This window comes from Lactuca serriola, chromosome 7 (genome assembly GCF_051521515.1).
Source record: "Lactuca serriola cultivar US96UC23 chromosome 7, Lser_US96UC23_V15, whole genome shotgun sequence".
In the NCBI taxonomy this organism is placed as follows: domain Eukaryota; kingdom Viridiplantae; phylum Streptophyta; class Magnoliopsida; order Asterales; family Asteraceae; genus Lactuca; species Lactuca serriola.
In genome coordinates this window covers 194,627,497-194,698,761 of record NC_136414.1, presented here as the reverse complement: position 1 = coordinate 194,698,761, position 71,265 = coordinate 194,627,497, and the positions used below count along the sequence as shown (strand labels likewise).

Sequence of the window (71,265 nt, the reverse complement as noted above, 5' to 3'; positions counted from 1 at the left end):
TTAGGGTTTCATCCAACAGCGGTGACTCGCTGAGTCCGGAATATGGACTCGCCGAGTCGCCAACTTAAACATGTCCTGGGTCCTGACTCTACTCGGCGAGTCGAACCTATGACTCGCCGAGTCCAAGGCTAAAAGAAAGAGAATACTCAAATAAGATTTACGTACCAGGAACTAGGTGCTACAAATCTCCCCCACTTATTTTAGACTTCGTCCTCGAAGTCTGCTGCTCGATCCTGAAACAGTTTGGGGTAATGCTCCATCATCTCGTCCACCGGCTCCCAAGTCCATTCTGAACCCTTGCGGTGCTGCCATTGCACCTTCACTAGCTCTACCCTCTTGTTCCTAAAATCTTTCGACTTCCTGTCGAGGATTGCGACTGGGCGCTCAATGTAATTCAGGCTGTCATCAACCTGTATATCCTCTAACGGCACTATTGCTGAATCGTTCACTAGGCACTTCCGCAACTGAGAAACATGGAAAGTGTTGTGGATCTGGATGAGCTCGACTGGCAGATCCAGCCTATACGCCACCTTGCCCACCCGGGCTACAACCTTGAACGACCCAATAGACCTTGGGCCCAACTTGCCCCGCTTCCTGAATCGAATGACGCCCTTCCACGACGACACCTTCAGGAGAACCATATCCCCGACCTGGAACTCCAGGTCGGATCGACGCTTGTCGGCGTAGCTTTTCTGTCGACTCTGAGCAGTCTGAAGCCTGCTCCGAACCTGCTGGATCCTCTTGGTCATCTTGAGCACCACTTCAGTGCTCCCCATGACTCTCTGGCCAACTTCACCCCAGCATATCGGGGTCCTGCACCTCCGTCCGTACAACATCTCAAATGGAGGACGGTCAATACTTGCGTGGTAGCTGTTGTTGTAGGAGAACTCGGCCAAGGGAAGGTAGGTATCCTAGCTACCACCGAAATCCAACACGCATGCCCGCAACATGTCCTCCAAAGTCTGGATGGTCTACTCGCTCTGGCCATCCGTCTGCGGGTGAAAGGCGGTGCTAAAATGCAAGCGAGTGCCCAACTCATCATGAAACCTCTTCCAAAACCTGGAAGTAAAACGCACATCCCTGTCCGAGATAACCGATATTGGCACCCCGTGCCGCGCCACGATCTCCCTGATATAGATGTCGGCTAATTTCTCGGCCGATATGCTCTCCTGAATCGGGATAAAGTGAGCACTCTTGGCCAATCGATCCACGATGACCCAAATCGAATCCACCCCACGCGCGGTCCTGGGAAGCTTTGTGATAAAATCCATCGTGATATCTTCCCATTTCCATAGTGGAATATCCAACGGCCTTGACCTTCCTGCAGGACAAGCACCGCTCGACGTACCATGCCACATCCCGCTTCATGCAGGGCCACCAATAATTTGGACGAAGGTCCCTATACATCTTCGTCGCCCCGGGATGAATAGAGAATCGAGACTTGTGCGCCTCCTCCATCAAGATCTGGCGCACACCTCCGTGATATGGCACCCACACCCTACGGTGTAGTGTCAATAATCCTCGGCTATCATAATCAAAGGAGGAAACCTGACCCACCACACGCTCGCTCTTCCGATGTTCCTCCTTGATAGCCTCCTGTTGAGCCTCCCGAATCCGCTCCAACAGGGGAGTCACTACGGTCATCCTCATGAAAATATCCATGATCGGCGCTGCCTTGCGGCTAAGTGCATCGGCCACCACGTTGGCCTTCCCCGGGTGGTAAAGGATCTCGCAGTCATAATCCTTCACCACGTCCAACCACCAACGCTGCCTCATGTTCAGATTCAGCTGATCCATGAGGTACCTCAAACTCTTGTGGTCCGTGTAAATGGTACACCGAACCCCATAGAGGTAATGTCGCCAAATCTTGAGGGCAAAAACCACCGCCCCAACTCCAAATCATGCGTCAGGTAGTTCGCCTCGTGAGGCTTGAGCTGTCTCGAAGCGTAGGCAATGACATGCCCCCTCTGCATCAGTACCGCGCCCATCCCTGAAATGGATGCGTCACAATAAACCACAAAATCCTCTATGCCCTCTGGCAGGGCTAAGATCGGCGCCTCGCACAACCTCTGTCTCAGCGTCTCAAACGCAGCCTGTTGCTCGGGTCCCCACCGAAAGACTACGGCTTTCTTCGTCAACCGTGTCAGGGGTACGACTATCTTGGAGAAGTCCTGAATGAATCTCCGATAATAGCCGGCCAATCCTAGGAAACTCCGAATCTCAGATGGAGACTTCGGAACCTCCCATCTCATCACGGCCTCGACCTTGGCCGGATCGACCAGAATCCCGTTCTGGTTGATAAGGTGTCTGAGAAATTGCACCTCGCGCAACCAAAACTCACACTTGGAGAACTTGGCATACAAGCTCTCCCTCCTCAGGGTCTCCAATACCTCACGCAGATGCTCCTCATGCTCTTCCTGTGTCTTGGAATAAACCAAAATGTCATCGATAAAGACTATCACAGACCGATCCAGCATCGGTCTGCATACGCGGTTCATGAGGTCCATGAACGCGGCAGGAGCATTGGTGAGCCCAAACGACATCACCACGAACTCATAATGGCCATAGCGCGTCCGAAACGCGGTCTTCTGCGTATCCTCCTCTCTAACCCTCATCTGATGATAACCCGAACGCAAGTCAATCTTGGAGAACCAAGATGCTCCCTAAAGCTGGTCAAAAAGATCATCAATCCTCGGGAGTGGATAACGGTTCTTCACCGTTACCTTGTTCAGCTCCCGGTAATCTATACACATCCGATGCGACCCGTCCTTCTTTTTCACGAACAGAATCGGGGCTCCCCAGGGTGAACTGCTCGGACGAATAAATCCCTTGTCTAGCAGCTCCTGCAGCTGCATAGACAACTCCTGCATCTCGGGAGGAGCCAACCGATATGGTGCCTTGGCTATCGGAGCCGCACCAGGAACGAGGTCGATCCTGAACTCCACCTGTTGCTCCGGAGGTATCCCAAGAAGCTCCTCTGGGAAAACATCTGCAAAATCTTGAACCACCGGAACCTCGCTCACTGTCGCCTTACCCGCCTCCCGGGAATCCATCACATACGCGACATACCCTGCGCATCCCTGCTGAAGATAGCGCCTAGCCCTCGCTGCTGAACATACAGTGGGTCCGTCATGTGGCCTCTCGCCATGAATCACTAACTCTCCCCCTCCTGGGATCCTGACTCGCACCAGCTGTTGTGCACAATCTATCACCTCCCCATTAGGGCTCAACCAATCCATGCCTATAATCACCTTGTTCCCACGCAACGGAATGGGAACCAAGTCTACCAAGTAGCGCTCCTCAAACAAACGCAATACGCAATCTCGAAATACCATCGATGCTCGCACCGATCGATCATCAGCAATCTCCACCTCTAAAGGGCAATCTAACTCGCCCGACGACTCAGGAAACTTCTTGCTAAGCGCAAGTGAAACAAATGATCGGGATGCACCCGAGTCGAACAACACCTGAACTGGGATGCCGTTCACATGGAACGATCATAATGCATACATATACACACGGAGCACATATCAATATCATAACATCATAAAAATAAAATAGAGGGAAAGAATCATACCCGTCACCACATCGGGTGCGGCGCGTGCCTCCTCGGTAGTCAGCTGAAATGCCCGGCTCCTCACCACTGGAGCCTCTGCCTTGCCCTGCCGGCCATTCGTGATCCGCAAGGTCGCTGGAGCTGGCGCCTTCACTGACGCTGAAAACTGTCAACTGAGGGCAATTGGCCTTCTTGTGGCCCCTCTGGTTGCAGTGGAAACACAACAACTCAGATGTCTGTATAGCCACAACAGGAGTAGTACAATCCCTGCTAAAGTGCCCTGCCTTGCCGCACTTGTAGCAGCCTGCTGATCCCATCCGACATGCTCCCTCATGTGTCCTGCCGCATTTCCCGCAGCGGCCCGGTCCCCCTTGGCCTTTCAGCCTCCCATCTGATCCCTTGGACTTCTTCCCTGAAGCCCCAACGGCCTGCCCCGCCTCTGCTTTCCTTTTCCGGATGTGCTCTAAATCGATCTCCCTTTCCCTCGCCCTGGCAATCATGGAGTCCAAGGTAGGGCAAGCTGAAAAGCTAACATGCTCCCGGATGTCAGCCCGTAGCATGTCATGATAACGGGTCCTCCTCATATCCTCATCACCCGCATACTGGGGCACCAACAAAGCCCTCTCTCGGAACTTAGCGGTGATCTCCGCCACAGTCTCCGTCGTCTGCCTCATATCCAAGAACTCCCTGGCCAGCTGCTGAAGCTCGACAACTGGCGCGAACTCCGCCCTAAACCTGGTCGAAAAGTTCGACCAGGTCATAGCCTCGACAGCCGAGGCTCCCAATGTGTCCCCCACGGACTCCCACCAATCCCTAGCTCGGTCTCGTAAACACCCCGCTGCGAACCTCACCTTCGACCCCTCAGGGCAGAAGCTAATCATCTGTGCAGACTCAATGTCGACAATCCATCGCCTGGCGGCAATGGGGTCTTTCACCCCGTGAAAATCCAGCTCACCACTGCCCCTGAAGTCCTTGAAGGACAGTGTGCGAGATCCCGACTGGCTAGATGCCATATCACTCCTGAATGCCCGAAGGCGATCCTCCATCAACTCGATGATCCCTTCCTTGATCGACCCAAAGATGATGGGGGTCGACTCAAGGATGCCTCTGGTAATCTCTGACGCGATGAACTCGCGTAGTCCCTCATCCACCGGCTCGGAACCTGATCCCGAACCTGACCCCTCTCCTGAACCTCCATCTATCGGCCTCGATCGAAGTACCACCATTCTGCAATACATAATAACAATCATTAGTGATACTGATACTTCCTGAGGGATCACAACTACTTACAAGTTCCCTGGTCTTATCTTGGCTTTCCTTGGTTCGGGTACGGATCCTCTGCTTTCAGTAGTACGGGCCCATACTACCTTCCACATCTATACGTACCTTCTTCAAGGACTGCCTCGACTCCACCAGATCCCTTCCACTACGGCTGATCACTGCTATACTTATCCTAGGCTTGCCCTAAAGAAATCTCAGGCTCCACCCTACCAGGTCCTCAGCTGCTGAAGGCCTCTTAGTAGTGCCAATTAACCATTACCTGAATACCATCACATGTGGTGAGGCTCGGATAATCCTTCGAGTAACAGGCTCATCCCTACAACGGTTAGACTCAAACGAGAGCTGCGCAATAGAGCCAGATCCAGCACTCTAATATTATTCAACCCTGATCACATGTGACGTGACGTATTCACCTAATGGCTAACTCCCACCATTCAGAGTCCCACGAAGCACAAAGCAAGCAGCATTCGAACTAAGGGAACAATCTCAATCAACTCTATCTGCTTACAGGAACTGTACTAGCATACAATGCTAAGCTCGTACCATCAGGCATAACCTAATCAGGCTATCCTACTTGCTGTCTACTCAATACTAGCATGTAATTCTCATACAGCTGAAACACATAAAGCAGACACATAAGGCATCACTCCTAGATCCTTAGTCCTATTCTAGCATGCTGTTCCACAAAAGCTGATAAACATAACATAAACTTGTATGGATACTTTGGGGAATACTTACTTGATCTCGGCCGGTCGCGCACATCACACACTTCGTTCTTTCTCAAAATTCTTTTCTCAATTTTTAGAAAACATTTTCTTTAGAAAATCTTTTAATCCCTCGATTTGAGTCCAGACACCCCCGAAGGTGTACCCGAATCCCTCAAACCAGGGCTCTGATACCAAATTGTAACGACCCAATTTTCACATCCAAAAAATTACGTTTTTAAAACATTACGTTAGAAAACATCACAATTAAAACATTGCTTAATTAAACCATTCACAACGAAAACCAAACTTGAAATCCATAATAGTTAAACAATCAAAATATCAGAGTATCAATCCCAGGATAAACTCATAAATGCGGAAACAAGGAGCGTGTGTGATGAACCGCTACCGCGCCTACTCCTTCCCCTTGGCTGAAGAGATACCTGAAACAACAACTGAAAAACATAAGCACAAAGCTTAGTGAGTTCCCCCATAGTACCACATACCATACAAGCATATAACATACCACATTCAGCTAGGAGTTACGGGCCTCGCCCACACTCATGAAGATACGAGCCCTGCCCACACTTCGCTAGCCGGTAGATACGGGCCTTGCCCACACTCTACTATCTGGGAGATACGGACCTAGCCTACACTCCACCCTCGGAGAGATACGGGCCTTGCCCACACTCAACCGCTAACCCATAACATACAAGTATCACACAGACAACAAGTACGGACAACTCTAGCATACTGGCAGGTATATCATAATTGACTAAACCAAGAGATACGGGCTCGGCCCACACTCTCATGCTAACATTTCGTCTACACGGGTCGGCCTTGGTGCCTTAGACCCGTTCCTACTGGGAGGAGAACTCACCTCGAAGTAGCTGCTGGGCTGTGTAGGAATTGACTGTCTGCTGCTGCCACCGCTTCGGAAATCCCCCGACTATCATTCCCACAAAACACTCAATCAAACACTGTTAACTGACCCTCGGACAAATTGACCATTATACCCTTGGTCAAGTTAATAGTCAAGGCCAGAGTCAACTTTCGGTTGACCCGACTCGCCGAGTCTTTGTCCAAACAATTGTTCTGCAACCAGTCTCTACTCGTCGAGTCGGGCGTTGACTCGACGAGTTCTCCTTCTAAGCTGATGTCCAAGTCCTTCATCCTACTCGCTGAGTTGTATGAACAACTCACCGAGTTCATCTTCATCCGATGAACAATTTATGATGTGACTCGCCGAGTCGTATGAACAACTCGCCGAGTCTGTTCTTGATCTAAGGAGATTGCCTTGAACTCGCCAAGTCAAGGCAATAACTCGCCGAGTTCCTTCATGGATGAGTTCGGCTTCCAACTCACTGAGTTGCACCCCAACTCACTGCTCACGCTCGATACTACAAAAGGGGACAAACTCGGAGACTCGCGAGCAGACTCGCCGAGTCAGATGAACGACTCGCCGAGTCGTTGCCATGCAGTTACTAAATACGCGGTTTTGCTCGATTCCAGTCCATGCCATTCACAGATTCGGGTTCCTAGAGCATGAATAACACGTAAAGTTTCCAACTTTACGTGTAGATATTCACCAATGAGAGTTTTAGGGTTCAAAATGCACTAAATGAGTAGATCTAGGGTGAACAAGCAACATGGGTCCATAAAGGCAATGGATCTGAGCTCCTGGAGCTCAATCATGCCCAGATCTAAAGGCCATTCAACTTATTACGAATTATATTGCACATACAAGCTTGGGGAAGGGCTCAAGAAAGACTTAATGGAGTAATAAGCATAGAATCAGAGGGAAAATGGGTTATACCTCAAAGGAATCACTGAGAGAACACTAAGATGCTTGGCTTCCTTTCCTTCCTCTTGATCTACTCCACTTCCTTCTCAAATCCTTCAAGAACACACAAAAATGCTTCAACTCTCAAGGAAATAAGCTTTAAACGAGGGTTGGGAGCTCTGAGGGTGAATGGGGGCTGGCTTGGGGCGAACATAAGGCTTAAATAGGGTGCAAACCCCTGAAACTTAGGGTTTCATCCAACAGCGGTGACTCGCCGAGTCCGGAATATGGACTCGCCGAGTCGCCAACTTAAACATGTCCCGGGTCCCGACTCTACTCGGCGAGTCAGACCTATGACTCGCTGAGTCCAAGGCTAAAGAAAGAGAATACTCAAATAAGATTTACGTACCAGGAACCAGGTACTACATGGGCGATGAGAAACTTTCCCTATTTGGTAAATTCTTGACCTTTCCACAAATAACATAATTAAGAATCACATCCATTTGTTGTAGAAATATGCAAGCATCAATTTTTCATAACGATTTTATTGCAAGGAAATAAATAAATAAATGAGTCAAACCAAAATTTATTTTTATTCATAACAGCAGCGGAAAACATTTGTCCTTACAATGCAAAATCAACTGAAAAACTATGTAATCAAATATTCCCAACAATTCTATCATAACTTTCTAAGCTCAAAATCTAATCTTCGAATTCATGCGATCGAGATCCATTTCTTCGTGATTAGACTCATCTTGCTCTTTCATCAGGCTTCCTCTCTTTTCACTGATCCTGCAAAACATTCAAATGCAATCTTATCACATTATGTATTAAGAATCAATGAATAGGAACTTAATGGAGTTAGATAGTGGATTTTACCTAAAGTACAGCCATACTCTTTGACTCTCCCATCTTCTGGACTCTTCAGGCTCTTAGGGCAGACTTGTATCCAACGCCCTTTCTCTTGGCAACAAACGCAGGTTGGTTCTCCTAGAACGTCCTCAGAAGCATGGTTGGTTGACTTTCCCAACAAATACGCTCCATTGCTTTGCCAAATCATTTCTGATTCAGCAGCAATGAGCATGTAAGTTAGGTCGATAAGGTTTTCGTCATGATCCATCATATAATACTTTCTTTTGAACTCATTATATGATACAGGAAGTGACTGTAGAACCTAGTTCACAGCCAACTTATCCGGGAATGACACACCCAATATTATCAACCTATCGATGTGTGATTTCATTCCTAGAACATGGGCACACACGGGTTTACCATCTTCATGTTTCATTTCCAATAGGGCTTTAGTGACATTGAATAACAACAATAATAATAAAATCAATGATAGGGCTTTAAATGACCCAAGTAAAGGCCCAATCTTCAAAGTCTACCCCCAAGGCCCAATTACCTTTTTCTTGCAAATGGGCCCCAAAGTCCAGGTCCAATATCCTTAATGGGCCCTTTGGCCCAATAAGGCCCAACCGATAAGTCCATGGCCCAATCAGATGAAAAGGCCTATAACTCACAAAATCCAATCAAGCCCAACAACCAAATAAGGCCCGAATGCCCATAAGCCCAAAACTGCTTAGGGCCCAACTAAGCTGCGTACGACCATCGTACCACCATGGTATGTGCAATGTACTGAAGGTTTGGGCACTACGTGCCGCGTACAGCTGGTTACGCCCAACGTACAATCAACTTAAGCACTTTTTCCATTAAGTGCTTAATACTTGCATCCATCACGTCCAAAAGTCAGATCTAGACCTATTCAAACATCCTAAGACATAAAATTGCCAACTTTATGCCCTTGCATGTCTCATAAACACCCAACACTTCCATTAAGACCTTTCCAAGGTCCTTAATCCATGCATGAGGCCAATATATCCATCAAGATCCCATTTTTATGCTTCTAAATGACTAAGGGACCTCAGATCTGTCATTCCCACTTCATGGGGTTGTTTAACTCACCACAAGAGGTCCAAAACCAACCAAAAAGGGTAAACTAGAAAACCCTAGCTAGATCTAAGAATTTAGATGGAAAGGTGCAAGCTTTTTACCTCTATAAGTCTTGCAAGATGACCACAATACAAATTCTTGAAGCACCAAACCGATCCAAGCTTGCCTAGCAACTCCCCTTCTTGAAAGAACTCCAAAATGCTTACCAAAACCCTCTTATTAAGCTCAAACTCTCACTCACACTCTATCCCAGCTGAAAGTAGACGAAATGGGGCTAAGGAGGCTGATAAAGTTTGGTCCAAGAGGCCAAAAGATGTTTAAATAGGGGTTCAAGTCCGGATTTAGGGTTTTGGCCTTCCATTGCGTACGCCCGACGTACCCTTACGTACGCTCCGCGTACGCGAAATGCCCCCGCGATCATTCATGCAGAGTACGCTAAGTGTACTCATAGGTACGCCCAGCGTACTCCAAGGGACCATTTATGACACAAATGGAATTCTTCGAGGGTCTCAAGCCATACCTGATTTAGGGCGTTACACTATTATGAATGAAAGACCAGGAGGTGGCTCTTGGAACACTATATGTTGATTAGCTAAGTAGAGTAGTATTTATGCTAGTTGTCTTTGTGATGCTTGCATGGAAGAACAGGAGGTGGCTCTTGGCACTTGTCTGTGAGACCGAGGGGTGGCCCCCGGCTTGGCAAGAAAGACCACGTGGCGGCCCGTAGCATAATGGCAAGACTATGTGTTAGATGCATTTTGTGCACCCTTTTTGCACAACTTTTAGCCCTTTTTATTTATGTTTTTAGCATAATTGTTCTTTACTTTTATTTCATTTCATCATATCTAGGTTAACTTCGTGAACAACCTTATTTGCACCGTTTTCATGCCCTTTTCAGGTGAACCGGAGGTTGGAGCGCGCTTTGGGAAGTGTCGGGAAGCATTGGCGAAGATTTCAGGATGATCGGGCAAAGAACGAAAAAGTTGGAAAAATCAAGTTTGGAATTGGAGTCAGAGAGGTACACGGGGCGTGTTGAATTTACACTAAAAAGTGGGCACGGGGCGTGTTTGACCAAAATGGGAGCTGTTGACCATGCTGAACACGGGGCGTGTCAGTTTAGTGCAAATCAACACGGGGCGTGTTGCTGAACACGACCCGTGTCAGTTTAGTGCAAATCAACACGGGGCGTGTTGCTGAACACGACCCGTGTCAATTTAGCCTATTTTAACACGAGCCGTGTTTGACCCAAAAACCAACTTTTGACAGTTTTTCTTATCTTTCATATTACGGGTTAAGAGCCATTTTTACACACACACAACATATCAGAGCACCATTGGAGAGGAGAATTCGAAGGTTTTTGCAAGGGTTTTCCCGTCAATCATTTGGAAACATTAATTCTTGTTTTTGTAAGCTGTAATTACACTTAATTTCATCTTTTAGACTTGTGATCTTGTTCTAGCCATGTGTGGATAGAACCCTAATTTCTCCAACTCATGTTTTGACTTTCTAGTTGTGAATCTAATCATATGACTTGATGTTTGTTCTTAATTTCTATCTAATGAATTTGATTTTGCTTCAATCGAATGTTTGATTCTAATTGTGATTCTTATTGGCCTTTTGAATTAGGGTTAGGTCATTCAAGTTATATCTTTTACAAAATCCGTAATTGCTTTGTGAAATTGAACAAGTAACAAGCATTAAATTGATCTCTATTGAATGAATTTAGTGTAAATCTTATTCATACACTTTTACACTACCGAGCTTATGAGGAGTATTGGGTGTTGTTGGGAACATTCACATAAAGCTTCATGCAATCTTATAATCTAATTCTAAGAGCTTGTTTAGATTAGGTTAGTAAGGTTAGGGTTAATCAAAGAGCTTGTTTTGGTTAATTAATGTGGTGAATGGGAAGTGTTAGAGCTTGTTAACACTTTCAAGTACCAACTTAGATAGAATTAAACAAATATCATGTTATTTTGGAATCACATTGCTAAGTTGTCATACATGAGGTTGGAGTCCTTACCTTTTCTAGATTTAATTCACCTTTTTAGTTGACTACTTGTGTTTTTTAGTGTTTGTTTTAATTATTTTATTCTAAACCCCCCTCTTTACTGTTGGTGACCATAGTACCTTGCACAAAGAGGTATAGACTAATTATCCCGTGTCTCTGTGGATCGCCCCTGCTTGCCTTGTACTACCTTTTAGTGCAATATAGTGGGATTATTTTGGAGTATATCGTACCCCTTTATTTGTTGGGTTTGACACCCCTAACACTATGTTTCGCACACAACATCTTTACTGATTATGATATATGTATGGCTCATGGTTATGTATGACAGTATGCGAGTATGTGTTTATATGTTAGACAGTATCCAGTTGAAAGAGACCGAAGGGGTAGGCCAACACCCAGATATTCTAGGCAGTACGTGTTATGTATGGTATGTGGTATGATGGGGGAACTCACTAAGCTTCGTGCTTAAGGCTTACAGTTTTGGTTTCAGGTACTCGTTTTCAAAGGAAAGGAGCCGACTTGATCACATCGCATCACACTATGTTTTCCGCACATGAGATCTTTGGGATTACACTATGATATTATTTTATGATAATATGTTTTGATTACTGACACTTTGGTTTGACACGAGATATGATTATGGATGTTTTTACACTGATGGTTTTATGTAATAAATTAATTAAAATGAAATTTTTGGCCTTGAATTTTGGGATGTTACAGTGCCAGCTCCTTTCCCTTCGAGGAAGAAGTACCTGAAACTAAAACTAAAAACCGTAATCACAAAGCTTAGTGAGTTCCCCCATCATACCACATACCATATAATCACATAATGCCTAGCATATTTGGGTGCTGGCCTCCCCTTCGGTCTCTTTCAACCGGTAACTGCCTAACATATCTGGGTGCTGGCCTCCCATTCAGTCTCTTTCAACCGGTAATCGAGGGCTATTTCACCCCTACTACTACCACATAAAACATATAAAACTTATACATCCTAGCATATTTGGGTGTTGGCTTCCCCTTCGGTCTCTTTCAACCGGTAACCGGGGACTATTTCACCCCTACCACTATCATATAATAACATAGCATACTAGCACATAAATCATATCAGATAGTGGCATACCAGACAATTATCACAAAGATAATCATCTCAGCTATAATCACTTACTAGTGGGCCGACATTAGTGCCTTCGACCCACTCCTACCCGAAAGGTAACTCACCTTAATGTCGTGAAGTATCTGAACTGTCCTCGACTCTGGAATCAACTCTCCTCAAACCCCTACACATAACATCTCTTTTAATTACCCTTTCATACTCATAACCCCAATAAGGGTCAACTCTGGTCAATGGTCAGGTCAAAGGTCAACACTCTCGTCAAAGTCAACCTTCTGGTCCAACTCAACATTCTGGTTGACTCAACTCGCCGTTCCATCAATTCGTTCAGTTCCCACTAGTAAATGAAGTTCTTTTTCTGGATCCAAAGGTCCTTTCTTCACCCAAGCACTTCTAGCTTACACTCATTCAAGAAAATACCAAAGAATCACTCCTTTCTCACTCATACACATTCACAAAGCTCAAGATCTCGAATTAGGGTTTTCTGGACCAAGGGAGGCGATGAAGGAGGCCACAATGGGGGTGTTAAGGTCTTTAAATAGGGTGCAAATCCTGAAAATTAGGGTTTCACTCTGACAGCTCTACTCGTCGAGTTGAGGCTTCTCGAGCCCCTTTGTAAAAATGAATAATTCTTTATTAAAATACATACTAGGAACCGGACGTTACACTATATTTGACAAACATATGAAAGGACATTGTTATTTCTTGCATTTAGCCGAATCAGGGGCTAAATGCAAAAAATAGCAATGTACATTCATTTTATTTTTCTAATATATCATCTTCCTCATTTCTATTTTTCAAAAATTGTTTATTTTTTTCTTATTAAACCATTATAATTTGAAAGTACAATGCTATAATTGTGTGTAGTATGTGTATGTGTGTCTCTCTTTCTCTGTGTGTGCATATGTGTGTGATTCATGAGAAGGATTTTACAATTTTATTTTCAACAGGAACTTTGAAAGCAACCCCATCTCCCATTAATACATGTGATTCATGAGAAGATGTTTAAACAAAAGGATGAAGCTATGTCCTTTGCTTTAATTATTTGTTTCCTTCAAGGTTCTAAAAGGCGTGAGACGTGACGTGGCAATAAGACCAAACCTCAAGTGTAAAGAGCCATGACGAGCCATGACGTTTTTTAAGACGTGATGTAAAACGACAATTTTGTATTAATTATAACTATATCACCCCATAAATATAGATTTATATCAAATATAGATTTATATTAAATATAACTAGTTTTTAGAAGTATTATATCAACAACTAATAACAAAAGTTAACAAAAAAACACAATACTTGTATGTCCGATTAGATAAGACATAAAAAAGAGCAAAAAAACGTTTCTCAAACGAAAAAACTCGCATCATCACATCTTATAACATGCTATGACATGCCATATCACACATTGGCACGTGTCACGCCTAACAACAACGTTATGAAACTTTTCGTAACGACGAAGTCGCACCTCACGCCATGACACGTCTTAGCACGCGCCATGACGCGCATTTTAGAACACTAGTTTCCTTACAACTTTGTGGCTATGCCATTTAATCGTTAGAGGTGTTTTTATGGGTCAAAACCATTCAAACTTTGATCATGGTCGCTTATTGAGTTGGTGAATGGGTATTTGGATCCATAGCTTTTAATTTTTATTTTTTGATACTTGGTGGAATGTCACGCGTCTGCTATCTTATACGGTTTCATGTAGAGTCCTTTTTATAAGTATAATGAATCTTTTACTTTAGCATATTTTAAGCACGTTTTGTTTTTATGTTCTGATGTCAATTGAACTATATTAAGCAAAAAATGATAGGTAGTTGTTGGATTAGTCTGCAAACATATGTAAAATACGACAGAAAAAAAAACATTTTAATACAACTTTGGACTTTTGGTTATTTGGTTTCAATGATCAAATTATGGGTTGAATGGCCAAAGAAGGGTTTCTTAGAGAGATTTAAATGAATTTCTACCATTTAATACGTAGAGAGAAATGATGCATTATAACGGCCAATCCAATCTCTTAACGGAATGAAGTGTATGTTTGATTTTAAATAAATGGAATTATAAATTATTAGTGGTTTTTACGAGTATTAAACTAGTTTTATAAAAAATGAATTAGCATTCATCTGCCAAATGTAAAAGTATTTGGACTACAAGTGTGATTCATCCGATGAATCAATACAATCGTCCGCCATACGTGGCAAAGCTCAAAACTGCCAGCAAATTAGAAACGTTTCGGCAATACATGATTTCGTTTCTCATCGTCAAGTTAGATTAGAAATACAAAACCGCCAAATTTGAAAGCGAACAATCAAGAAACTAAACATGGTTGCTTAGCCGATGATGGATTCTTCAAGAAATCCTGAAGAATACCCAATCCTTTCAAAACGACCACATTCCGAGAATGAGAATCTTGAAGATCGAATCAGCAATCTGCCAGATGCATTGTTGTGTTACATATTGTCTCTAGTTCCTACCATATGCGCTGTTAGAACCACCATTTTATCCAAAAGATGGAACACCCTCTGGACTTATGTCGATAACTATGACTTCGAAAACCCAAATGAGAAACATCAACATTTCATCGAGTTTGGGGAAACAGTCTTGAGGAACAGCAATGTATCATCGATTCAAAGGTTTCGTCTTTCTTGTTCTTGGGGTGATAATGTTCATGGAATCTCTAAGCTTTATGTGTGGATTTGCACTGCAGTTGTGCGTAATGTGAAGGAGTTTGATCTTTCAATCAGAACGAAAACACCCATCGAGCTTCCTAAAATCCTGTTTACTTGTGAAACCCTTGTCTCTTTGAAGTTATCTTCGACTAATTTCATCACATTTCCCGAAATTATTAGGTTTTCGAGTCTCAAAATCCTACAAATTCGTCACTGGAAATGCATGGTTGATGATCCGATGAAGAACATTCTGGACTGTAGCCCTGTTCTTGAAGAATTATACCTTCAATTCGTCGTTTTTCAGAATCTGCAGAAACTAAATCTTCGTTGCTTCACGTTGAAACGATTAACGATTTCAACTCTATATCCAAAACCACTAAAAGAAAACTTGCTGCATGATGTTGTAATCGATACTCCTCGACTTGAATACCTTAATTTCGAAGACAGTCACTCTAATGGCGTCGAATTGAATCAACTCCCTGTTCTAGCTTCTGCAAATCTCCATATCTTTGGTCTTAATCTTGGTGTTTTCGAGTTCCTTTCTAGGGTTTCGAATGTGAAACATCTAATCTTGTTCCTTAAAGCTGGAATGGTAAGATATATTTACAATCTACTCCATTTCTATTGTTATACCTATCAAACTAACTAAGCGATTTTGCAGGATGTTCTTCCTGTTCCTAATCTTCTGCTCATTAATCTGACCAATTTGGAAATTCAAGTAACTGATAACTGGGAGTTCGTCTGTTCTATACTCAAATGTTCACCAAATTTACAAGTACTTACATGCGAAAAGGTTAATCCTTCACATCATTATCATGATTCAGATTCCTTTACTTTATGATTAATGGGTAATTTGTGATTAGGCTGTTAGATGCAGCATAAATCGGCACCATGCATCAATCTGTGATTGGCGTGCACCAGTTGATGTGCCGAAGTGTTTGTTGTGTTTAACGAGGATCGAGATCAGGATTAATGGCTGTGATAATGAGATGGAACTGGTGAAGTACTTGTTGCATAATGCAATGGCGTTGAAGATCATGGTGATTGGTCGTTCTGTTAACTTTGTGAAGAAATGGGAGTCGAGGATTCTCAAGGAGTTGCTAAGATTTCGGAGAGGGTCGATTATGTGTGAAGTTGTGTTTGGATCTTGAAATAGTAGCCATGGATAATTAAGACACAAGTAGTGTGTGATTTTGATGGAAATGATTCTAAATGATCAGAACTAATATAAAACTAGAAAAATGACGTTCTTGATGAATGTAATGAAAAGAAAATGCACACTTCAATAATATTTATTCTTAAATGTATAATCTGGATAACCTGTTGAGGTTGATCTAAGATGATAGTTTGTATTTTCAGGTGATCAATGCAAGGTTTATCACACGAACCTCATGAGTAACTTAACTCACTATGGATAAACTTCAAGAGAATAGAAATATCATTGTCGACCTACGTGACATGTTAATGAATCTTGAATCACATTTTTTTAGATAATAATATTAATTTGAAACAAAAAAATGATCACATTGTTCCAAACCAAAAGAATCACATTTTACTTACCTCTACCTTATGCTAAAGTGAATCGATGGATAAATCCAAAATACTTGTAGTTTTCAACCTGTGACGTGAAATCATTATACAAATGTTTTTTTTTCTTCAAAAGACAATGTACAATGTCAATGATGTCTTATTTCATGCAAAAGTAAAGTAACTGCATTATTTTTTTGGTAATATGTTTAAAGAAGTTACTATTTTTCTATATATTCAATAGCATGCTTTAACTTGTGCTGACCATAATTGTAATAAGTATTACTAGTAGCCATAGTAGCCAAACTACTTTGGTATATTATGTTTCTAGTCCGATGTTAGAGTTCAAGATGAAATTATGAAGTATAATATTAAATATCAGTAGTAACAAACTTATAACAAAATAGCGCATCTAGTGTAGTGGTATCATAGTACCCTCCCACGGTACTGACCGGGGTTCGATTCCCCGGATGCGCAGACTAATCTTATTTTTTTCTGCTTTACTTATATCCCCTTACGTAAAAAAGTTAAATTACAAGATGAAGTTACACAAACCTTCCTCTTTCCCGGAATTTTCTCTTTTGATTTTTGACAACTCAATAATTTATTAGTAGACATCATTTTAAAGTAAGCTACAAAAAGTTATAAAACACATGTGGAAGAGCTATAATATCTCAAATTCTCAACTATGTGCAAGTCTAGGGCTAAACAAGGACAATTTTGATCCATCTCAAATGGCTATTAGGGATTAGATAATTTTAGGAAGCCAAAAAAGTGGATGGAGGATGATGATAGTGGTGATGTTTTGCTTTGATTTGTCCTATAAACAAACGGATAAAAAAATTGTTTAAGAGTATTTATGTGAGCGATTTTGTATAAAAGATCATACAAAAAATGAGTCATGTAGGGATTGATTGCAAACTGGCTAAAGAAAACAAGGTCAATAATGAAGAAGATAATGGTGTGTCAAACACATGCCAATAGATACATGTAGCAAGAGTTAACACCTAATATAAATGTAAAATATTTTTTTATCAACTAAGGTATAAAGAATAAAGAAAGTTATAATAATCATTCATCATTCATAAATAATAAACAAGACACAAGAGTATGATAGTCCAAATCAAAGATATGGAGATGGAAAAGACAATCCACGTGAGCCCATATTTTTGAAAAAATAAAATAAAATAATAAAATCAATAAAAGGCATAATAAAGATAGGCTATTATGATACTTGATAATTTTGTTTCGGTATATTTATAAGGTTTATATAGAAATTATCTTTCATATAAATTACACGAATTTATGTATTCTCTATACTAAAATTAGATGTTGTAAAGGATAATACATAACAACAATTAAAAAGTAGTTTTTATAAGGACTTAAAATAGATACAAAGCTGTTTCGGAATACTATCTCTCCTATCATATAATTGTATTCAATTTTTTGTAAAAAATATTTAATCTTCACCGAAAGGTATGTTAACCCAAAAATCATTTAATGCGAGCAAAAGAATAATATTGGCGTTTAAGAAATATTTTAAAGGTATTTAATAAATAACCGTGAAAAAATCAACAAATAAAATCAAAGATATTATGAAATCCGAGCAAATTATATTAACTGCTGAAGATTATTTTCAATTACCTTTTATTAAAAAACATTATAATGACTTTTGTAAATATATATTTTATTTGATTACAAGTTTATAGCAAAAACTCTTAAATGTATTCTGTAAAAGTTTATTTTATGAAACAAAAATTAACCAGGAGTATTTTCGTTTTACATGTAACGCGCTGTTGTGTGTTGTACTCAAAGCGAGTCCACGTTACCGTAGCCTATACTCACCCGCACTAAATTAAATCCCCTGCATTTCAGGTACAAGTAAACTAATAAATTGGCTGAAAATGCACTCGTGAGATTTTCTTCTTCCATTTTTCAAGAGCACAAAAAGGAGAGCAAAAATTCGTTCTGCGAACTAGAGACCACCAAAAAACCCTAATTGAATTCAATCTTTTGGTGTCTCTTTTCGCAGATCCAGTTCACAAGCATGGTTTCGAGTGCCAAGCTAAAATCTGTCGATTTTTACAGGTTTAGTTCCACTATTTTCAACTTATATTTGGGAATTTTTGTCCATGTGTAACTGTTATCATTGATGCTTAAGTGCTTGTGGACATCATAAGCTTGAAAAGTATGTGCTATTGCTATTGATGAGTAATTGCGTTGTTTACTTTGCATTTGGTAATTTTTTGCAATCGGTTCATGCGTGCATATCAATTGATCGTAGTGGTGTATTTGAGGCCCTGTTTGATGATTGTACTCGATCTCTTGTGCTTGTGAATTTCGTTCAACTGATACTAACATTGCGGTTAATGTTAAAGTTGCTTAGAGCCATTTTTTTAATCCGACATCGAGTAATGACGGATAGATTTAAGACCGATAGTCACTGTGTTAGGGAGCAGGAGTTCTAGATCTCGAACTGAATTCATAGCTCAATTACTTCATGTTTTGAACCGATTTACTCCCATTTCGATCTGAAGCTGTAGAGACGGAATTCCCAGATTTAGCCTAATTAATTAGTTACATGCATTTGCAATTGGCACAACATATTCAATTCAAGCGTTTTTCTGCAAAGGGGACTTGATTTCTTGAATTCCTGTGGATCTTGAAAGACTCATAAATGAAACAAGAAAGACCAGAAAAGGTGGCATGTTTTGACCAGGGAGTCCATGAAGACATTTATTGTAGATAGATAATAGAGTGGTATAAGAGTAATGATGGAGATAGACTAAATGGATAATGCCTATGCTTGTAAGGTATCAACCATGAAAACCAAACTTACAAAAAGAAGCCTTTAAGAGTCACTTTGTATTCAATAACTGGGAACTAAGTCAAGTCAAATTACATTACTATAGAATATTCTAGATCCACATTCCTACCAAAACTAAGATGCCTAGTCCTTCCAAAATAAAACTATACAATAAGCAGTTAAATGATTGATTGAATATATTGAAATACTTTTCTAATAATAAATTCGCCAACAATCAACTTAGTAACTTAGCCAATTACATATATATATTACATTGTAAGCCATTTCATATTTAATAACCAGCATGTGAATATTTTACATATATATGTCACATACACAATTGTCCAAAGCAGATAATCACCTTGTATTTACATGATTTATATATTTTTTTATTTTATGGCAGGAAAATCCCAAGAGATTTAACAGAAGCGTCACTTTCAGGTGCCGGCTTGTCTATCATAGCAGCTGTTTCCATGATGTTTTTATTTGGAATGGTCAGGTGCCGGCTTGTCTATCATAGCAGCTGTTTCCATGATGTTTTTATTTGGAATGGTAGGAACAAAGATTCTCATCCCTTTAAATAACTTATGTAGACTCTTGTTCGCTAACAACTTATACATGGCTGCATTTCTTTTGTATTATTTTTTAACCTTTATGCTTTTATTTTTTTATTCTTCATAGGCCATTGTTATCAACTGTTATTGACTTCTTTTTTGCTTTCATTGCAGGAGTTACATAATTATTTGAGCATCAGTACCTCGACATCTGTCATTGTTGACAGAAGTTCAGATAAAGATTACTTACGGATAGATTTTAATATTAGGTATGCCTCATGACAATTAATCTGCTTTTTTTATTATATCACTGTAGAAAGATAATTATGATTTTAGTTGAAATGTCTATCATCTTAAATAATTCCAAATTTCCAATGCAGTTTTCCAGCTTTATCATGTGAGTTTGCATCTGTGGATGTGAGTGATGTACTGGGAACTGTAAGTTTCAGGATCTTACCTTCTAATTATTAATTTACATTTTTTTAGTCATCAAATTAAAATTCTCTTTCTCTTTTTTGTTTCTGTTATTTGCAGAACAGGTTGAACATAACAAAAACAGTTCGCAAATATTCAATTGATAAACATCTAAGAGCTACTGGCTCTGAGTTTGAGTCTGGACCTGTTACTAATATGCTCAAACATGATGATGATAATGATGAAGAATATGGTGAAGGATCTGTTGCATTAAATGGACGCAATTTCGATAGAATTTCTCATCAGTATGTGAACATACAATTAATTTACTCTCTTTCTTGGATGCTTTACTTTAATTTGCTGAACTTGTTCATGTTAAAATGATTTTCTAATATATAACAACATTTTGTATTGGTCAAAATGCAGGCATTCAATTTTGGTTGTAAATTTCTATGCTCCTTGGTGCTATTGGAGTAACCGTTTGGTATTCCCATACATACCCTCCTGATTATTTTTAATACCAAAAAGAACATTTTAAGTATATTCATTTTTTTTACCTTATACAGAATTTTCAATAATATCCTTGTATTTAGAAGCTCGACTTACATCTTTTTGATTACAATAACATTATAAGTTATATCACCAGACAAGTAGACAATAATAACCAAAATAATTAATTATCATTTATCATATCATTGAAACAAACATTATCAATTGCATTTGAAACATAAGAATTAAATTCAATATATACAATAAATTAATATCAGTTTAATTTATAATATAATATTAAAAGTAACAAATCTTACTAGTTTGTATATCATTATACAGTTACATAAAATAAACTAAAAATACATAATATCCTAACTTGAAGGACCGAAATTGTAAATTCCTTTTACCACCAATTGTTGTGCAAATGAATAGTATAACACCAAATTTGGTGTAAAAATGAGTTTTGGTGTTCTGTTGGAGATTTACAAACATTTTTTTGTGTAACATCTTATAAGTTTGCACATCTACTCTTAAATGATTTTTTTTTCTATGTATTTTAATATCCAAGATTTGTTTTACATTTTAACAACCTGTTTTAACATTTGTTTTCCATCCTTGCCTGCTATTGTGTCAGAAACCCTCATGGGAGAAAGCAGCCAAAATAATAAGAGAAAGGTCTCTGTTATATTTTAAGAACAAATTTATATATATATATATATATATATATATATATATATATATATATATATTCACTAAATGGTAAGTGATTTCTAGTTATTACTTGCTGACTCAGCTTTGTGTTCCCAGACATGATCCAGAAATAGATGGCCGTATCATTATGGGGAGGGTTGACTGCACTGAAGAAGTTGACCTGTGTAGAAGGTAAGAAACCCTAAACCTTAAGCCCTAATTTTGGTGAATACAACGCTTTAAAGATATATCATATTGATTGATCTATTTGGTTTTCAGGAACCACATACAAGGTTATCCATCTATTCGGATATTCCGAAAGGGCAGTGATGTTAGGTATGTGACTATGTGTAATTTCTTATATTCTACTCTCTGTTTTGAATCTAATTATATTTATCTTTACCTATTGTTTTTTTTTTTAATTAAATAAATAAATCAGGGATGAAAATGGGCACCATGAGCATGAATCATATTATGGCGACCGAGATACAGATACCTTGGTGAATGTAAGAACACTAATTTTGGATTTTCACAAATTGTATATCCAAGAAACAGAAAATGACATATCATCATTTAGGGTTATTTTCAATTATGAGGAAAAAAAGGGTATTTACGTCTTTTGCATAGACTAGAGACCAAAGTGATTCTCTTCCCTATCTTTTTGGACGAGACAAAACCCATGCCAAACACAGTACAACCTGACAACCTGTTATGTTCAGTCTTGGATGGGACAAGAATGTTGGAATTTTTGTCCTGTTGACATTTCCACTCCCAACGATGTTTTGTTCTTGTCCTTTAGCTATTGCAATTCCTTTGGTGCAGACAATGGAAGAATTGGTTGCACCTATTGCAATGGATTCACATCTGGCCTTGGAGGGTAAATCTGGAAAAACTGAAGAAAATGCAAAGAGGCCTGCACCATCAGAAGCAGGATGTAGAATCGAAGGGTTTGTACGAGTCAAGAAGGTAAACCCAATATCAGATTGATATTTAAAAAAAAAATTAATTTTTTAGTTTTGCGCGAAAATTGAAAGATGTGATGGTCATGGATGATGATGATGATGATGCAGGTTCCGGGCAATCTTGTAATTTCAGCCCGTTCAGGGTTCCACTCGTTTGATGGTTCGATAATGAACATGTCGCATGTGATTTCTGATTTTTCATTTGGTAGGAAGATCAATGCAAGGGTGATGAGTGATCTTAAGCGAATACTGCCTTACATTGGTGTAAGCCATGCCAAGTTGAATGGCCAGGCATATCTCACTGACCCTGAAGATCATGCAAATGTTACGGTTCGTAACCCATCTAACTTGCTGTTTCTCTTTCGAATGTTACAAGGCCAAAATTGATGGAATGGAATGGAATGGTTCGTTCCGGTTCCATTGAAAAAAAATGTTGTTTGTTTTGCCTGATGTTTGTTTGCTTTTATCATTCCATCAAGGAATGTATTGAAAAATTGTAAATTTTTAATATAATCATTTTTGTTTATTAAGTTTTTTGGTAGTTCATTTCATAATTTTAATAGAACTATAATTTATTTTCTAAATATTTTTTATCATCTTATTTGGGTTTTAATTAGCTTTAATTTTTTAGAGTTTTAAATAATAAGTTATATAATTATAATTATAATCAAATAATACCTTGTATTTACATATAATAAAAAATGTAGGTAGAGCATTATATTCAAGTTGTGAAGACCGAGGTAATGAGGTCATCTCATCAACTGATTGAGGATTATGAGTACACAGCACATAGTAGCTTAATGCATGCTCATTCAGTCCCTGTTGTCAAGTTCCATTTTGAGCTATCTCCAATGCAGGTTTCAATGTTACCTAATTTTACTTTTACCCCATTTTCATTCATTTCCCTTTCAAACTGGTTGTAATTTTAACCATTCTTTCATGACCAGGTCTTGATAACAGAAAATTCCAAATCCTTTTCTCATTTCATCACCAATGTTTGTGCCATTATTGGTGGTGTTTTCACGGTTAGTACTACGTTATTATTAATCTCACACTTACATATCCACTACAGTATTTCAAAATAATACTGTAATAAACTTTTTATTTATATTTAGGTTGCTGGGATACTGGATTCGATTCTACACAACACTTTGAGACTGGTGAAAAAAGTTGAACTTGGAAAAAACTTTTAGTCTATGTAAACAACTTTTAGCATCTACCCATCACAGTTCACAGACCATTTTTACTTTATAAATCCCAACCATATATATAATAATATATATATTTGTGTTAGAAAATTTTGGAATTACTTCCATCTATTTAAAAAAAAAATTGTGCTTCAACATGCCCATGAAAAGCAATATCTTTTTATTTATAGTTTTTTCTACAATATGGACAATGTAAAAAGATGAACGTACATGGCTATTATGAGTTTGAAATTGTAATCATGATTATTAACTTACGTTTTTGGTCCTTGAGTACAATTTTGGTTCTAAATGTTTTTCACTTGCAGTTTTGATCCTTATTTGAGGTTTTTGGTCCCCTTTTTGGGACCAAAAGGAGTCATCTTACTTGGAACATGCACTAAAACCTCTAATAAAGATCAAAAATTGCAAGAGAAAGCTTATTGGGATCAAAATTACAAAAATAATCTATTTTCAGGGACCAAAATGTTATTTACTCTGAACTATAGGTGGTAAAAAAAAAATCTAAGTTGCTTATGCATCACACGACAGAACTAGTTTATTTCCTTGAATACATACATTGTATAATCACAATATTTATTAATAAAATCATAGTTACAACTTATTTGCGTATCACACACACAAAACCCCAAGAATAAACAACAAAAGCAAACCATATCCTTTATGTAAATCAACTCAAAAAACAAAGACAAGCGAAGAGCCCACAAAAGCAATAATAGAGTACACGGAACTTGTGATGATTGATGTTGCAACATTTGGAGATGCTGTCGGGTTATTATCTTCGGTTGCCGGAGCCGGGGGTGGAGACTGTGACTCTTCGCCGGCCGGAGGAGGAGATGGCGACTCTTCGCCTGCCGGAGCGGGAGACGGTGGAGAACTTGGCGGTGACCGGTGGCTCCGATCTGCCATGACAACGATTACAACCTTTTCGTTCTTTTTACAGTTGTCTACAAGTCCACTTATGAAGTAATGAGGCCCCGATTCATTCAGTTTGACCATGGAATGACCGTCATCGTACTTTGCAATGGGTGATGCTGCGTTGCAGTTGTCGTAATCTTCTTTTGTTACTTGAACCACCGAGTCCTTCCCGGATTGGTACTTGAACACTATAAGCACAAGAAAGAAAACAAAAATATACATAACAATGTTTTCAACTCTTGATATTACACAATAATGTATATGATATGAACTTACAAACGGTGTCTCCAATTTGAAAACGACTTCTTTCGGCCCATTGATTATATGAGGTTGATGCGAGACTCCAATCACCGGAACCTCCAACCATGAATTCAAATGCATTAGCATTCAGGATCAACAACAGAAGACTTAAATGACTGATGATTATGACCGGTTTTGCCATTGAAAAGGTGAGAGATTTGAATGCAAGGATGTGAAGATATGATATGGGTATTTGTAGAAGTGTTTGGTTATAACGAGATATCTTGGGTGAGAGTGCAAAGCATATTTGATGTGGGGAAAATTGCCACTTACGTGCTCTTTTAAGGTTATACTTTGCTTTACCATAATTTTAGAATATACTTAACTTGTGATTTGAGTTGATTTACAATCTCGTAGCGAAGACAAATCAAGGGGACAACCTATAGATGTGTTTATTTCATAGTTTAGAATCAAAGTACTCATGGCCAACAAACAACCCGTGTATATTAGATAGTTGACCGATGTAATAAGATATTCTTTAATCAAACATTGTGTTTATTTTAAGATAAAATAGTAATTAACATGTACTCACAGGGGTTTTTTTAAGAACACTCGGCAACTTCAATGCAATAAAAAAATGAAAAATTAAATTGATTATTATTTTTTATGCCTAAAAATGTTCTTACCCAATAAAATTATGACAAGTGTCATCATTCCATATTTTTTTAACTAACTCATTAAGACTATATTAGAAACTAGGTGTAACACCCATATATTACATGGGTTAATTAAAAAATTAAATATAAATGTCTAAATATTTAAAATGGATTTATAAGAAAATAAAAACAAATAATGAATTATCAAAATTGATTTTTTTATATTTTAAATTTAAATAAACAAACAAAATAAACTAATGAACTTTAATTTAGAAATTTAAATAAGAAGGTAAGTCCATTAATGAAATTGATATTCATTTATTACTATATTTTTGTAATTATTACATTAAAGTATTATGTGGAATTTATTAAAATAGAAAAACTCTTAAAATGACATGTGGAAAGAAATTAATTCAAAATAGTCACTAAATGACATTTGACAAATTGAATGAGAATATAACATTTGACAAAAAAAAATCTTCATTTATTAGAGTAGATATATCAAATAAAATTAAATTGAATGGTGATTTGTCATAATTTTAGTGGGTAGGAATAAAAGTTAGGAGGTAATTTAATTTCTCTAAAAAAATATTTCCTTTTATTTATAAGATGTTCACTAAATAACCCTATATAGAAGTCACATATAAGAATATAACTACAATTTCAATTTTTATCATAATACTACCACTTAATTTGCAAAAAAAAAAAAAAAAAAAAACAACCAATAACCCAAAATTTGTTCTTTAGGCCACTAAACTTTTAATTATATTCAATAAACAAACAAACCTTTTATTTTGGTTTTGAAATACCATCGATTACGATTTTTATTGATAAAAATGACAACGAGCATCGTCATTGCTCTTGTCACATCTAATTAATAGCCTATTGTAATCATTTTCTCTAAAACCACAACTTTAACTACATAGACTTTTATCTGTTAAAATGACAAGGTCACAAAACAATATGAAGTTACAAATGGTTATTAGTTGTGGTTTTAGAAAAACGATTACTAGAAGCTTTCTATTAGATGTGGCAAGTGCAATGATGGTGATCGTTGTCATTTTAATTGACAAAAATCGTAATCGTTGGTATTTTAAAACCAAAATAAAAAGTTGTTTTCCTTATTGGTTACAATTAAAAGTTTAATGAACTAAAGACCAAATTTTATGTTGTTGGTTGTTATTTTAAGCCATTTTCTCTTTTCAACAACATGATACCAATAGGCAAATGACATTTTTGGTATTATATATGCAAATGTACCATGTAAAAGCTCTTAGATTGTATTTTTTTTTTAAATATCCAGTTAGACTCACTAAAAATGATCCCTAACAATCACTTTACTACAAAACTTAAATAACTAGAATTGTAAAAGTTGAAGTCGATGGATCTAACATGCCTGAATTGCATAGTAGCACTGAAATAAAAATTCACAAAAATGGATGACTTAAAAATTCGTAAACACTATATGAATATGAGAATTGAGATGTTGATAAAGGTACATATGTCAACAAAGCTACATAACTATACTCATACATAGTTACATACTGTTTGAATGAAAATATAATACAAGGGGATCGGAAATGTGTGAAATTTTTTATTAGCATAGTTTTCAGATTATAATGCAAAATTTGCAAATCCATTTCATTACTAGTTCGTTAAGAAAGATGGTAGTTTGTAATTTGACATAAATTAGGCTTGGGATATTAATGCACTAGTTGTGAGACCCGTATCTTATATGGGTTGGATAAAATAAAAAAAATTAAATATGAATGTTTAAACAAAAATTTATTTAAATTTGAAATTTAAAATTTGAATTTAAAAGGAAACATATTAAATACTATATGAGTTGTAATATTGTAATTTATTGGTTATTTTCAATTAAGGCAATTATTAATTAAAGTGTAAATATGATGTGTTAATTAAGAAAGATAAAAAAAAAAAAAAAATGACAAATGGAAAAAATATTTATTCAAAAATACTACAAAATGACAAGTGTTAAAACTAATAAAAGATTGACATGTGGCAAAAAAAACCTTTATTTATTAAGGAGGATTTCAGGAATTATATGGGAATCACTTTTGTTATTATGAATTCATTAGGGGAAAATAAATTAAAAATAACATAAAATTTGTTCTTTAGTGTTCCGTGATTAACTTCCCATATATAGCCTTAAGACAAATTGATATGAGTCGCTAAAATGGGTGCGTTACACTAATTTTTCTGTTATAACTAGTATTTAATTATGAAAATAAAAGTTGAGGGACTTATAATTAAAATGGAAAAGACTAGATTGTTTTTCATGTATTTTATCCATATATTTATACAAAATGAGAAATAATGCCTATTTTAAATTTTCATTAAGTCAAGGGTATACCCTCCCCTCACTGATAGGAAATGGTAGGAGTGAGCAATAACTGAGTTGGAATTAGAAAATCAACAAAATCAGACCGAAAAAATGAAATCAAAGCAATAACTGTAAGTGTGGGTTTGATTTTTTTTTTTTAATTGATGTAATGTCCTAAATTTTAACCATTATTTTCATTTAAAAAATAAAAGTATTATTCAAATTACAACGTCAAAGATCAAGATAACACCATTTGATTTAAAAACATTTATTAGAGTATCGTTAAAAGTTATTATGTGCAGAAATCTCCAATGCATGCGATGCAATTGAGGCGTGCCCCTCCTTTAATATAAGCAAACCTGAAAACATTTAAACCACAAACTGTAAGCACAAAACTTAGTGAGTTCCTTAAAATACCACATAACCATACATGCCCCACCTAACGTATCGGGCCCTGCCCTGCATAACAGATTCTGCCCAACATAACTAGCCCCACCCAACATAATGAGCCCCACCCAGCATAACGGGACCTGCCTAACATACATGCAAGATTCACAAAGACAACTAGCATCATACATGGTATAGTGAGAAGACTCACTTGAACTACTCAACAAAAGCTCAACAGCTACATCAACAGTAGACAGCCAACCCAAGCTTCCTAAAGCCAAACCGAGACCAGTCTTTACTCAATTTTACCCAAATTTAACCGAAAGTCAACTAGTCAAAAGGTCAATTGTCAAAGTCTACTATGATGTCCCCCACGTTGTGGCAATTCCTCCGCCACGTCATGGTCACGTCCAGACAAAGCATACACGTTGCAGCGCGCCACCACGTCGTGGGCCTTCCTTGGCCACATTGTGGTTTCAGTCAGAAAGATTTTTCTTCATTAAGAGCTTAATCCTTAAGGACCAAAATTCATATCATCAGATATGGTTTTTAATAACTTCATAATAGATAAAGTTTCCAACTTTATCCATTAGGATGGTCTAAACAACCAAGATCAGCTTTTAAGTATCAAAGGGACCAATAATACATCTTTCTCAACTTCATCCATTAAATCCAAGTCTCCAACCTTCATATCCGAATCAACATGATGTTTAGATGGATATATTCCAACTTTATCCATAATCATGTCTCAAACTTTTAAGATCTAAATTTTAAAACACCAAAATGACCTAAAGGACCAAGATAAATTGCATGGCTAAAAGGGAAGACAACATATCACAACTTTCCTAGTCCATGAGGTCCAAAAAGCATTCCAAACTGATCAAAAGGCGTCGGAGTCCACTTAAATCCAATATCACCCATAAAATGGACCAAAAGGGATAAAAACCACAAATGAAGAGATCTAAAAAAACTAAGGAGCAAGATATGAACTTTATACTCACAATAGTCCAAGAATGAAGTGACTTTGATGGATCCAAACTTGAAACAACATTTCTTACAACCAAAAGAACTTTCTTGATCTTTAAGCGTCTTTAAAATACCACCAAAACATTCAAAAGAGGAGAGAGGAGAGGGGATGAGCTCAAATCTTGAAGATGGGGATATGGTTGCTCCTAAGGAGTTCTAGGAGTGATGGAGGCTAAGAAAATATCCTAAAACATGAATCCTTATCTTTAAATATCTTGAAAACCCTAAAAAATTATGGGCTTGGAGTGCCCAACAGTCACCTTGTGACAATCTACTTGTCACCTCGTGATGACTCATCATGTTGTGAGGATGTGCTCCTCACCTCGTGACGACAAGTTTTCACCCAAATCCACTCCAACTTCAAACAATTATAACTTATTCGTTTCAACTTCGTTTTCGACGATTTTTATATCCACACAAAGATATTGACAAGCCCCACAATTTTATTCACTTACTTTTGAATTAAAATATACCAAACTAAATTCCTTAATTCATGCAAGAGGTTTGAAACATCACTTTTCTCATTTTACCCTTTGGTTCCAACACACAACTCAAGGGCTTGGATCTCATAACTAATATTATCAACATTCAATAAGGTCTAAAATTTATTCTCTTAAAGCCCAATTTCATTACATGATTGAATTATGGTCCACAATCATGAATTAAGAAACATCCCGAAACTGGTTGTTACAACTGAAAATTTTTGGTTCTATTTGGTTTTGCCATATAAACCCATACACAAAAACCAAACCAACCCACATGTGAAGGACTGAAGGCAAAAACCGACCCATTTCTTTTATTTTGATTTTTAATATATATATATATATATATATATATATATATATATATGTGTGTGTGTGTGTGTGTGTAACATCCGGAATCCCATGTATAATTAATTAATAAATTATTTAAGTGTTTTAATGGCCACGACGTGGGAAAGGTGCCGAAGTGATCACAAATCATTTTTGTGCCCAACGACATGGCAAGTATTAGGGCACAACATGTAGAACATCTGAAATTAAAACCATAATTTTTTAGGCTTTAGGCCCTATTTAAGGAAAGTGGGAGCTAAGATTTGCACACCCTCAGCCTCCAACACCTTCCTTTCCAACCATAATCATATCTAGTCTCCATTGTTGAGTCATTGAGGTTTTGTTGGTGTTTTTGGCATCTTGAAGGAGAATGAAGCTCCCTTAGCACATAGATTCAGCTGGCAAGCCTCATCATCATCCTCTAGCACATTTCTGGATCATTGTAAGTATCCAAGATCGAAGCTTTATGTTGCATGTGTTGGATTAGTGTCTAAGTCCATAACTATATTTGGTATGTACTTGACCCGATTGTTGTTGGATTAATGTCTAAGTCCATAACTATTTTGGTATGTACTTGACCCGATTGTGCATGGTCCTTTTGGGTTGTCTTCACCAAAGCAACTTGATTGGAGAAATAAATAGAGAAAGAGAGAGAGAGAGAGGTTATTATGATTTATTAATATGTTATAAGAATAATATATTAAAGGAGAAATCATATTTGTTTAATTAATATTGGTCAATAATTAATTAAGAATTAATTTGGTGGTCAAATGTAATTAATTAAACTAGAGGGGCTGAATTGTAATTATGTGATAGTTACAAAATAAGGTAAGAATTATCTTAAGGATAGGTTGGAAGAATTTGAGGTGATAAGGACCTTAGAATTCGACTATGATAAGGATTCAAGGCTTATCTTATGGGTTGCTTGGTAAGCAAGCAACTAGATAAGGATAAGGACTGAAACCCTATCTCTACACCTATATATAAACACCCATTTGGCTCATAATTCGTCCAGACCTTCCCAAGGCTTCTTAGGGACGGAATCTTATACCTCTCCGCTCTCTTTATACCTTCTCCATTTGCTCTTGGTGTTTGTAAGCCATTAGAGGAGTGACACTTGTGACTCTAAGCCTTCAAAGTCAATACAAGGAGATTTGGGATTGTTATTGCTACATAACAATAAAGGTAACATTATAAACCTATTCTCATGTTAATATGATTATTTGAATGCTAGAATTAGGGTTTATAGTCTTGGATAACTTGCATGTACAATAGAGAAACCTAGATCCAAGCATTAGGGTTTGTATGAGCACATAGAATGTCTTATGACCAAAACCCATCAGTGGTATCAGAGACTAGACTGGTTTCTATTGTATTGATGCTTGATATGGTTGAAAAAATTCGATTTTTTGGTTTCTGGAGGCTGGACTCGCCGAGTCCATGCAGACTCGACGAGTACTCGGCGAGTCCAAGCCTGACTCGACGAGTCAACTCGTCAGATGGAGTATATCTCGGGATTTCTTGTTGTTTTTGCTTTGGGATAGTTACCTTATCATATTAGATCCATATAAATCCGATTTTATGATATATTTGACTATATTCTTGATCTAATTGAAGATATTTATCAATTAATAAGATAATTGTTTCCTTATGTGATAATTGATTAATTATTTTGATTAAATTGGTAAATTGTTTTGCAAGAAATCATTAAATAAATCAAATATGGATAATTATGTAATTAATTGTTAATTTAGATTATTTGTTATTTGATCCTTGTTGTTATGAAAAGTTTCATGTTTTCCCTTTTAGGTTTTATAGTTTAAATTTGAACCCAAAAGTTTTGTTGTTTTGAAATTTAAATAGTTAAAACCCTAATGTTTTGAAAAAGGTTTCAAAACTTGCCCTCAAGTTTTGGAATTTAAATTTTGATTAATAGTTTAATTTTGATGTATATTTAAATTCTAAACCCTAATGTTTTGAAATGTTTCAAAACTTGCCCTCAAGTTTTGGAATTTAAAAGTTGATTAAAAGTTTAATTAGGAATGTTAAATTCTAAAACTCTAGTATAGTTTTGAAAAAGTTCAAATCACACCCTTATGGTTTTATTTATTAATTAAGGTGTATAATTAAAAGAGGTTTAATAAACCCATAAAAGTTTTGGTTTACAAATTTAGTTGAATTAAAGGTATAATTATTAAATTTGACCACCTAATATTTTAAAAGTGTAAAATACACCCTATACTATATATAACATTAAAAGTCTAACATTATATATATATATATATATATATATATATATGTATGAGTAAAAGTCAGTCTTACCGTTAGTAGGCTTCATTCACGAAGCTGGTCTATAAGGGGTGTTTAAGGAAATTGCCTATAAAATGGCAATTGAATGGGTATCCACTCTTACCCACCGCACTCTTGACTAATGGAGGGTTGTTAGCCGAACGGGTAGGATAGGACGATACCTTCCATTATAAGTATAATAAAGTATAAAAGTAACTAAATGTTTTCATAAAATTCCCAATCTTAGTTACTTAGGCAAAAGTGAATTGATGCAATTCCATGAAATTACACTTTATGCCCTTGCAAAGACGTTAGTGGAGCGTGTGTGGTTTACCGGCACACTAAATGGTTATAAGCAAAGGTAGCAAAGGGTGACTCAATGTTTGTCATAATTCGGTGGAGCGTGTGTGGTTTACCGGCACATCGAATAGGTGACTGTAACATGTGAGGGCACCATGTAAGTTTGCATGGTTATTCACACCCGCTTTGTGATCCTCGGCATCCCAGTCACAAACTAGAGGGGCATATCGAGATTTAAACATGCCATTGAAAGTTCAATGAATCTCAAAGGATCTAGAAGTTTTCATAGATTTAAAACTTAAATTTCTTTTTCGTTTTTCATTGTGGAAATTAGTGAATCGTCATTCACTTACCTTCAAATGTTCTGTAATTTGGGTTACGACATCCCTCTCCCGAGTTGTAGAATATTGTGTTGGGTCCTAGCCTTAGTATCTCATTTGGGTGATTTACTAAGGACTCAATCAATCAACTAACTTGAATTTATTTTCTCCCGTTTTGTAGATGTCAAAGTTTGACAACTATGGTCTTCTCAAATCCCGTGGAACAAGCATTCCACATGAAGATGATATTCCACGATTCGATCAAGGAACAAGAGATCATACTTCGCTTCCTCCTCCTCCTCCAATTATTCTCCCTAACCCACAAGTTCGAAGGCTTGAAAAGTTCAAGATCACTCAAGCCCTTTTGGCAAGTAAACATAAAGAAGGAAAGCCGGTGTGTGCACACGTCCTAGGGATGAAGTCACACATTGATAGGTTAAGAATGTTGGGATCCGTTGTATGTGAGGAAATGGATGTTGATTGGGTTCTTCAGTCACTTCCTAACTCATATAGTGAGTTCGTAAGAGAGTACTATATGATGAACCGCAACGTGACCCTTATAGATCTCACCTATATGCTTATTGCTGCTAAATCAGCAATGGTTTGGCGCAATAGAAAAGCAAAGTTGATTGGTGAATCTGTCTTCAAGACCTCTATGGATATAGACAATGGTAACGAAAGACATGCTATGATCGAAAAGTTTGATCATAAGAGAAAGGCAATGTCTGAAGTAGTTCCATGTCCTGTTCCGAGAGAGTCAATCTGCTTTTATTGCCAAGAGAAAGGGCATTGGAGACGAAGCTGCCCTATTTACCTAAGAGATCTAAGAGATGGGAGAGTCGAAATGTATGGCTCTAATATAGGTAAAATCCATTAACTAACTCTTTTAAGCTTCTATTCTAGATTCTTAATACATAATGTGATAAGATTACAATTGATGTTTTGTAGGATCGAAGAAAAGAAAGGAAGCTTAAGGGAAGAAGTGAGCAAAATCTAACCGTGAAGGAATGGATTTCGATCGCATTTCTTGAAGATTAGATTCTTAAGCTACTACTTAGAGTTAGAATTAGATTGCTAAGAAAGATGTATTAGCATAGTTTTTCAATGAATTGCATTGTAAGGACAAAATGTTTTCCGCAATAAAATAAATTTTGATTTTATATTATCCTTGCAATGACGTATATGAAAATTTGATGTTTGGATGTTTCTATTATTAGCAATAATGGATTTGGTTCTTATTATGGAAAGTCGAGAATTTACCAAATAGGGAGAGTTTCTCATCGCCCAAGTTTCAATTGGACAGAAACTTGGAATCATGCAACTTGGTTGCACGATGAATGAGAAATTTCATATTTGGAAATTAGACTAATTCATTGACAAAGTGTCAAGTGAAGAACTTGGAGATCGAATACACAAAGTTACGTATTGATCAAGTCCACCATAAGAGTAACAAAGATATTTGTCATGATTTACTAAAGGTTTAGTAAATATGATTATACTTACAAGATTAAGTGTAATTCTGAATTGATTGAAAAAGTTTAAATCAATAGCAGAACGAATAAGAAGAATCAAGTAGGCAGAAAGATAAGAGTTTCTCCATTCTAAGAAGAAGGGAGAGTAGCTTTTATGCTTTATGATAGGTCTTAATGATTAAGAACCATATCTCAATTGATTCTCTAAGTGAGTTTTAGTACAATTGTATGTTTGAGAAGAGGAATCAAGGATTGAAGAAATGGTTAAATCAAGAAGTCTATCATACTTCATTCCAATAACAAGTCTTAAAGTTAAGATTGTGACAATGAGTGAAAAGTATTAAAGGTTTATAACATTCATCAAATATGGAAAGTTGTGATGTCTTGAATAAGACAAAGACCAACTAGGACCATTTTATGAAATGTTATGATAAAAACTACACTAACTCTTGAATATTTGTTTTTCAATAAATGTTTATTGACAAAAGAATCTTATATGTCAAGGAGTCAGTGAGAGTCTTAATGGTCTTGAAAAGTTTCAAGAGCAAATCAAATAAACCTTATCGATCATCACTAGCACATGAGTTAAGGTTAACAACCTATCGTGTTGACGTTATTTTGTTTCTGTGCTATTCCAATTAAGTTAATTATGCATGTGAGTTCTATGAGTTCTCATGTTGAACGCATAAAAGGCAAGGCACCTTAATCAATGAAAGGTACATTGATAGGAAAGGGTGAGCTGCTTAACTACTTGGAAGACATGGTGGGCAGTTGTGCTACCATAAGGCAAGAAATCGAGATTAAGAAAGTTCGGTCCATATGAGTTTTAATTTATCGTAAACTTTGGTTTTAACAAATTCACATGGATAGGAACACATACACCGTTTAAATCTAAGTGTCATAAGATTTCCTCCTTCATGAAAATGATTGTGAGGAAATGCTTTCACTAAGAAAGATTTTAAGAAGATAGTGATTGTAAAATTGCATTCTCGAATTTGATTATGGTTACGGTATCCCTTTCCATAATTTGAATTGTGTGGTTTGGCAATTAGTCTTAATTGTTTAGACACACATATGAACTATAGAAGGCAAAGGTGTATAAGTTCAAGAAGCCTTGATAAAAGATTATCAAAGCATTAAGTATTAGAAACATGGACTTAAGAAATTCAATAGGTATTGTCTTTCTGGAAGTTAAGATGTTTATGAATACATGTCGGAGCTAGTGGGAGTATAAGTGTTATGTTTTATAATAATCATCATGATAATGGGAGCATAAAAGTTATGAATGTATGATTATTAAGGCACGTATTGCAAGTTGGCAATATTAATTATAGAAAACAAGAGTTATACCTTGCAAAGTCGTAAGGGTTGTAAATTTGTTTTGCTATAATTAAGGGAGAGAATATTATGCTTCATTTCAAATCTAAAGGCTTAGGTTGTGGAATGTTAATAAATTTAGTCAAAGGTACATAGTGTGTTCTTAAAATTTCGATTATGATTACGGAATTCCTCTTCACAATTCGAATTTTGAGAACATAGCAAATAAAACATTATGCATCGTGTCCCATACGCTTCGGGTATAGGATCGATTGCAAATGCTTTAATATTTGACCATTCTAAAATTTTCCAAATGTCTAGCGCATTTAGAGGGAAAAAGGACTAGAATCGGTATGGACTAAAATAATTAAACAACTATCAAAGGACAATCCAAGTTCGACGAGGATTGGTTGCTTGTGAGTAGTTGGAAGCATGGTATTGAATGGACCATATCAACATTATTATGAATAGAAAAGATTCTATTAAGAATGAGTTGTCATATGGAAAATATGGAAACGTGTCCATATTGAGAATTGGATATTGAAAATCTATGACTAGATTAGAAACTTTTTATGCAAAGGATGTTCAAAGGAATGTACTTTGAGTGAGAGACATCATATCTAAGGAATTGTCTTGTAACAATATCCAATAGAGAACTTTGTAATATCATTGGCAATAGTCTTTGTGACTTTGGTGCAGTGACATTACGAAAGGATCATTGCATAAAGTGTTAGAATCTAGCATATTCTATAAGTAGCAAGAATTTGATATTCTTACACTTATGAAAAAGGATTTGGAGTTGTGAAATGAGAATGATTGGAAATGTGTTCAATGTGATCTATTTCACAAAGTAAGAACCATAGGTAAACATTGTGTGCATGCTAGGAGCATGGGACAAGTGTTGTAATTCAAGTAAAAATTTGATTACCCGAAACGACAAATAATGAGTAATCGATATGGTGATAAATAAAAGGAGTTTTATTTATACTCAAAGGTTTGAGGCCATATGGGATTAGTATTATTCTTGTGTTTCACTTTGCATGTTTTGACTTCCAGAATAATTGAGTTTATTAAGAATAATCGAATTATTAAAACGGACCACAGTTAGTCATACGTTGGAAGTAAGTATGAATGAAGACTGTCATGAATTGGTTTGTAGATTGTCTATAGCGTATTAGACATAGCAAAGGTTTGCTGCAACATTCATGAGTGCTTATGAATATGAATTTGAGCATTGGATTAAACCCACGCTCACTTGGATCACTCCATGAATTGTATCACGAGTGATTGGTGAGACGATAACATCTTATATTCTTGAAACCGAGATGTGTGAGTTGTATCTTGCAAATCGGTTGCACATTGATAATATGTAAACGCACCAGTAACTTGGTGCTATAAAACATATTGTTGTGTGTGATTCGGTGAGTGAGTGCAAGTAAGCATTGTATCAAAGTTTATTCGTTCCTTTTATCCAAAGTAGGATAAAAGCGATATCTTTGGGCCCCTCGATGATTTAGTGATGACAAACGTAAATGCTCGGCCGGGCTAGGGCTAATTTGATTTGTTCAATTAGTCAGTTGTCATAAATTGGGAATTGAGATATAGTACAAAGAGAATGATTTGAAATCATATCTCATATGATATCTAGAATGGAGGAATATATGATCCCTTATCTAAGGACACGCGTATCTGATAGGATCAGAGTTGACAGCGGCTTTGGAAAGCTACGATTGCAGATCAGGATCTGAAGTTATACGCAGAATAGTTATTAGACTTATCCAAGTGGGAGACTGTTGGATTAGTGTCTAAGTCCATAACTATTTTGGTATGTACTTGACCCGATGGTGCATGGTCCTTTTGGGTTGCCTTCACCAAAGCAACTTGATTGGAGAAATAAATAGAGAGAGAGGTTATTATGATTTATTAATATGTTATAAGAATAATATATTAAAGGATAAATCATATTTGTTTAATTAATATTGGTCAATAATTAATTAAGAATTAATTTTGTGGTCAAATGTAATTAATTAAACTAGAGGGGCTGAATTGTAATTATGTGATAGTTACAAAATAAGGCAAGGATTATCTTAAGGATAGGTTGAATGAATTTGAGGTGATAAGGACCTTAGAATTCGACTATGATAAGGATTCAAGGCTTATCTTATGGGTTGCTTGGTAAGCAAGCAACTAGATAAGGATAAGGACTGAAACCCTATCTCTACACCTATATATAAACACCCCTTTGGCTCATAATTCGTCCAGACCTTCCCAAGGCTTCTTAGGGACGAAATCTTATACCTCTCCTCTCTCTTTATACCTTCTCCATTTGCTCTTGGTGTTTGTAAGCCATTAGAGGAGTGACACTTGTGACTCTAAGCCTTCCAAAGTCAATACAAGGAGATTTGGGATTGTTATTTCTACATAACATTCAAGGTAACATTATAAACCTATTCTCATGTTAATATGATTATTTGAATGCTAGAATTAGGGTTTATAGTCTTGGATAACTTGCATGTACAATAGAGAAACCTAGATCCAAACATTAGGGTTTTTATGAGCACATAGGATGTCTTATGACCAAAACCCATCAGTTGTTGCATGGTCTTTTTAGGTTGCCTTCACCGAAGCAACTTGACTGGGTGAATAATAAAGAAAGAGGTTATTATGGTTTATTAATATATTATAAGAATAATATATTAAAAGAGATATCATATTTAATTAATTAACATTGTTCAAGAATTAATTAAGAATTAATTTTGTGATCAAAAGAGGTTAATTGAATTAAGGGGACTGAACTTGTAATTATGTGATAGTTGCAAAGTTGGGTGAGGAAACCCTAGAGTATAGGGTGGACAAATTCTAAGGATAAGGCCTTAGGAATTCGTCCAAGGGGGTTCTAGAATTATCCTTGGGCTGCTTGGTGGCTAAGTAACCAGATAAGGATAATCACTAAAACCGAAATTTACCCACCTATATAAAGACCCCTTGGGCATGAGATTTCGGCTACACTGAAACCTTAGGAGTCTTGGAGCCGATTTTTCCATCTCCTCTCTCTCTATCTTGCTTCATCCAATTGATTTTGGTGTTTGTGATTCAATAGAGGCACAACATTTGGAGTGCTAAGGTTCTCAAAGCTTCAAGATCTACAATCAACAATCAAGGTATTCATCTAACTAGTTTATTTGATATTCAATTAGTTTTGTTGTATGCTAGATTAGGGTTTACAAGCTTTGGATGAATTTGCATATATAATAGAGAAACCTAGATCCAAATATTTAGGGTTTTGCATGTGCACATAGGATGTTCTTTTGCTTAAAACCCATCAGCATGTTTCTAGATCTAGGCTCCTTGTTCCTTTTTCTTCATGTTGAGGAAGTTTGGAGGAATGGATTCCATAAAGTTGGCAACTTTATGGATCCTTGAGGTCCTTTTTAGGGTTATATGTTCCGGATCTAGGGTCCTATGGTGTATTTGGTCTCATGCACAAGTTTGAGTTTACTTCTTCCATGTTTTGACCTAGTTTGGAAGAGACATGCATGCCCATAAAGCATGAATTTTTATGATGATTTGGGTGTAGGAAATCCTTCTAGAATTTATGGAGTTGTGACTTTGGTGAATAAGTGCTTAATGGATTAGTTCATGCCTTAAGTTATTATTTAGGACTTAGGTTTAAAGATCTTTACTTATTGGGATGTCTCAATGGATAAAGTTGAAAACTTTATCCATCAAGACCCTGAGAGAGAGAATAAATCTGAGCTTTGAAGCTCTTGGAGTGGAAGGAAAAAAACTTAATCCATTAAGATGTTGAGACCCAGTTTCCACGACGTGGTGACTGAGGATACTTGACTATTTTGTCGTTACTTTGCCACGACGTGATGACTCGCTGAAGTTGATTTTGACCGACGACTTTGACTTGGTTGACTTGTGGCAATTTGGCTAGTTTTAGAGGGTGGACTAAGGGTTTACCTTTTATGGTTTATTAGGAGGTGTATGGCACCCGATTCATTGACTGTGAGAGATTATAGTTGTTGACTATGTCTGCAAGACAAGTCTTCTCATTATACTATGTAGAATGTTAGGTGTCTTTGTGACTCTTGCATTGTATGCTGGACAAGATCCGTTATGTCGGCGAGGCCTATTATGTAGGTGGGGCACGATGTTATGTATGATATGTGGTATTTTGGGGAATTCACTAAACTTTGTGGTTATGGTTTCGTGGTTTAAACTTTTCAGGTACATTCGGTTCCAAAGGGAAGGACCTAACATGATTGCACAACATGCACTCGATTTTTATTCCGAATTGTTATTTGAATTTACTCTGATGTTGAGAACATTTATATTGTGGTTGGTTTTTGGAACAATTGATTGTATCTTCTGGGTGTTTTAAAAATTAAAATATTTACTGGTATTTTTGGAATGTTACAATATATATATATATATATATATATATATATATATATATATATATATATATATATATTCAATGTCAACCTTTTATTTCCTTCGTCGTTCGTCCTAATTTTTGTTCCGCTTAGGCGCTTAGTGTCTAAGTTGGTTGTAGAATTCATAACGATTATTTTATTATATTTAAATTGGGTACGGTACCATTTATAGCAATGTACTTTCTGTGGTTTGAACCGAAAAACCATAAACTCACGAACCTACCGTTTTAAAACTAAAAACCCGTAAACTGACAAACCTATGCATTGTTTTAAAACTGAAACCCATAAACGAATTGAAAATCCGAAAAAACATTCCATGCAAAAACCGAAGCCATAGATGTTTAAAAACCGAAATAGCTGACTTTATACGGTTTGGTTCGGTTTTAACAAAAAAACCCAGAAAAACTGACCCATGTCCATCCCTAAAAAATTGTCACATGTTACTCCCTCAAAATATACAACAATGAGAAATTGTACTCTACAATAATATGGAATATGAAATAAAAAAAGATAGGTACAATGCTTTTTTCTTCCGTGGGACTCCTTCACACCACCGCATACCAGAGGGATGGTGTTTACCGCATCACTGCGATGTCAGGTCGCCTTGATGCTGAGTGCATGACTTGTACTCTGTTGGGCATTAACTTTTAACTTTTACATTGAAAATTTAGGGTTAGATGAATTATTAAAAGAAAATATGGATATAAATAGAATTTTTTTAACGAGCCAGGCAAAATCTTTAAAATGAGAATGTTATTTAATGAATAAATGTTTTCTCAAATTTAATAAAATTTAATAAAGAGAGTAACATCACATGATTTTTTTCACCAACGCACTAAAATTTTCAACTATATGATTTTGACGGGAAAACATTAAAACGAGTGAATCGATGGTGGCCTGGAGGGAACGATGAAGAAGGTCAACACATTGACCGCGGCCTCTTCTCCTTTCTATACAAGTATACAACTTGTATAGACAGGTAGGAGCACTAACCAACCTCCAACCACCAACGACCACCACACCACCACCTCCTCCCTTACGCCACCCCTTCCTCATCACCACCCAACCCGAACAACTTTGGCGCCATCGCCTTTAATTCTTGTGTGTCAAGATCTCATTTGGGTTTTTGTTTCTTGAGGTGGTTGTGGATGGGGTGGGCGTTGCTGTTGCTGTTGCCCTTCAATCAATTGATTTGATATCAAGATTATCAAAAATCAAACCCCCCCATTATTAGATCTGGTTTTGAAGAAAAAAAGTTTGCAATAGATGATGAACATTTTACGAAAAGACCCAGGTCTACCAACTGATTCATTCTACGAGGTTCGAGCTGGATTTTCCGATGGTCCCAAAACCAATTTTAGAATCAAGGTAAAACCCTTTCTTCATTTTAAGGATCGGATCAATTTTGTTAGCCAATTAACCCAGTTGGGTAATTGCCCTATCGAACGATCTTATATTGGTGAAATTCTTGCTTTCTGCTCTGTTTAATTCATTATGTTCTAGCCCTTTTTTTTTCTGAAACTTTTGTTGTTTTTAGGCAGTATTATTCGATCTTCAATAATCCTACGCCAGCTGTTTGATCGATTCTGGTGTTTTTTTTGATGAATTAGTTAATCTAGCAGGAGAAATTAACACTTATAATTATTGTTGGGATGTGACTTTCTTTGATATTGATAGATTTATTTAATCTACATATTATTTCTTTCTTATACATATATCAATTGTCATCATCATGATCGGTTTCTTGAAATTGTTACTAAAGCTTCTCAATTTTTTTTATCAACTTATTAAGGCCGGAAAGACACTCAGTGAAAAAAGGTGGCGGGCTTCATTTACAGATGAAGGTTGTCTTGATATAGGCAAGTGCCTTAGTCGAATCTATCATGGAGTAAGTTCTCTACATCTTTCCTCAAATTTGTTTAGTGATACGATGATGAGGAGGGTATTTACGTCTTTTGCAATGAACAAAGGTCAAGAGCGAGTCCAAAAAGTTGTTTCTTTTGTCCTCTGACATAGTCTTAGTTCAATGCACGTAAAACACAATGCACACAAAACACAATACAACTTGTTATACATTGTTTTGTCTTATTTATTTGTTTCTCATTCACCTTTTGTTCATGTACATTGATGAAAATTAGGGGATTCATCCATCAATTAGAGGAGAAGTGTGGGAAATTCTTCTCGGTTGTTATGATCATAAAAGCACATTTGAAGAACGAGAACAAATACGACAAAGACGAAGGTAATATTATCTTTTCTTCTTATAATATATCTACCAATGAACTTATGTGTCAAATATCCAAAATACTGCTCAATAAAGGGGAAAAAATGTATGCTTTTTGACCCAATCAAATGCCATGAATAAGATCATGATAAGGGTAAATAGGTAACTTTTGGTTTGCTTTCATTTTTATATTTTCTTTATGCCTTCAGGGAGCAATATGCTGAGTTGAAAGAATCATGTAGCCGAATGTTTCCCACTGTTGGAAGTGGGAAATTCATCACAGCACGTGTGATCACAGCAAATGGGGATCTAATTCAAGATCCTAATGTGGATTTAGGAACAAATCCTGAAAAGCCTCCAACATTGCAATCTCAAGAAACTGGTAATTTTAAATTTCTTGAGCTTTAAATTTATTAATGCTCGTTTGAGTTTCTTATCAATGAAATCCACTGAGTTGTGTATCTGCAGTTGCTCGGGAGCATGACAAGGAAATAATTCAGTGGAAGCTGGCTCTACATCAAATAGGTTGATATATAGAAATATAATCACATGCTTCCTATGAATCATGTAACTATATATTTGTTTTTTTATTTATTTATTTATTAGTTTGTATTTTATTTTATACCATGTCTTAGTCCCTCTTACTTTTTTCCCCATTAAGTGTTGTCTAGATAAAGTGTTATTTGGATAAAAAAAAAGTTAGGAATTAATGGGTAAAGCCTCATTTCCCTGACTTTCTCTATTAGGTCATTCTTTTATTTCACTTTAAGTCAAAGAAGAATGGTTAATCACAAAAATGACCAAATCGGGAGGATGTTTTTAAGAAAATGACTTTTTTTTTTTAACATTTATCACAAAATAACCAACCATTTTGCAAAATGAAATAATATTTTGCGAAATGATGCTGTCATTTTGCAAAGAAAATCACATATTTTTTCACTTTTTTAAGGTTCTTTTAATGTGGTGGGGGCCTTACTAAAGCAATTTCGAAAATTGTAAAACCCACTTTGCAAAATGGGTGTTTTTTTTTTTGATAACTGTTGGAAAAATGGTCACTTGTCAATCTTTTTTAACCCAAAAAGAAACTTTAGCAGATTATTATCCAGTCCTCATTAAGGTCATTAAGTCTAAAAGAAATAACACCTTGGTAGCCAAAAAAAATTGCATCAAAGTCAATTCAATCTATAATAGGTCTCAGTTTACCTTTTTCTTTTTTGTTTTTTTCTTTTTAAAAAGTATTATATAACTTGTCTTCTTTTGAATTACAAATTTATCAGGTCTTGATGTGGTTCGCACAGATAGAACACTAATGTTTTATGAAAAACAAGAAAATTTGGCAAAACTTTGGGATATTCTTGCAGTCTATGCTTGGTTTGATAAAGATGTCGGTTATGGTCAAGGTATTTAATTATATATTTATATCATCAAACATATATATATATATATATATATATATATATATATATATATATATATATATATATATTTGTTATCTTTCATGATTCCAATTTTAACCCCAATACACAAATCAGGAATGAGTGATCTCTGCTCCCCCATGATTATGCTTCTTGAAGATGAAGCAGATGCTTTTTGGTGCTTTGAACGTTTAATGCGAAGATTAGTAAGTGTATATATATTTTTTCTCCCAATTTTATTTATTTATACTTTCTTGATGATTAATAATTCTTTATACTCTTGAAAAGAGAGGGAATTTCAGGTGCACAGGAAATTCGGTTGGGGTAGAGACACAACTTGATAGCTTGGCTAATGTTACTCAAGTTGTTGATCCTAAACTTCATAGTCACTTAGGTCAAATTTCAAATAACCAAATATTTTCCTAGATTGATACATACTTTTGATTTAAATTACAAATATGTTGTGAAATGAAATGTTTTCTCATTTTTAAATATACAATTACAGAACACCTAGGTGGAGGTGGATACCTATTTGCATTCCGGATGCTTATGGTGTTGTTCAGAAGAGAACTTTCTTTTGGAGATTCATTGTACTTATGGGAGGTAATAAAAGTTATACCATAAAGTCATATTTTTTTTTTTTTTTTTTTTTAAATTTATTTATGATTTTGACCTTGAAGTTTGTATGATTTTGCATTTTGAACCCCAACAGATGATGTGGGCATTGGAATACAATCCGGAGCTTTTCTCATTGTATGAGGGAGGAGATGAAACAAACAGTAAATCAGATACTGTTAGATTGAAAAGAAAAGCCATTCGCCAATATGGAAAGTATGAAAGAGCAAATAGGAAAAACCAGGCCCGGGTCAAACCCGGATCCGTTTCACCTCTCCCGATTTCTGTTTTTCTTGTAGCAAGTGTCCTTAAGGACAGGAGTGACAAGTTGTTGACTGAAGCTAGGGGACTAGACGATGTCGTAAAGGTCAACCCTTTGACTTTATTTAGAGAACTTAAACCCAAAATTAAAAAAAAAAAAAAGGTTTATTATTTTACGTGATGTGGTTTTCTTGAATTATTTCGGTTTTGTTTGTGCAGATATTAAATGACATTTCTGGGAATATGGATGCCAAGAAAACTTGCACAGAGGCCATGAAGATTCACAAGAAGTATCTCAAAAGGTATTTTTGAAGACTGAATGAATGATGTTTTAAAATATATTTGAGAAAGTTTGTAAAAGTTTGGAGTTAATGCTGAAAAGCTAATTTTCATTGCTTTCTATATTAAGTCATTCTTTCTGCATTAACTAAAAATAGAAACATCTGGCTTAATATCCCAACTTTCTCGTTAAAATTGGTGAATATTGTGAAATTTGTTTTTTGAAATGTAAGGGTAAAATGGTTATTTAGTCTTGTTCAGACAAGAAAGAAACAGGCGATATGTTATGCATACAACACTTTATCCAGACATACATCATTTCCTATTTAGCCACTTAACCTAGTGGAAAGAAAAAAAGAAAGAAACAATCAAGTTCCTCAAGTCAAAAGTTATACAATTCAGTTAAGTGTGTAGTGAATTAATTGTTATGTGTTGGTTGTTTCAGGCAAAAACGCCATAGCTTTCATATTCCATGGCTTGTTTCAAACGCCTCTTAAGTTTGAGTTTTGAGGATAGTTTTCACAGTGTTGGAGGCAATTTGTTGTGAATTGATATGATGCTCATTTGACTGTGTGTGATTCTTTTTACAAGACAAATAATAAGTCATTTTTGAATATATATGTCTATGTATATGTATATGCAACAACAATCTCGTAAAATGCAAAGGTGCCTGTGTTTTTTTAAACTATTTTATACCATTATGTCCATAGCAATGAACGTATATTGAGGAAATATTAGAATATTATCATATGCAAAAACGGGTTCCTCTAGGCATATTTTCATAATGCAGGAAAGGAAGGACATGATAGAATATGTTGATTTTGTATTGGAAGAGAGATTAATATGCAATATCAATAATATAAAAGTTATAATTTCATATTGACTCACCTTAAAAGGTGGAATAAAGTGAGATGGGAGGGATTCTATCGATTCTTAAGACAAATATTTGAATGTCATATAAAAAAAAACTTGAGAATATAGAGAAGGGTTTAACTGCGAATAGGGTGTATTTTTGTGACATGGCAATGTGTTTCTACAAACACATTTTAGGGGTCAAAATTTTCATAAAAAAAAGTTAAAAATGTTTGATTTTCATTTTTTTAATATCCAAAAAATATAAAATAATAATCTGAATCCATATATTGGGTAAGATTTTATGACGGGTGTAGTTTGGACACTTACGGATGTTTGTGAACATTTTAGAAAGCTTTTAACATGATAGTTGTGTCTTGCAACTTGCAAGCCTTTAATTGGTACTTGTGTGATGGTTCACTTGTACCTAATAAAATGAAATGACTTTGAGTATCTATATTTAGATAACTGGATTCATGCTAGTTTTCAAGTATCATACTTCATAAACATATATTTCCCTTGGGTTACCTTGGGAGTCTTTAAGAATGGGGGACGCTGACTTGTTAAGCTTGAGATGATTGTGGTTTTGAAATTTTGTATTGAATATACATTATTTGACTTTTGATGATCTTTGGAATTTTGAGGTTTATAACGGTATAAATATTTTTACTATGGTTTTTAGGATGTTTTTCCTTAATTTTGACTTTGAAGGTTTTGATTAGGGGTGACAAATCGTGCTATCGTTTTGTGTTTCTGTCTGACACGATAAGGTTTTTGTAACACGAACACGACATGACACAATGTTGTGTTTTTTTAACTAACACGAAAACGAACGAATTAAAAAACGACAAACACGACATACGACAAAAATAACATATACTAAAAACTAGTTTATTTAATGAATACTTTATCAAATATAATACGATAAAGAACTGCTAAATCGTGTCAATTTCATGTCGAATTTTGAACACGAACACGACATCATGTTTTTTAGAGCTAACACGAACACAAATTCAAATTTTAGTTTCGTCCCAATTTCGTTTCGTTTCGTTTCGTGTATTTTTGTCGCATCGTTTCATTTGAGAAAGAGAAAAAAAAAGCTGAGCTTTGACCTTTGACAATATATATTTTAGGTTGTCTTATCATTTTATATTGGTTTGGAATGTCTAATCCTAGATTTTCATTAGACTTTAGGCTAGTACATCATTTTGAGATGTACTTAGGTTAGTAGCGAGCTTATAATGATATTTTGGAGATTCGAAGACCTTAATATGGATAATTAGATGACTTTTGTTATGTTTGAAATATTAAACGTCGTGATGATAACGTGTCTATTACATTGATTGTGATGATGCAGAGCATATTGAAGACATGACCAAAGAATGTCAATTTCAGTTTTCCAAAATTTGATATTTAGATCCTCTATACAGAGGGTTTTGTAACCCTTTCGTATGCATCTAGAATTTAATAATAAAAACATTTCGTTGTTCTTGCTTTCGTTCAGGTCTTATGCCTTGGCATCCTCCTTTGATAAATTCTTTATAGTATTAAAAACTACTATGTTATGGGACTTGTTTTTACAAAAAAAAAAAAAATTAATGTATTTACTTGAATGGAAGTTGATCTTTGCAAAAACAACAGTTTTTCTTTTTTTGAAAAAGACATAAAACAACAGTTTTTCTTGTCGGATATCAAAATGAAATATATTTTAATCTACATAAAAAAATATTACACACAATAAAATTTGATTCAAAACATTATTATTTGCATTTAATCGTTTAACGACTTCTTCTATCATTCATCTTACTAATGATACTTCTGTTTAGCTTTCAAACAAAGTGCACTATATTCAGAACTACAATATCAACATTTTTGGCGCAAACTTTCGATAAAGTACAATGAAAGTCAAATCGTCACAAAAACGGCGCCATTGATGGAAGAAAAAAATTAATCAAAATGAATGTAGAAAAGACAATAATCACCGCCGGCAACAATCCTACCGGAGATTGACGACTTCCGACGGAACGCCTGGGCAATCTTCTAGGCAACGCACATTCTTCCCCGTTAAAGATTACCTTCGTCGGGAATCCATCTCCACCCGCAACACGAATTCCCGGCGTGTTTTTCTTCAAAAAAGATATCACCGATTGTTGCTTTCCTGGCACCGGTGGTTCCCCTGGTTTTGACCCGTTCGTCAATCCGATCAAGTAATTCAAACCCGGAAATCCCTTCATGAAAATCATCCTGTTCACCTTTCCCAGTTTCGTTCCATTGAACGAGTAAACATTCTCGTACCCAACAAACGCTTTCTTCAACTGAACGGCGAGAAACCAGTCCTCAAACGGTCGGCGTTGCCAATTGAACATCGTTATCCTTGCCGACCACCCGGTTTTGTAATCACTATCGAGATGCCAATTCACACTCATCGGACAATTATCCGGGCACGGCAGCTTTTTTGGTAAATCTATGTGTTTGATTTTCGCCCAAGCTTTTGCTTTAATCGTCCGATTAGCAAACGGAACTAGTAGCGCCTCCGCCGGAAGCGGCAACGCTCTCGCATCCTTGTCGCATTTTCTGGTGTCTTCGTCTTCACAACCACATGCACACGTGTTGCATGGAACCACTGAATCAGCGTAATACGCCGAAAATGATACACAACACTTCGCCATTTTCGGTTTAGGTTTTGTTATGTTGCAGGTGACTTGATAACTAGCTATGGCGGAGATCGTGGCTTCGACGCCACTCGGGTCTGGTGTCTCCGTCGGGTCGACCCGGATCGGTTGACTGCACTTGTAATGCGGGTTCACCACGCCTTTGATGTTCCAATTTTGAGGTGGATTTATTGCAGTTCGGTTTAAATCAGGAGGAAGTTTGAAAACATTCATCTGAAATACTGATTTCGCTTTAGTTGCGTTCATAATTTTCGATAGAATCTGTCCATCCCGGCAACAAAACGGCAACTTTCCGACGTGGTCGTCGTCTTTCATGGTGGACGGAAGGTCGGAGATGATTGGTTTTTTCTGACAATTCATGACCTTTGAGAAATCCATATCTTGATAGTATCCTCCGGCAGCGCTATAAAGGCATTCGGAAGGATCTTTCTTCCGAGTGAAAGCACCTCGCATGTCGTAAATAAACTCATTTCGCATCCATTCGAAGGTCAAGTTCCAATGATCGAGGCGTCCTAGAGGGTGGTGGTTGTCGATGGTGACCTGAGCTATGTAATTACCCTTAAACGACTGTATAATATCATATGTGAACGAAAGATCAGCTTTTCGACGTGGGAAAAATTTCAAGAGCTTCTTCTTCGGTTTAAATTTGGGATCTTTTGTGCAACATACATGCATCGATTGTCCTGTTTCATTAACAGAGCAACATTAGTCACAGAAAATGCATCGGAAAATGACGTCATTTACTCCGGTGAAAGATACAGTGAGTTAGAGATAATCACGTACTGCCTTTGGTTGTTGCTTTAGGGCATTTAAAGCCTTCGTTTTCAAGTTTAATGTTTGAAGGCATGACATTGCCGCCGAGTTTCACCCCAAACATCGTCCCCTTGATCTTAACCTTCGCCGCCATCTGAGTCAAATCTCCGGCGGTATCAATGGCGGTTCTCAAATCCGCCTGTGGGTATCCAGTCAGGTGAGTTCCATTCTTCCCCACCTTCATCGGAAAACTGTCACCGTTGAGAATCGTCGCTCCGTCAACAGACACCAAGATCTCATCGTGCTGGAAATTGATAAACGCCTGCCATGTTTTCAACTCGGTGGCGCCGGTGTTGACGACGGTTAACTGAGACTTGAAAGCCCATGGCTGTGCGGTGGCGTTCTCGAGACGTGGGTATTCTTTCTGTCGCGAATCGAAGTTGTATTGTAAGAAGATCCCATTACAGGCGTCGACCTCCTTTGGTAAGGTGATCGGAGTTTCTCCATCATCTTGAGCGTTACATATATGGAAAAGCAATAGGAGAAGCCATGATTTCCATGACACTCTCATGTCCTTGATTTGTTGCTCGTTTTAGTGTGGGTTGAAGACTGTAGATTAGAGGTGGTTTCTAAGTTTTGAGTGGTGAATTGGTGGAGATCCGATCACCGGCGCACGGCGGAGGAGAATTGTTGGAGTGAAGATATAATTAGAAACGAAATAAGGTTGGGGGAGTGAGACCTGTTCAGCTTGCATTCCCTTCCTCAGTTTTAGCGCTTAATTAGGAAAGAGATGTAAATAGTGTCATGATAATTTGATAATGGTTTTGATGTGTTCACAAATTTTGTCCTTTATTAGGTCGTTTATGCGGTTTTAGTCTTAAAGTTTTGTTTTCTTAAGTTTGGTCCCAAATGTTTCTTAATACAATTTAGGCCCTGTTTGATATATGTCTGACCGAGTCAGCTCAGACATTTTTGGCTGACTCGGTTAGCTAAAGTTGTTTGATAAACAAAATTTACGTGGCTGACTCAGTCATCAAGATCTGAGTGAGAAAGAGGTAAAAAGTTAGCTGATTGAAAAATAAAGAAAGGTTTTCCAAACTTACCAATGGGCTTTAAAAATCCAAGAGTGGATGATAGGAATCAAACCCATCACCTTGCACTCACAAACCAATATATTTACCACCAAACTAGAAGCTTTCTTTTGTTACAGTTGCTCAACCATTTTAAATATTGTATAACATTGATTATTATTATTATTATTATTATTATTATTATTATTATTATTATTATTGCATAGAAACATACATAGCATCAGGGTAAAATGGTCATTTTGCATTAGTCAGCACATTCAGTCAGATGTACAATCAAACAACATGGTTTCTTACTTGGTCAGAATTTCTTACTGAGACAGACATTTCTCAGTCAGCAGCTATCAAACGGAGCCTTAATCCTTTATTAGAAGTTTTTGTAACACATTTAAGCATTATCTCATTTAAAATGACTATATTGCTTTTTATATGAGAATTATGTGATGGCTCGTGTAAACACAAGGAAGAGGATGCACTATAAAGCAACACAATTTCTTCATATTTGGGTTTGGGATCTTCGAAGCAACGCATGGTCCGTGCCTACCCCGTTTTCTTCTCCTTTCAGCAACTTACTTAGTTTCCAACTTCGGATGACCATAACTTCTTTGTACAAGCTTGAATTTTAGTATTCGTTATATCCACATGTTCGTATTCGAGTCAACAACAATTCTATTTAAGATTTTTCAGTTAAAAAGAACTATATTTCAACTTATAAGTCATAAACTAAGGGTTATACATCACCCTCCTTCATAACTATAAGTTAACACACATTTTACATTCACCTCTTCATATATTCTAGCAAAATAAATGTCTTTTAAGCTCATATTTAGCTTACAGTGTTACATCTCTCTTGTTATCATCAACTATAAGAAACATGTGTTATATACACATACAAAGCTTTCTAAGCGTTTTTGGATCATTACAAACTTCTTGTTGAAGTTAGTCTAAAAATAGATAGAATTTGAAGAGATAAATGAAATTTCTTAAAACTGATGTTTTTATATGACCTAAAATACTAGAACACTTCATGAATAACTTAGAATCATCAAATACTTTGGTATAAGCATAAGGGATCTTAAGGGACTTGGTGAACCTGGAAGGTTGGTTGAATTCGATTGTTTTTGTCCACAAGACAGCCTATGGCAAATATGCCATTACTTCTTCTACATAATTCTAAAAGACTTGTTGCTTTTTGCATTAAAACCTACATGGTTAGAGCTTTCAAGCATATAAGATACATAATTTTGGACATTTGGGTCATTCCAAACCTCGAGTTGAAGTTGGTCCAAAAACATTTATTAAGATAATCAAACATTTTTTGTCTTGTTTTTTTTTTTCAAACCACCATACATATTTTCAAAATACATAACATATTTTCAAACCAAAGAACATATTTTCAGACCACTAAACATATTTTCAGATTACCAAACATATTTTTAGATCACTGAGCATTTGTATGTCCACCTGATAGCCTATGGAAAAAAACTTCATAACTTTCTCTACACAACTCCGAAAAACTTGCCACTTTATGCATTGGAAACTACACATGCAAAGTTTTCCAAGCATATAGGACACACGGTTTTTGGACTTCCTGATCATTCCAACCTTCTCATTGAAGTTGATTCAAAAATATTTTTTTCAGACCATCGAAAACTATTAATCTTAGTTTTTCTTTTGTAACATCCGCTTCCCGGGTATTATTCTTTTGGATCAACTATTTCTAATCGTGGAAGTTTTGGGTTTTTGAGCTGATTGCAACGTGGTGATGGAGAATCACTATAGTGCAGCCACGCCATCAAGTGCATCTTTATCTACTGCAGCGTGGCAAAGCAGCGGCCACAACACGGTAGCAGCTGGGGTTCAAAACCCTAGATCTCAGGGTTTGAACCCTATTTAATGTTTCTAACTTCTAGAGTAGCCTCATTTGGCAACCCCCATTCCCAAAGAGCCCCTCCCTCCCAAAACAAGCCTACATATGTGGTTTTTGAGTGTCTGAGCTCCATTTTGTGAAGGTTGAAGAAAGAAACAGTGTAACGCCCGTAGATCAGGGCTAGTCAATTTAGAGACGATAAGCATCAAAAATGACTTTTTGATGGAAGATTATTTAGAAGGATTAATCTTAACCAAGTTTTAGTATATGTCACAAGGTTTCCGTGCATATAAAGAACGCCAAAATCCGAGTTATAACGAAGAAGTTATGACCTGTCGAAGTTTTGCGACAGAACCGACACGACCTAGCGCGACCCAGCGCAACGTAAACAATGAATTTAAGGTTGATAGATATCTATCCTTAGTGATCTAAACGAGAATTGAAGATCTCATCGATAGTAGTGCAACGACGGAAAGACAGACGAAAACGGACGTCAGACGTAGGAGTTATGAGTTTATAACGGAGTTTTCCTGTCCCGGCCTACTAAAAATAATATATAAGTAATATAATTATAATATATTAAAAATAAAGTAAAAATTAGCCAATGGAGTCTAAACGAGAGTTGTAGAGCATAATCTCACCTTCGCGGCGATATAAAGAACGTCGAAAACGGAGTTCGTATGCGAAAGTTATGAATTTCTGAAGTTCGGGGCACGAAACCCCAAAATTGTCAGAGACCACGACGTGGAAAGCAGTGCCATGACGTGGCAAGTCTCCTGACAGCTCCGGGAGTCCCCCAGATGCAAATTTGGGATGACGCATGCAGTGACGACCAAGCTCACGACGTGGAAAAAGGGTGCCACGACGTGGCAAGGGCCAAATTTGCTCTATAAATAGATTTGAAGGGTCAGCCGACTATGGTTGCTCCATCCCTTCTCTCCCACTCCCGATACACCCTCTAAGCCCTATTTTAACCCCCCGAAGCCCCGGTATCAACCCCGAGACCCGAAGCAAGTCCCGAAGCACCGAAGATCCCGAGAAGAAAAGAGTTTCCGAGCCGAAGCTCTGTCCGCGAGAAACCCGGTGTGTGAAGTGATCCCGGTTTCACCGAAGAGTTCTACTTGAAGAGTCGTAGTGTTGTCCGAGCATCGTCTAATCAAGTGAGTGTATATTCACTTTCATCTTACACATAGATATGAAGTATTTTATAAAATACGTGCTATGTGTATATATATTGTTGTTTATATGTATTAGTGTGTGGTTACTTTCTTCTAACACATAGATATGAAGTATTTGCTATGAAATACGTGTTATGTGTTTATATATTGTTTGTCTATTTGAGATGGGCATAGAATTGATGTTTTATACAGGTGTTAAATGATTTAAACTATGTAAGTATTTATATGTATGAAAATATTGGGTAGAACATGGGTAGATAGGATAGTTGGTGACTATGGAGTTAGCGCCTATCGTATAAATCTTGGTGACTATGGTGTTAGCGCCTATCGTATAAACATTGGTGACTATGGAGTTAGCGCCTATTGTATAAACCTTGGTGACTATGGAGTTAGCGCCTATTGAGTAAACCTTGGTGACGATGTGACTTCGTGCCTGTTAAGTGAACCTTGGTGACTATGGAGTTAGCGTCGCTTGAGTAAACCCCAACGACTATGGAGTTAGCGTCTGATAACTATGGATTTAGTACCTGATAGATAAACTTTGGCAGCAATGGACTTCGTGCCAATTCCTTAGGTAAATACTTAGGAATGAATGAATGAAGGATAGTGGATTCTTAGGGTAAACCCTTGAGAAAATAAAGTAGATATGGGGATGGGTATTTGGGTTGGTTGTTTGATAATTGAATATAATAAATATATTATTGTGGGTTGAAAACCCTATATGCTCACCAGGCTCCCAAGCCTGACCCATTCAGTTTTCTTTGCATTACAGGTAATGACACAAGGGTATAAGTTGGTGGTCTTGACGAGAGAATTTGGATTATAGATCAGTAGTTATAAATAACTGTTGTAAGGTCTATTTTATATTGTTTATGCTTTTGGTCTGTATCGGAACATGACATCCCGATGTTTTATTATTTAATGAAAATACGTTCTCTTTGAGAAACGTTTTGATAAATTTTATCATATTTTGTTTTGGGAACAAATTCCGCAACTCTTTTAAATCAAAACGATTTACTCTGATTTTATAAAACAAAGCATAAACAAATCGGTCTTTTCTGGCCGTGAAATTGAGGATGTCACAGTTGGTATCAGAGCATTAGTTTAAGCGAATTAGGAATTTGTAGGATTTCTAGACTTAAACTTAGAATTCTAAGCGATGATTGTGAGATGAGTGTCTACCGTATTTTAGACACGAGCACTAGTATATTTTAGGAAGCTGCCTAAAATGCTTTTATGTGCTAAATGTTATATGTTTGCCATATATGATGTTATTTGTTCGGATTTATGGTCTGTTGCCGACCAGATCTGGAAACCTTATGTGTTTAGGATTATAAGCGTACGACTACGATATTAGAACTAGCATGTAAACATTTCGGAGTGATAAGGAGATTTATACATCTATCGTAAATAAAACTTTCTTATCTTAAATTCTCGTCTGATACACCGAACGTCTGCTTGGGTGTACAAAACGTTATGGTAAAGACTCGTAGAGAATTGAGTAAATGGATGAAATGAAAGGATTATGATAGTGAATGACACCTATCGGAAGATATCGTAAGAGTGGTATCTTGCCTTTAGTTTATGTTTGATAAAATAACGGAACGTTTAGAGGAGTACGGTACGTCTGAAGTACACCTTCGATTGGCAGGATGATGGAACGATTGGTGTAATTCTTGAAGTTGTCCCATAATCTAGAATTTCCATCACCAATCGAGTTGAAGTATGATTGATGATAGAAGATACACATGGAAGAAGTCCTAGTAGAGTCTAGGAAAATTTATATGATTAATTGGACACATTCGTATGTGTTAAATTGTTTGGTGATTTTAGGACTTGGGGACTGCGAGACAATACTTGGGACGAGTATGAGTAGGTGTGAATAGTAGTAGAGATCTATACTACTGGAAGCACAGGACTCACGCTTGGATCATGGGAAGTCACAAGGTTACCAAGAAGCTTGTAATTGAGTTTGTTTTTATTCAAGTATGTCGTTACCATTGTTTCGGTAATGACTAAAAAGATGATTGATATCCTGACCCTAGTGGTCATATCAAATTGAGTCCGACTATGATGAGTTTGTTACATGGTTCAGAGAACCGAGTTCGATGTAGCATTTGACTTAAGTCAGAAGATTGAAATGATACATGCTAAAATGTGATCATATCACATTAGAATATGAAGGAAGGTATATTCCATTTTGGAGTTTAACTCTAAGAGACTTGAGTCAAAGCGTTGCATCATATGATGAGAGGTCATTAGAACGTGACCCATCGATCTGTTACAATAGATAAGGGGAAGTACTTATCCTAAGAAGAAGAAGGAGTCCTAAAAAAAGGATTTATTTTGTAACTCGAAGGTTACGATTGAAAGTCCAACATAGTACGAAGAGCAGATGCAGGATTGAGCATCAAGGTTATTACTTAGGATGGAGAGATAACTTATGGAGTCAGTATACGAATCCTGTTTCGTTGATGATTCCGGGACGTAATCATCCTAAGGGGGAGATAATTGTAACACCCGTAGATCAGGGCTAGTCAATTTAGAGACGATAAGCATCAAAAATGACTTTTTGATGGAAGATTATTTAGAAGGATTAATCTTAACCAAGTTGTAGTATATGTCACAAGGTTTCCGTGCATATAAAGAATGCCAAAATCCGAGTTATAACGAAGAAGTTATGACCTGTCGAAGTTTTGCGACAGAACCGACACGACCTAGCGCGACCCAGCGCGACGTAAACAGTGAATTTAAGGTTGATAGATATCTATCCTTAGTGATCTAAACGAGAATTGAAGATCTCATTGATAGTATTGCAACGACGGAAAGACAGACGAAAACGGACGTCAGACGAAGGAGTTATGAGTTTATAACGGAGTTTTCCTGTCCCGACCTACTAAAAATAATATATAAGTAATATAATTATAATATATTAAAAATAAAGTCAAAATTAGCCAATGGAGTCTAAACGAGAGTTGTAGAGCATAATCTCACCTTCGCGGCGATATAAAGAACGTCGAAAACAGAGTTCGTATGCGAAAGTTATGAATTTCTGAAGTTCGGGGCACGAAACCCCAAAACTGTCAAAGACCACGACGTGGCAAGCAGTGCCATGATGTGGCAAGTCTCCTGACAGATCCGGGAGTCCCCCAGATGCAACTTGGGATGACGCATGCAGTGACGACCAAGCCCACAACGTGGAAAAAGGGTGCCACGACGTGGCAAGGGCCAAATTTGCTCTATAAATAGATTTGAAGAGCCAGCCGACTATGGTTGCTCCATCCCTTCTCTCCCACTCCCGATACACCCTCTAAGCCCTATTTTAACCCGCCGAAGCCCCGGTATCAACCCCGAGACCCGAAGCAAGTCCCGAAGCACCGAAGATCCCGAGAAGAAAAGAGTTTCCGAGCCGAAGCTCTGTCCGTGAGAAACCCGGTGTGTGAAGTGATCCTGGTTTCACCGAAGAGTTCTACTTGAAGAGTCGTAGTGTTGTCCGAGCATCGTCTAATCAAGTGAGTGTATAGTCACTTTCATCTTACACATAGATATGAAGTATTTTATAAAATACGTGCTATGTGTATATATATTGTTGTTTATATGTATTAGTGTGTGGTTACTTTCTTCTAACACATAGATATGAAGTATTTGCTATGAAATACGTGTTATGTGTTTATATATTGTTTGTCTATTTGAGATGGGCATAGAATTGATGTTTTATACAGGTGTTAAATGATTTAAACTGTGTAAGTATTTATATCTATGAAAATGTTGGGTAGAACATGGGTAGATAGGATAGTTGGTGACTATGGAGTTAGCGCCTATCGTATAAATCTTGGTGAGTATGGAGTTAGCGCCTATCGTATAAACCTTGGTGACTATGGAGTTAGCGCCTATTGAGTAAACCTTGGTGACGATGTGACTTCGTGCCTGTTAAGTGAACCTTGGTGACTATGGAGTTAGCGTCGCTTGAGTAAACCCCGACGACTATGGAGTTAGTGTCTGATAACTATGGATTTAGTACCTGATAGATAAACTTTGGCAGCAATGGACTTCATGCCAATTCCTTAGGTAAATCCTTAGGAATGAATGAATGAAGGATAGTGGATTCTTAGGGTAAACCCTTGAGAAAATAAAGTAGATATGGGGATGGATATTTGGGTTGGTTGTTTGATAATTGAATATAATAAATATATTATTATGGGTTGAAAACCCTATATGCTCACCAGGCTCCTAAGCCTGACCCACTCAGTTTTCTTTGCATTACAGGTAATGGCACAAGGGTATAAGTTTGTGGTCTTGACGAGAGAATTTGGATTATAGATCAGTAGTTATAAATAACTGTTGTAAGGTCTATTTTATATTGTTTATGCTTTTGGTCTGTATCGGAACATGACATCCCGATGTTTTATTATTTAATGAAAATACGTTCTCTTTGAGAAAGGTTTTGATAAATTTTATCATATTTTGTTTTGGGAACAAATTACGCAACTCTTTTAAATCAAAAGGATTTACTCTGATTTTATAAAACAAAGCATAAACAAATCGGTCTTTTCTGGCCGTGAAATTAGGGATGTCACAAACAGTCTCTTTTGTTGCTTGAGTGCTTGGTTCCAATGTAGATCCACCATTTTCACCTTGTTTCTGTCCATTTGGAGGTATAAAGTTTCTGCATTGTTCATTACTTCATTGGATCTAGTATAAGTTACTTTATGAGCTTTTGGTCTAATTTTCTTGTTCTTAGAGTTTAGGTGAACTCCAAAACCTCTTAGTGCATTCTATGAATTTTGGACAATTGTAGTGAGTACAAATGTTGCTTGCATGACAAAACTTTGTGTTCATGCACTTGGTGAATCCATTAAGAAATTAGGTTTCTAGATCTTGACTTATTGGAATGTCCTAATGGATAAATTTGGAAACTTTATCCATCAAGATATTTAAAATGATTAAATATGAGCTTTTAAGCTCTGGAGATTAAGGGTAAAGTACTTAACCTATTAAGTTGTTTTAGGATCTGGCAATGACGCGAAGATATGTAGGCCATGGCGTGGTGGCGGGTTGAAATGCGAGTATTTTGTATGTTAGCCACCACGACATGGTCATGGTGTTGGCCACAATACAATGACTCAACTGTTAACTTTGACCGTTGACCATTGACTTTTGACACGTTTGACTTTTGGTCAAACTTGAGTAGAATTGGGTATTTAACTAAGAGTTGGTTCCTGTTTGGCGTTAGGTAGCTTGTGTTAGTTGTTATGTTACTAAGGTTGCTATTGAGTTTATGTTGCTTAGCTCATGTGAGTTTCCTTACTATACTATGTGTTACAGTGTATATCCTTGCATAATAGGATATAGAGGAATAATGGTATGATGGTTAGAGTATCAATAAGATTGGTGATCGTTGTAGGGGTTGTATGTATTCATATAAGATAGCCTGAGAACTCTTGATCTAGGCTTTCTTGTTTATTCCTTGTCTGGTTGTGGCTTTAGAATATAATCATCTATTCGACTGTCTATCTTATCTTTGATTACATACAACTATGCATTCATTTGGTGATCGGCCGATTGTAGTGTAGAGTGTAGTATTAGCCCTTTGTATGATGTGAATATGTTTGTAGTGGGTTGTTAGTTGCATGTGTTGTTGGATTGTTTTTTGTTTTTTTGTTATATATATATGTCGACATATCTTTTGGTAAGTTGATGCGGTCCTGTTTTGTGAGGTAGGCCAATATACTCGGGGGGACCATCGTTATGCTAAATGCTAGGTGCAGAGCAACTTTATGTTGTAGGAAAGAGGGGCGGACCAGTCCTGGACTGAAGGCCAATGTTTGTATTCTTATATGTATATTTTGGTGTGTGATATTTTGGGGGACTCGCTAAGCTTTGGGTTACAATTGTGGATTAAATGTTTCAGGAACTTCAGATGATCATGGGAAGGAGAAGACGTGATTATACACACATCGACATGTTTGTATTTTGTGATTCTGCACTTATGATCATACTCTGAATTTGGAATATAAACTTTTGGGACAAATGGTTTTTTTTTATGATACTTTAACAAATTGCTTCTTTTACCTGAATAAAATTTTAAAGTTTTACTGAGAAAATTGGGACGTTACATTTTTCAGACCAATAAATATTTTTTTCATACCACAAAACATATTTTCATACTACCGAATATATTTTCATACCACCAAACATATTTTAGTACACTGAATAACGTGTGGAAAAAACGTCATAAATTCCTCTACAGATCTTTGGACTTTTGGATCATTTTAGAATTCTCGTTGAATTTGGTACAAAAACACGGAGAATTTGGAAAGATAACAAACTTGCTTAAACTTGATGACTTTAAACAAAACTTCAACTATTTATAGGAACTAAAAGATTAAAAGACTTCATAAATAACTTAGAAACATTAATTACTTCAATAGATGCACATGAGATCTCAATAGACTTCAAAACCTAAAAAAACCCAAAAGGTTGGTCAAATTAAATTGTTTTTATCCACATGACAACCTATGACAAAAACATTAAAACTTCCTCTACATAACTCCAAAGACTTGTCTTTTTTCATTAAAAATTACACATCCATATTTTTTTCAATGATATAAGATATATGGTTTTAGACTTCTAAAGCATTCTAGTTGAAGTTGGTAAAATAATACAATGTAATTGGAGAAAAAAAAATAATCTTTCTTAAATTTAATGACTCGAACTAAACAAACAGGTTGGTTTGTCTTTACTTTATTGTTACAAGAAAATAAGTAAGAAATTATAATTTAAAACATTAACCATGATTTTCTAACTTTTGTGGTTATACTATTAAGTCATTTCATCACGATGGTATCTTTAGTGCTTAAAAATCATAAGCTTTTTAATGGGCGAAACCATAAATGGTACTTGTTAGCTTAATAATTATGGTACTTGTTAGCTTAATAAGTTGAAATTTTTGATAAATTCCATAAGAAAACAAATAAATGGACTACAGTCAAGAAACAAGATCAACGATTCAATGAACCAATGGAACACTGAAGCATTGACGACATGAAAATTATTTATCCGTTAGGGAAATATTTTGGATAGTACAATGTCTTATTAGAAACATTTATAAAAATATATAACTATCTCTATAATATTTAACATGTAGAAACAAACTTCATGTGTTTTTTTTTTTTTTTTTTTTTTTTTTTTTTTTTTATAGCTACATTTTTTTTATAGAAATGTACTTTTTTTGGGCATTTTGTTATTTTATAGCAATGTACTTTCAAAAGTTTGCATATTAGGCATGTTGATTCTGATTTTCTATTTCAAAATCTTAAAAGGGCAATGTACTAATAGGCATGTTGTTTACTGTATGTATAAAACCATCTTACAAAATACTCAGTTGTATCTCAAGAGGTGCAAAACCTAGTTAAAATACAAGAACGAGCAAAATTGATTTAACCAAAAAAGTAGCAAGCTTTATGTTTTCTCTAAAAAATGAGAGAATTATTACACAACAAGTAAAAACAAAAAAGTTCAAATTTCATTTATTACCAACTCCTGTAAAATTTTAAAAAATTGGATTTATTTAAAAAAAAGCTTAAGATTTTAACTTTTTTTTTTAACAAAAATTGATAATTTCTTACATAAGACAAATCTGTAGTCATTAATCTGTAGTCATTTATAAATTCAAGATCTTAGACAATAATCTTGAATTTTAGTAAATAATCTTCAAAATAGTATTTATATTTTCGGTTTGTTAACGATAAAGTAAGGATAAAGCCGAAAATTTTGAATAAATGAGCTTAAAAAAGAACAATTTTAGAATAAGAAAGACTTAAATGAACGATGATTAGAATAATGAGCTTTAGGTGGTTCTGGGCTTATAGTCCAATTAAAAGAGATGGATCACGGTTTAGAACCCATAGCTTGCATTGATCAAGTTTAAGAATATCATTATTCTTTTTGTTATTGTTATTGTTATTATTATTATTAAAAAAAATATTTAATTATAAAATAAAAATCATATTAGAGGTTTTAAATAATTTATAATAAATCTTATTATTATTATTATTATTATTATTATTATTATTATGATTACCAATTCTTAAAGAAGAATTGAAATAGAGATTTACAATAATTTATAGTAAATTGTTTTATGTAGATTTATATTTTTAAATATCATCATTTGCTATTATTTTATACTTATTATTATTTTATATAAAAAAGGAAAAAAAGGAAGATAGATATCTGAAGGAGATTAAGTATAAATAAAAGAGAAAATGTATTGTTTTATAAGAGTACATAATGCAAACTTTTTTATCTTGTTAATATGTCATTTAAAGAATTATGATCTTTTAGTAAAACAAATTTCATCAAAAATAATTTATTCTATAAGTCATTTATATAAAAAAAAAACTTTGAAAAAAAGCGTCCCTGTAGTTTGTAATTTTATCTGGATTGGATTCAAAAACTTTCCAACTTGTGGATTTTGTCCTTATTGATGGATTTTTGTTGTGAATTTGGTCCTTGAACTTAATATCCATTTGTTTTGACTCTTATCCCACCCCATGTGTCACTCATGTGATGATAAAATTGTCTTTTTACTTGCCTTTCTTATTTATTAGTTGTTTACGTCGTTGTTGGGTTTTATTCAAAATCGTTTTTTTTTTCCCAAAAACGCTAATAACGACAATTGAAGTCTAAAAATAAAATAAACTTAAAACTCTTTCTAGATCACCAAATATCATTTTGCAAAGCATGGAAAGATTAACAACAACCATATAAGGAAAAGGAGTTACAACATTTGAAGACTCTGATTCCTCTCGGGATGTTGGAAGTTGATAAAGATAACAAAAGACTCAAAGGAGAGCTTTTCTAGAAGTATGCACTAAGCAGGGATAAACCACTTCAAGATGCTAGTCTTCACTTCTATTAAGTTGTTCTTAATTCATAAAGACTTATACTAAATAAGACTTAAGGAGAAGCAACTTATGAACCTTCAAATCTAGCACCAATTTGCAAGAAAGAAGATAGGGAAAGAGGCTTGCATATCTCAAAATATAGCAGCCCTTGAAGAGAGAAAAGAGAGTGAAAGAGCCAACATTTCTTACTAGCAATTTCTTCCTTTTATACATACACTTATGTACAAAGTCAAAGGAAGCATTAAAGGAAAGTATGGCTTCATCTTATGACATGTAAGGATATAAGAAGCAAGACTACACTCCATCTCTTTCCTCTTCATATAACTCATGACTTTGACTCTTTTTAGAGCCAAAGTTGAGTGTCTTTTACATTACCTCCTGACTAGTAGTTGTATAACAGCTAAATGGTTGCTCTAAGTGTCTAAAAAGTTGTATACAACATATATATTAATACCTTATGATTATAACTAGTTTTTTTTTCTCTTTTGTTATTATTTCCTAAAAGCAATAATTCCTAATATGTTGGTAAAATATTATTTTCACAAAATAATGTTTTTCCAATTAAATACAAGTGTTGATATTTATTAATATTTTAAATTCCTTTAATAAATAATAAACTGGTAGTAACTTTATATAAGATGTGACCCTATAAGAGCATATGTCATTAGCAGATGGGCTTTTTAGGCTTGTCGATCTCGTTTTGGGTCATAACTTGGGTTTGTAAGTTTGGGCCTTGTTGGGCCATCAAACTTTTGTTTTGGACTTTGGACTAGCATGTTGGTGTTCCTTGGTCATTTTTGAGTCTTTGAAGTTAATATGAACTTTCGATGTACTCTAGAAGTATTGGATACTAGATCTAAGCTCCATTCATGCCATATGTTCATAAAAATGCAAACTTTATGGATGTTTTTGGTTCATACAAGTATTAAGACCTTTATTAAGCTCTTTTTGAGCCTTGTGTCCCAATACGTCATGCATGAGTGTAAAGTTGCCAACTTTACGTGATAAGTGGCCTTATAGAATCAGATCTGAGAGTATGTCACAATATCTTAGCCGATTAGGCGCTTAATGAGATGTTTTGGTAGTTTGGGGACTACGTTGGGCATACCCAGCTGGTACGTTGCGCGTACTGACCCCATACGAAGTACACTTAGCGTACAAGCTGAGTACGCCTCCGTACTCAGCAAATGGGCTTTTTGGGCTTGTCGATCTCATTTTGGGCCATAACTTGGGTTTGTAAGTTTGGGCCTTGTTGGGGCATCAGACTTCTGTTTTGGACTTTGGACTAGCATGTTGGTCTTCCTTGGATTTATGCCCATGATGGGTCTTGAACACAATTTGAAAGAGTGCACCATAATTTGGGCCTTGGGCTGCGATTTAGGATTTGGTCCTTTTGAGTAGTTGAATTGGGTCTTGGCCTTAGGCTAAGTTAGATAAAGGGTAAAATGGCCTTTTACCCTAGTTATGGGCCAAGTAGCTTAGACTCTTAGTTATGGGTCAGAATCCAATTATTAATTGGATGTTATTTTGATAATGATAGCGCGAGGATTTCCGAACCAGCAGTCAGAGATTCATTTGAGTGATTCAGCAGCTAGAGGTGAGTTTCCTCACTGTGTTTAGCGGGTCGAAGGCACCAATATCAGCCCCTGGTTTATTATGTTAGGATGCTAGATGTTTGCGTGACTCTTACATGTGTTATGTGCTTGTATGCTTATCGGGCAAAGGCCCGATGTCGAGCGGGACATGATGACTATTATGTATGTTGTTATCTTTGTGATTATCGAATGTGTTGTATGATTATATGTTTATATGTATGTATATCGGGCGGGGCCCGATGACTAACGGATCTATATACCGAGCGGGTACCATTATTTGTTTATTATATATGGTATGTGGTATTTTGGGTAACTCACTAAGCTTTGTGCTTATGGTTTTAAGTTTATGTTTCAAGTACTTCTTGTTCGAAACGGAAGTGCCCGGGGTGATTGCGGTGCACACACCACCTCGTTCCACACTTTTGTGATTACTCTGATGTTTCATGATGTCTTTGATACACTTTGTTCTATCTTGGTTTTATGATGATGTTTGGATTATATTTTTGTTAATTTAAATACGAAATTTTTGGTCTAAATTTTTGAGACGTTACAAAATCTTCTACAACACCCATACCCATTTGTTTTCTTCTCCATACCCCACATGATGTTCAAGAAAGAAAATAAAATAAAACAAGGGGCTTCCAATTCGTACAAGCCATCCCCACCCCCATGTATCTACCTCATACGTCTTTTTACCCCGTGCAAAACCTACCAAGCTATCCCCGCCCATTTGCCTTTTTAGACGAGATAAAGAAGAAAGATAAGATAAATAATGTTGGTCTTTTCTCATTTATACAACAACAAAAGATAAAATGGGAATTGCCATTATGAGTGATTGACTTTTACTCCTTCATCTCATGGGCAAGCAAAGAAGAAATAAAAAAAGAAACAATGATTGCTTTGATCTTCAACAACAAGCAAGTGGAAGAATGGAGAAACAATACTCAAGATATATTCTTATCTTCTAAATGATCACATCAACAAATATATTGGTTCTATAAAAAGGAGGCGACAAACATACAAAAAAGAGATATATCATCCACGTTTTTATTTTTCTATAGTGTGTGCTTATTTATTTTCACATATTAAAAATACTTACTATAAGTAGAAGTTTTCATCAAAAAAAAGTTATAAACACAAGGATTTTACTATTATTTAAGTAATGACGACTTGGGAAGAGTATGTTCAATTCAATGATCAACCGAATTATGAGGTATTTTTATACAATTGTATTTTTTTTTTACTTTTTTTTGTAAGTTGTAACTTGTAGCATGTGTTTCGTGTAGACAAATAATGCTCATACAAACGCATGTGAAGATTGTGAAGTGTATTTTCGATTCAACAATCAAACGAATTATAAAGTATTTTTTATATAAGCGCTTTTATTTTTAAAATTGTTTTTTAGAAGTTGTAAATTGTAACGTGTGTTTTGTGTAGATGAATAATGTTGATACAAACGTAAATGGAGGCGATAGAAATGAAAACGAGAAATAACGTAGATACTTCATCAATGACTCAAGTTTTCAAACTAATATGATATAAAATTTCAGTTCATTAATATATATCTGCAGTAAGGTTGCCATTTAGAAGATTGCTAGTTATTGATTATTATATCATTTTCAGATGTTTAATTCTCGCTTCTTATCTTCTAAAGGATCACATCAGTAAATGTTTTGGTTCTATAAAAAATATGCTTCAGACATACTAAAAAGAGATATATCATCCATGTTTTTATTTTTCTATAGTGTGTGTTTATCTATTTTCACATATTAAAAATATTTACTAATAAGTAGAAGTTTTCATCAAAAAAGTTATAAACACAAGGTTTTTATTATCATTTAAATAATAGCGAGTTGGGAAGAGTATGGTCAATTTAATGATCAACCGAATATATATATATATATATATATATATATATATATATATATATATATATATATATATATATATATATATATATATATATTGTAAGTTGTAACCTATAGCGTGTGTTTGGTGTAGACAAATAATGTTCATACAAATGCATATGAAGATTTAGAAGAATATTTTCAATTCAACAATCAAACGAATCATTAAGTATTTTTATATAAGCGCTTTTATTTATAAAATTGTTTTGTTTTTATAAGTTGTAACTTGTAACGTGTGTTTTGTGTAGATAAATAATGTTGATACAAACGTATATGAAGACGATAGAAATGAAAACGAGAAAGAAAGTAGTTACTTCATCAATGATTCAAATTTTCAAACCAACATGATATAAAATTTAAGTTCATTAATATATATTTACAGTAAGGTTGTCATTTAAAAGATTGTTATTATTATATCATTTTCAGATTTTAATTCTTATAAAGACTTAATAGATTGAGTGTAACAAATAGAGGGTTCTCTTGGTATTTTTATTATCCAATTAATATATTGATAATATAACAAAATAGGTCTAAAATAACAAAAATCTTAATATTTTTATTATCCAATTAATATATTGATAATTATATTAAAAAATTTATAAACAAAAGGTATTAATTGCAACTTTTAAAAGAGTATAAGGGATGAATTTAAAAATATTTAAGTTATTTTAAAAAGGAAAATTCATATTATATAAAAATATTATTATATTAAAAAGTAAATGAATGGGATCACTTGATGTGAAAGAAACACCCCATGGTTTGAGTTTAAATTCCAATATGTCTATTTAGAATTCTCCTACTTAAATGGTAAACACCATTAGTTACCGTGTAATGATTATGTGACAAGACTCCTAAACAAAATTATATGCCCCACAAACATCACCATCAATGTTACATCATCTGAACATTGTTATATTATTCAAGGAGATATTTTCTAAAACTCTTCATTTTAAGAAACCTTGATATTTAAAGATTGCACTCAATATAATTGCATTATAAGTTGTATCTTTAAAATGGTTAAATGGATACAACACCAATAATAATTGTCTTATAATCTTTTTACAACTCCCTTCTATAAGTGTGTATGTATAAGGAAAGGTTGAGGTGAGAGGGGTCTATTATTATTGTGAGATCATGAGACCCATTTTTTTAATAAAATATTTTAATATTCTAGTGTTCAAATAAAAAAATTTTGTATCTATTGGATTTCGTATTCTGTCATGTGTTTTTGGGATAAGATGTTACTAACTAGAAGTTGGACAAAATTAACACGACTTGTAGAAGCTTTTCCAACACAAAAATCCAGAGGTTATGAAAATTTCACAAGTAAATCATTCCACATTATATGATCTAACTTTGTGCATCAAGCAACTGTAATTTCATCCTGAATTGCTAGATCCTCGAATAAAGGTGTTTTTGGTTCCAAATCTATGAACTGATTTGATTTGTTTGCTAGATGTGCAATGCTAACTTTTCCTTCACGCTTTATATAGTCAGCAACTGCCTTCATTTCTTCATGGGAAATGTATATGTATTTTCCTCTATCATCCATCACACCAGATAACCTCCCTACATCGCCCAAAATAGCACAAATATTTACAAAAATGCCACTTAAGAAAGGGAAGGAAATTGGTTGCTAATTTGCTATATCTAAGATTTAAGATTTAAGATTTAAATCCAGTGAGAAGAAAGAAATGCAAGAGTTATCATACCCATGTCTTCCAATGAGGTGATTCGGTTGATACAATCCTATGGTAGAAAACAAATATGAAAATAAGTAACAAGAATGGGAAGAAGAAAAAAGGTTAAATGCAAGAAATAGCAACGTACTTTTGTTGATTAGTTTATTTTAGTATACTACTTTTATTTCTTCCTAAAGTAGATTGCTATTTCTTGCATTTAGCCAAAAAGAAGAATGTGTAAGAAGCACCTGAGTCCTTAGTTTGAATTCAGCAGCGAGATCTTCCAAAGGAACACATTTCTGTTTCTGCAAATAAACAATACATAACGATGGTGATTTACATTACCATTTTCATCAAACAATCAAATTTTATAAAAACTTGATCCAAAACAAAATATATATATACCTTGATGTACTCCACAAAATCAAAAAGCAAGCCTTGGGTCCCATCTTGAACTTCATTTTCAGTAGTACCTTCAGCATCTACTGAAAATTCTCCTTTCCATTTCTCAAACTCTAAGGCTGCAGCTTCCTCCTCTTTCGCCTTTCTGGCCTCAGCTTCCTCTTCCTTTATCCAACAGTTCACATTTATTTAGCAAAAAACCAAATCATGAAAAAAAAAAAGATGTGAAAAGTAAAAGATAGAAATCAACCAGCATACGCTCTCTTGCTTCATGTTCTTCATCCTTCCTCCTTCTTATTTCTGCATAACGATCTTGTTTTGTATTTCTTGACTCCCTTGCAGCCTCTTCAGCCTTCAAGTTGGAAATATAACCACAATTTTACTAATTATTTTGGAATCTTTTAAAAAAAATAATCAAGAAACATGATCTGAATAAGATCTTGGGAATAAAGAAGTTGAGGAGAGTTTTAAGAGAATATCGAAGCACCTGGCGTTGTGCTTGGCGTTCCTCTTTCTTCCTTCCTTTCTTCTTTGATGTCTTTGCATTGTAATATTCACCTTCAACAGCTTCTTCATCACTTCCATCTTCAGTTTCTGCTTAAATCCATGATTCTTATTGCTATTGTTGTTCTTGTTATTATTCTAATTATTGTTAAAGTGATTGAATTGCAAACCTTCGACAGCTTGTGGTGGAGCAGAAGATGTGCTTGCTGCAGAAGTATTCCTTCTACGCATCCTGCTACGAGCACCAGTAGGTCGCACAACAGTTTCCCTTTGCTGAATCTGTTTATGTTTTAAGAAATTGAAAATAAGTGCTACTTCGAGAATAATTAACATGTTAAGATCACGAGGGATTGAAAATCATAATCAAACACCACAATTGTTTGTAAACCCTAACCTGAGGTTCTTCTTGTTCGTCGTGAGACTGCGGGACCTGACGGCGTTTCCATAGGTAAAGTGGAATTAAAGCAACAATAAGAAGCATCGAAAGGATTGCAACGAACATGTCCTCCATCTTATCTGTGCTCAGATTAACAAGTATCAGTTCAATAATTTTCCAAACAGTTAATAAAACGAGTACGCATTTGTCTGAATTAATCAAGCCAAATATACTTCAAACACGCAATAGAGATTCTGAAATTAAAAGTTCTGAAACATAAGTAAAGCAATTGAATTCAAGAACCGCATAATCAATGAATTATGAAAAGGAAATGAAGTGTATTGATGATTAATTCTACAAACGCTTTAGGGCTTACCCACGAAATTTCTGGAAAAAAGTACCTTGATACGATCACTACAAACAAGCTATATTAGCAGTAAGTAATGAAATTGTGCAATAGTTTCGATTATGAACTTCAATAAGCTTCAATAATCGTCTCCGAATTCTGCAAAAACATGTTCGAATGAAAATAGCAATCGGATCTTTCGATCAGAGTATTATCCGGAAATTGTTGTTTCAAAGTAATTGAAACCGTATTTCGGACGGATCTTTGCCCGATTCAGTTTTGAATTCAATTTAACAAAACTGATCCGGCCGTATTGGGCCTCAATGGGCTTCTAGTATGCATATCGCCATATCGGATTCGGCATACCAAGGTGCATTAATTCAAAATTATTTTTACACGTTTTAATAAACTAATCAACCAAAAAGGTTAATCGTTTATAGTGTTATGCTCTCCCAATCTATTCGTTGTTTGTTTGACATAAGGAGTAACTTTGGATATGTATAAAAAAAACTAAAAATAAAGCTAAAAATAAAAGAAAAAATTATTCGAAGTAACTTTTGACTTATAACCTTTTATTTAATATAAACTAGGGAAGATGCTCATGCGCGGAGCATTAGAAAGTGTTTTTTTTTCGTTTCATTGTATAAATGGAATGCATTTATTGCAACCAAACATGCACTGAAATGGAATCTCATATTACATTTACAATTATGCTAGAATTCATTAGCCAAACAAACCCTAGAAGCATAAAAGGACAAATGAATATATAAATGAAACATTACTTTCTTATCACATGTTCCAGATAGTTGGAGAGTGAATCCAACAACAAAATCCATGGACTTCTGAATTTTGATCCTAAGCCTTCACCACAGTGACAATATATCAAGCTAAGATTGATGAATTTAAAGAATGAGTTGCCACTAAACAATGGGGAAAGCCACATATTTGCAAGAGAATTTGTCCTTTTTCTTCATCCTGGTCAACATCTTTTCATTGTTGGAGTCAATGTTGTCCTACTTGCTTTATCATCATCAGTTCGACTTATCAGCCCAAGTTATACAATCTGCAAGATAGATAATATACGTTACATAAACTTCATCTGCATTTAATAGGAACAACATGATCTGCAACCTTAGTAGTCGGTGCGGTCATTCATTTTTAATTTGTGTTTGTTAATAAAAATTATGGTAAAACTTAAAAGACTCAAAGTAACTCACCATTTTCCTTTTAACCTCTTCAATCTCCTTTAGATGTGATAAATTTACCTTCTCTTTATAATATATTTCCTTGTACCCAGGTCCACCCAATTTTATCTGTGAAAAAAAAACTAAATTCTTAACTTAATTTCCAAATTTATGTCTATATCTAAATAAAAATCCAGATTAAAAATAGCCCTAGAAATCTTGTGATACCTACGTAACTGGGAAGACTTGAAATGTAAAATGTAATGATTTTTTTTTTTTTTACTTTCAACCTCCATCAACAGAATAGTCATTAAGCCAATGTTGTATTCATATTTTAAGTTTCATGGAGAACTATTTCGTTAGAGTATAACTCTTGTCTCATTAATTACAGAGATTATTAAAACAAATAGTAATTATCAATATGAGGTATATGAGTAGATTGTAAGCTAATAAATGCAAAACTAAGTGATCTTGCATCTCAAAATTCCAAACGGTGATCCCGTTAAGCATAACCGAAGAAAATAGATGATCATACAAATATAATTCAGTAATTTAACGTAAGGTGGAATGAATACCTTAATTGGGTTGGGCATTTCATCGAACGCCTTATTGGCAATCTCATCTAAAAGCAATCAACTTGTTGAGCCTTTCAATTTCTGAAACCAACAACCAGCATCTCCAAGTAACCCACTCAAATCAATTATATTACTTTTTAACCAAATCATCAATAATAAAATTATATGATATAATGAAGTGAAAATATTAAAATATAACACTCTCTCTGTCCCAAAATTATAGTTCGTCTTTCCTTTTTGGTTTGTCCCAAAATAATAGTTCATTTCTAAAAATAAATAACATTTTCACCAAAATACCCTTCATTATTACTTAACCAACTAAACATTTAATGGAACATTA

The 71,265-nt window shown here is 35.7% G+C and overlaps 6 protein-coding genes, 1 long non-coding RNA gene and 1 other non-coding gene across 10 annotated transcripts; 5 read left to right on the top strand and 3 right to left on the bottom strand.

Moving 5' to 3' along the window:
• The first annotated feature begins 14,662 nt into the window (after positions 1-14,662).
• Positions 14,663-16,394, top strand: LOC145062408 (F-box/FBD/LRR-repeat protein At2g26030-like). Its single transcript, XM_079010019.1, has 3 exons — positions 14,663-15,663; positions 15,733-15,864; positions 15,935-16,394. The coding sequence occupies exons 1-3, from the start codon at positions 14,740-14,742 to the stop codon at positions 16,220-16,222; spliced, it is 1,344 nt and encodes a 447-aa protein (XP_078866145.1). The 5' UTR covers positions 14,663-14,739; the 3' UTR covers positions 16,223-16,394.
• A 610-nt stretch (positions 16,395-17,004) lies between these two features.
• TRNAG-CCC (transfer RNA glycine (anticodon CCC)) lies at positions 17,005-17,075 on the top strand. The gene has a single exon. It is a non-coding gene; the product is annotated as a tRNA-Gly (tRNA).
• Positions 17,076-18,502: 1,427 nt separating this feature from the next.
• PDIL5-4 (PDI-like 5-4) lies at positions 18,503-23,811 on the top strand. 2 transcript variants are annotated; one of them, XM_079008468.1, is made up of 15 exons: positions 18,503-18,686; positions 19,808-19,898; positions 20,133-20,227; positions 20,339-20,396; positions 20,493-20,677; positions 20,799-20,856; positions 21,496-21,536; positions 21,669-21,743; positions 21,831-21,887; positions 21,991-22,057; positions 22,374-22,517; positions 22,622-22,843; positions 23,221-23,370; positions 23,461-23,538; positions 23,629-23,811. In XM_079008468.1, exons 1-15 carry the CDS (start codon positions 18,646-18,648, stop codon positions 23,704-23,706), a joined length of 1,440 nt encoding a protein of 479 aa, XP_078864594.1. In that variant the 5' UTR covers positions 18,503-18,645; the 3' UTR covers positions 23,707-23,811. The 2 variants fall into 2 exon arrangements, with proteins under 2 accessions (XP_078864594.1, XP_078864595.1); XM_079008469.1 differs by lacking the exons at positions 18,503-18,686; positions 19,808-19,898 and adding an exon at positions 19,906-19,956.
• A 466-nt stretch (positions 23,812-24,277) lies between these two features.
• Positions 24,278-25,120, bottom strand: LOC145061091 (early nodulin-like protein 9). The gene is made up of 2 exons (XM_079008470.1): positions 24,913-25,120; positions 24,278-24,824 (listed from the first exon to the last, which is right to left on the bottom strand). Exons 1-2 carry the CDS (start codon positions 25,076-25,078, stop codon positions 24,394-24,396), a joined length of 597 nt encoding a protein of 198 aa, XP_078864596.1. The 5' UTR covers positions 25,079-25,120; the 3' UTR covers positions 24,278-24,393.
• Positions 25,121-41,106: 15,986 nt separating this feature from the next.
• LOC145061533 (rab GTPase-activating protein 22-like) lies at positions 41,107-45,720 on the top strand. Its single transcript, XM_079009045.1, has 12 exons — positions 41,107-41,609; positions 42,034-42,129; positions 42,380-42,483; positions 42,675-42,847; positions 42,934-42,990; positions 43,743-43,865; positions 43,998-44,086; positions 44,169-44,274; positions 44,386-44,483; positions 44,593-44,862; positions 44,976-45,058; positions 45,481-45,720. Exons 1-12 carry the CDS (start codon positions 41,508-41,510, stop codon positions 45,530-45,532), a joined length of 1,353 nt encoding a protein of 450 aa, XP_078865171.1. The 5' UTR covers positions 41,107-41,507; the 3' UTR covers positions 45,533-45,720.
• A 1,988-nt stretch (positions 45,721-47,708) lies between these two features.
• On the bottom strand, positions 47,709-50,108 carry LOC145065018 (COBRA-like protein 10). The gene is made up of 2 exons (XM_079012363.1): positions 49,343-50,108; positions 47,709-49,242 (listed from the first exon to the last, which is right to left on the bottom strand). Exons 1-2 carry the CDS (start codon positions 49,881-49,883, stop codon positions 47,801-47,803), a joined length of 1,983 nt encoding a protein of 660 aa, XP_078868489.1. The 5' UTR covers positions 49,884-50,108; the 3' UTR covers positions 47,709-47,800.
• A 14,890-nt stretch (positions 50,109-64,998) lies between these two features.
• On the top strand, positions 64,999-65,620 carry LOC145063066 (uncharacterized). Its single transcript, XR_013687831.1, has 3 exons — positions 64,999-65,162; positions 65,236-65,310; positions 65,387-65,620. It is a non-coding gene; the product is annotated as an uncharacterized LOC145063066 (long non-coding RNA).
• A 1,521-nt stretch (positions 65,621-67,141) lies between these two features.
• On the bottom strand, positions 67,142-69,417 carry LOC145063200 (DDRGK domain protein). Of its 2 annotated transcripts, none has more exons than XM_079010784.1 (9): positions 69,197-69,417; positions 68,839-68,960; positions 68,615-68,723; positions 68,428-68,534; positions 68,191-68,292; positions 67,944-68,105; positions 67,787-67,843; positions 67,569-67,605; positions 67,142-67,425 (listed from the first exon to the last, which is right to left on the bottom strand). In XM_079010784.1, exons 2-9 carry the CDS (start codon positions 68,953-68,955, stop codon positions 67,220-67,222), a joined length of 897 nt encoding a protein of 298 aa, XP_078866910.1. In that variant the 5' UTR covers positions 68,956-68,960; positions 69,197-69,417; the 3' UTR covers positions 67,142-67,219. The 2 variants fall into 2 exon arrangements, with proteins under 2 accessions (XP_078866910.1, XP_078866911.1); XM_079010785.1 differs by having other exon boundaries at positions 69,222-69,417.
• Positions 69,418-71,265: the final 1,848 nt, after the last annotated feature.

What these genes read in the sequence shown, in the direction of transcription:
- LOC145062408 (XM_079010019.1), top strand. Translation starts at nt 14,740, where the DNA reads ATGATGGATTCTTCAAGAAATCCTGAAGAATACCCAATCCTTTCAAAA. An exon ending in TGTTCCTTAAAGCTGGAATG is followed by an intron (nt 15,664 to 15,732) that starts GTAAGATATATT and finishes GCGATTTTGCAG; the next exon opens with GATGTTCTTCCTGTTCCTAA. An exon ending in AAGTACTTACATGCGAAAAG is followed by an intron (nt 15,865 to 15,934) that starts GTTAATCCTTCA and finishes ATTTGTGATTAG; the next exon opens with GCTGTTAGATGCAGCATAAA.
- LOC145061091 (XM_079008470.1), bottom strand. Translation starts at nt 25,078, where the DNA reads ATGGCAAAACCGGTCATAATCATCAGTCATTTAAGTCTTCTGTTGTTG. An exon ending in TCAAATTGGAGACACCGTTT is followed by an intron (nt 24,825 to 24,912) that starts GTAAGTTCATAT and finishes TTGTGCTTATAG; the next exon opens with TGTTCAAGTACCAATCCGGG.
- LOC145063200 (XM_079010784.1), bottom strand. Translation starts at nt 68,955, where the DNA reads ATGGAGGACATGTTCGTTGCAATCCTTTCGATGCTTCTTATTGTTGCT. An exon ending in AAGCAAGAGAGCGTATGCTG is followed by an intron (nt 68,106 to 68,190) that starts GTTGATTTCTAT and finishes TGTTGGATAAAG; the next exon opens with GAAGAGGAAGCTGAGGCCAG. An exon ending in CACCTCATTGGAAGACATGG is followed by an intron (nt 67,426 to 67,568) that starts GTATGATAACTC and finishes TGGGCGATGTAG; the next exon opens with GGAGGTTATCTGGTGTGATG.
- PDIL5-4 (XM_079008468.1), top strand. Translation starts at nt 18,646, where the DNA reads ATGGTTTCGAGTGCCAAGCTAAAATCTGTCGATTTTTACAG. An exon ending in TGAGTGATGTACTGGGAACT is followed by an intron (nt 20,397 to 20,492) that starts GTAAGTTTCAGG and finishes TGTTATTTGCAG; the next exon opens with AACAGGTTGAACATAACAAA. An exon ending in TTATTGGTGGTGTTTTCACG is followed by an intron (nt 23,539 to 23,628) that starts GTTAGTACTACG and finishes ATTTATATTTAG; the next exon opens with GTTGCTGGGATACTGGATTC.
- LOC145065018 (XM_079012363.1), bottom strand. Translation starts at nt 49,883, where the DNA reads ATGAGAGTGTCATGGAAATCATGGCTTCTCCTATTGCTTTTCCATATA. An exon ending in TAAAGCAACAACCAAAGGCA is followed by an intron (nt 49,243 to 49,342) that starts GTACGTGATTAT and finishes TTAATGAAACAG; the next exon opens with GACAATCGATGCATGTATGT.
- LOC145061533 (XM_079009045.1), top strand. Translation starts at nt 41,508, where the DNA reads ATGATGAACATTTTACGAAAAGACCCAGGTCTACCAACTGATTCATTC. An exon ending in AGATGTCGGTTATGGTCAAG is followed by an intron (nt 43,866 to 43,997) that starts GTATTTAATTAT and finishes TACACAAATCAG; the next exon opens with GAATGAGTGATCTCTGCTCC. An exon ending in AACGTTTAATGCGAAGATTA is followed by an intron (nt 44,087 to 44,168) that starts GTAAGTGTATAT and finishes ACTCTTGAAAAG; the next exon opens with AGAGGGAATTTCAGGTGCAC.